Genomic DNA, 72,089 nt, shown 5'->3' with positions numbered 1-72,089 from the left:
TGAGCTCAAAGACTTCTGCTCCTTGGAGGGAAAGTTATGACAAATGTTGACAGCATATTAACAAGCAGAGACATCACTTTGCCAACAAAGGTTCATTAGGCTAAGGAGTAAAGAGGAATGTGGATTACTGCACATATTATATAGATAATACTTCCAGATATTTCATTGTGGTAAGAAATCTTGTACCAGTGTGTTTTTACCAATAAAGACATTCTCAAAAATTAGAAGCTATTGTAAGGCTGACAAAGATTTTGGGCTGTCAAAGACCTATTTTTAATATCAATTTCTTTTCAAAATACAAAGAAATGCAAATCATTTCTATTACATGTTTGCCTCAAAAATAGAGCTACTTTCATACAATGAAAGAATGTTGTTAGTAAGGGTATAAATAATAGACAGGTGGACAGATGGTAAAACTATTTGAATAAATATTAAACAATAATTGATTATCTTGGCAAATGTTAATTATATACCTTTTTCTAACACTTTAAAGCATAGTTAGTAAGCCTGGAGTCATTTTGAGTTATTTTCAAGAGTATTTTGGTGCTTCTCCAAAGAGGAATTAAAAATAAAAGAATATGTAAGTTGCTTTGGGTAGTATACTCATTTTCACTATATTGATTCTTCTGATCCATGAACACGGTATATTTCTCCATCTATTAGTGTCCTCTTTGATTTCTTTCACCAGTGTTTTATAGTTTTCTATATATAGGTCTTTAGTTTCTTTAGGTAGATATATTCCTAAGTATTTTATTCTTTTCGTTGCAATGGTGAATGGAATTGTTTCCTTAATTTCTTTTTCTACTTTCTCATTATTAGTGTATAGGAATGCAAGGGATTTCTGTGTGTTGATTTTATATCCTGCAACTTTACTATATTCATTGACGAGCTCTAGTAATTTTCTGGTGGAGTCTTTAGGGTTTTCCATGTAGAGGATCATGTCATCTGCAAACAGTGAGAGTTTTACTTCTTCTTTTCCAATTTGGATTCCTTTTATTTCATTTTCTGCTCTGATTGCTGTGGCCAAAACTTCCAGAACTATGTTGAATAGTAGCGGTGAAAGTGGGCACCCTTGTCTTGTTCCTGACTTTAGGGGAAATGCTTTTAATTTTTCACCATTGAGGATAATGTTTGCTGTGGGTTTGTCATATACAGCTTTTATTATGTTGAGGTATGTTCCTTCTATTCCTGCTTTCTGGAGAGTTTTTATCATAAATGGATGTTGAATTTTGCCAAAGGCCTTCTCTGCATCTATTGAGATAATCATATGGTTTTTATTTTTCAATTTGTTGATGTGGTGAATTACATTGATTGATTTGCGGATATTGAAGAATCCTTGCATCCCTGGGATAAAGCCCACTTGGTCATGGTGTATGATCTTTTTAATGTGTTGTTGGATTCTAATTTACAAATTCAATGCAATCCCTATCAAGCTACCAGCCATATTTTTCACAGAACTAGAACAAATAATTTCAAGATTTGTATGGAAATACAAAAAACCTCGAATTGCCAAAGCAATCTTGAGAAATAAGAATGGAACTGGAGGAATCAACTTGCCTGACTTCAGGCTCTACTACAAAGCCACAGTCATCAAAACAGTATGGTACTGGCACAAAGACAGACATATAGATCAATGGAACAAAATAGAAAGCCCAGAGATAAATCCACACACATATGGACACCTTATCTTTGACAAAGGAGGCAAGAATATACAATGGAGTAAAGACAATCTCTTTAACAAGTGGTGCTGGGAAAACTGGTCAACAACTTGTAAAAGAATGAAACTAGATCACTTTCTAACACCACACACAAAAATAAACTCAAAATGGATTAAAGATCTAAATGTAAGACCAGAAACTATAAAACTCCTAGAGAAGAACATAGGCAAAACACTCTCAGACATAAATCACAGCAGGATCCTCTATGATCCACCTCCCAGAATTCTGGAAATAAAAGCAAAAATAAACAAATGGGATCTAATTAAAATTAAAAGCTTCTGCACAACAAAGGAAACTATAAGCAAGGTGAAAAGACAGCCTTCTGAATGGAAGAAAATAATAGCAAATGAAGCAACTGACAAACAACTAATCTCAAAAATATACAAGCAACTTATGCAGCTCAATTCCAGAAAAATAAACGACCCAATCAAAAAATGGGCCAAAGAACTAAATAGACATTTCTCCAAAGAAGACATACGGATGGCTAACAAACACATGAAAAGATGCTCAACATCACTCATTATTAGAGAAATGCAAATCAAAACCACAATGAGGTACCACTTCACACCAGTCAGAATGGCTGCGATCCAAAAATCTGCAAGCAATAAATGCTGGAGAGGGTGTGGAGAAAAGGTAACCCTCCTACACTGTTGGTGGGAATGCAAACTAGTACAGCCACTATGGAGAACAGTGTGGAGATTCCTTAAAAAATTGCAAATAGAACTACCTTATGACCCAGCAATCCCACTGCTGGACATACACACCGAGGAAACCAGAATTGAAAGAGACACATGTACCCCAATGTTCATCGCAGCACTGTTTATAATAGCCAGGACATGGAAACAACCTAGATGTCCATCAGCAGATGAATGGATAAGAAAGCAGTGATACATATACACAATGGAGTATTACTCAGCTGTTAAAAAGAATTCATTTGAATCAGTTCTGATGAGATGGATGAAACTGGAGCCGATTATACAGAGTGAAGTAAGCCAGAAAGAAAAACACCAATACAGTATAGTAACACATATATATGGAATTTAGAAAGATGGCAATGATGACCCTGTATGCAAGACAGGAAAAAAGACACAGATGTATATAACGGACTTTTGGACTCAGAGGGAGAGGGAGAGGGTGGGATGATTTGGGAGAATGGCATTGAAACATGTATACTATCATGTAAGAATTGAATCGCCAGTCTATGTCTGACGCAGGATACAGCATGCTTGGGGCTGGTGCATGGGGATGACCCAGAGAGATGTTATGGGGAGGGATGTGGGAGGGGGGTTCATGTTTGGGAATGCATGTAAGAATTAAAGATTTTAAAATTAAAAAAAATAAATAAATAGAAATCTAAAAATAAATAAATAAATAAAAATAAAAGAATAAAATTCCTCGTGTGTCACAACTAGACCTGAAGCAGCCAAATATAAATAAATAAAATTAAATAAAAATACAAAATTCCTCATGTCCTGTGGTCTTCAGTCAGGAGACATGGGATATACCCAACCCTTGATGTTACACCTTTATTTAGCCAAGTTCAGTTCAGTTCAGTCACTAAGTCGTGTCCAACTCTTTGTGACCCCATGAATCGCAGCACACAAGTCCTCTCTGTCCATAAAATACTCCCGGGGTCTACCCAAACCCATGTCCATCGAGTCAATGATGCGATACAACCATCTCATCCTCTGCCATCCCCTTTTCCTCCTGCCCCCAATCCATGCCCGCATTAGAAACTTTTCCAATGAGTCAACTCTTTGCATGAGGTGGCTAAAGTATTGGAGTTTCAGCTTCAATATCAGTCCTTCCAATGAACACCCAGAACTGATCTCCCTTAGGATGGACTGATTGGATATTCTTGCAGGCCAAGGGACCCTCAAGAGTCTTCTCCAACACCACAGTTCAAAAGCATCAATTCTTTGGCACTAGCTTTCTTCCCAGTCCAACTCTCACATCCATACATGACCACCGGAAAAACCATAGCCTTAACTAAACGGACCTTTGTTGACAAAGTAATGTCTCTGCTTTTTAATATACTATCTATGTTGGTCATAACTTTCCTTTCAATGAGTAAGTGTCTTTTAATTTCATGGCTGCTATCACCATCTGCAGGGATTTTGAAGCCCCCCAAAATAAAGTCTGACACTGTTTCCACATCTATTCCCCATGAAGTAATGGGACCAGATGCCATGATCTTAGTTTTCTGAATGTTGAGCTTTAAGCCAACATTTTCCACTCTCCTCCTTCACTTTCATCAAGAGCCTTCTTAGTTCCTCTTCACTTTCTGTCATGAGGGTGATGTCGTCTGCATATCTGAGGTAATTAATATTTCTCCCGACAATCTTGATTCCAGCTTGTGCTTCTTCCAGCCCAGCGTTTCTCATGATGTACTCTGCATTAGAAGTTAAATAAGCAGGGTGACAATATACAGCCTTGACATACTCCTTTTCCTATTTGGAACCAGTCTGTTGTTCCATGTCCAGTTCTAACTGTTGCTTCCTGATCTGCATATAGGTTTCTCAAGAGGCAGGTCAGGTTATCTGGTACTCCCATCTCTTTCAGAATTTTCCACAATTTATTGTGATCCACACAGTCAAAGGCTTTGGCATAGTCAATAAAGCAGAAATAAATATTTTTTCTGGAACTCTCTTGCTTTTTCAATGATCCAGCAGATGTTGGCAGTTTGATCTCTGGTTTCTCTGCCTTTTCTCTAAAACCAGCTTGAACATCTGGAAGTTCACAGTTCACGTGTTGCTGAAGCCTGGCTTGGAGCATTTTGAAAATTATTTTACTAGCCTGTGAGATGTGTGCAATTGTGTGGTAGTTTGAGCATTCTTTGGCATTGCCTTTCTTTGGGATTGGAATGAAAACTGACCTTTTCCAGTCCTGTGGCCACTGCTGAGTTTTCTATATTTGCTGGCATATTGAGTGCAGCACTTTCACAGCATCATCTTTCAGGATTTGAAATAGCTCTACTGGGATTCCATCACCTCCACTAGCTTTGTTCATAGTGATGCTTTCTAAGGCCCACTTGACTTCACATTCCAGGATGTCTGGCTCTAGATGAGTGATCACACCATCGTGATTATCTTGGTCATGAAGATCTTTTTTGTACAATTCTTCTGTGTATTCTTGCCACCTCTTCTTAATATCTTCTGCTTCTGTTAGGTCCATATCATTTCTGTCCTTTATCAAGCCCATCTTTGCATGAAATGTTCTGGTATCTCTAATTTTCTTCAAGAGATCTCTAGTCTTTGCCATTCTGTTGTTTTCCTCTGTTTCATTGCATTGATTGCTAAGGAAGGCTTTCTTATCTCTCCTTTCTATTCTTTGGAACTCTGCATTCAGATGCTTATATCTTTCCTTTTCTCCTTTGCTTTTCACTTCTCTTCTTTCTACAGCTATTTGTAAGGCCTCCCCAGACAGCCATTTTGCTTTTTTGCATTTCTTTTCCATGGGGATGGTCTTGATTCCTGTCTCCTGTACAGTGTCATGAACCTCTGTCCATAGTTCATCAGGCACTGTCTGTCAGATCTAGTCCATTAAATCTATTTCTGACTTCCACTGTATAATCATAAGGGATTTGATTTAGGTCATACCTGAATGGTCTAGTGGTTTTCCCCACTTTCTTCAATTTACAACTGAATTTGGCAATAAGAAACTCATTATCTGAGCCACAGTCAGCTCCCAGTCCTGTTTTTGCTGATTGTATAGAGCTTCTCCATCTTTGGCTGCAAAGAATATAATCAATCTGATGTTGGTCTCTGAGTTCAGGTCTTTGGGATTGAGCTGCCCCATCTCCTCCCTACATACTCTGCAATAAATGCTGTCCTTTCTCCTCACACAACCTGGAGGCAGTAAATGGATTTTGCAGTGGGACCGCCGAGTTGATCCAAGTTCGACTCCATCTTAGTTTTGGTATTCAGCACCTTTAGCTGTGGCTTGCAGAGTCTTAGCTGTGGCATGCTGGATCTTCTTTGTGACCTGCAGAAGCGGCCGAGGGGAGCAACCCCACGCCCGAGGTCAGGGGCATGGATGAGAGGAGCAACTCCGGGTCCAAGGAGCAGCAGAGGCGCAGGAGCAGGAGGGCCAAGAGGAGCTACTCCACTTCCAAGGTCAGGAGGGGCAGCTGTAAGGAGATACCCCTCTTTCAAGGTAAGGAGCAGTGGCTGCACTTTGCTGGAGTAGCCGTGAAGAGATACCACACGTCCAAGGTAAGAGAAACCCAAGTCATATGGTAGGTGTTGCGAGAGAGCATCAGAGGGCAGACACCCTGAAACCATAATCATAGAAAACTAGCCAACCTAATCACATGGACCACATCCTTGTCTAACTCAATGAAACTAAGCCATGCCCGTGGGGCAACCCAAGATGGTCAGGTCATGGTGGAGAGGTCTGACAGAATGTGGTCCACTGGAGAATGGAATGGCAAGCCACTTTAGTATTCTTGCCTTGAGAACCCCATGAACAGTATGAAAAGGCAAAATGATAGAATACTGAAAAAGGAACTCCCCAGGTCAGCAGGTGTCCAGTATGCTACTGGAGATCAGTGAAGAAATAACTCCAGAAAGAATGAAGGGATGGAACCAAAACAAAAGCAATACACAGTTGTGGGTGTGACTGGTGATAGCAGCAAGGTCTGATGCTGTAAAGAGCAATATTGCATAGGAACCTGGAATGTTAGGTCCATAATCAAAGCAAATTGGAAGTTGTCAAACAGGAGATGGCAAGAGTGAATGTCAACATTCTAGGAATCAGTGAACTAAGTTGGACTGAAATGGGTAAATTTAACTCAAATTACCATTATATCTACTACTGTGAGCAGGAATCCCTTAGAAGAAATGGAGTAGCCATCATGGTCAACAAAAGAGTCCGAAATGCAGTACTTGGATGCAATCTCAAAAATGACAGATTGATCTCTGTTCATTTCCAAGGCAAACCATTCAATATCACAGTGATCGAATATTCACCAGTAATGAATATTGCTTCAGGCCTGACCAGTAATGCTGAAGAAGCTGAAGTTGAATGGTTCTGTGAAGACCTGCAAGACCTTCCAGAAATAACACCCAAAAAGATGTCCTTTTCAATATAGGGGACTGGAATGCAAAAGTAGGAAGTCTAGGAACACCTGGAGTAACAGGCAAATTTGGCCTTGGAATACAGAATGATGCAGGGCAAAGGCTAATAGAGTTTTGCCAAGAGAACACACTCAGCATAGCAAACACCCTCTTCCAACAACACAAGAGAAGACTCTACACATGGACATCACCAGATGGTCAACATTGAAATCAGATTGATCCAGCCAAGAGATGAGTGTATTTCCTCAACTTGGTGGTTTAAGCTTTAAAATTAGCTTTTTAAAAAGTATAAAATCTTTGAACACAAAGAAAACCTATGTACCTACCACTGAAACTACACAAATGGAGAAATTCACTCCCCATCTCTTAATTTTCTCTTGGGAATTGGTCGTCTATGAGCTCTTTGAATATTGCTAAATATGAAACATAGATCTATAGTGTATGGTACCAAAATGTTTTACTTGGTATTTCTGGAATATTCAGTTGTTTGTTTTTTTTTCTGCCAGCTTATTTATTACAGTGTTGTATTAATTTGAATTTACCTGATACTAGACAAATTCAGCATATCTTCATATAGCTAAGAGTCTTCAGGGTTTTCATTATGTTTTAGATTTCATATCCTTTAAATATTTTTATGGAACTATCTTTTCTTTATGTTCAGAGATGCCTTATACATTTTGTATAGTAATTATTTCACATTTAAAAATCTTTTCCAAGGCTATGGCTTGTTTTCCAAAGTTGGATATGCCATCTTTCATCATAGAGAACTTTGCAGCTTTAATGTGGCTCAACATAGCAACCTTTCTTTACATGATTCATACTTCATGTGTTTTATTTTTGAAATCCTCGGTCATAAAAACATTCTCCTTTGTTATCTTCTGAAATCTTAATATTTGAATATGTGAATAGAAATTGACATTTTACCCTATATGGTAAATAACTTCCCACAGGGGTGGATCCTATTTAATCTCTTGTTAAGGGGAACTGGCTCTAGGACTTTTCAATAGGGTGGTGTTGGAACAAGTGTCTTCTTTAGGGTCCGTGGTTGGTCCTCAGATAGGGAGCCACATGGATAGTGAGTGTGACTCCTTTCGCTTTCTTTGGCGCTTGGTTCTGGCAACAGGACCAGAGCAAAGCAGAGCTGCGCCTAAGTCTTAACCAGGATTACAGTTCTCGTATCCAGATCCCAAAATGTCCATAGAGGCACTTTTGTCTGTGGATGGCTGCCGAATTGTCATTATTGAAGGAGGGCATTTTCTTATTCTGTGCAGATATCATTCCCCATACATCTCTCACTGATTCATCCACCCTTTTGTTAGTCTTTTGTGTATATATGGGTATTAGTCTATTAGCACTTGCACATATACTACTATAGGTTACAGGCTGGATTGTATTTCTGGATTCTTTATTCTGTTACACTGTCTCTCCTGAATAAATACCATTCATTTTAAAGCATCATACATCACCATAAACTTATAAAAATCTAATAGGCTGTCACAATTCTATTTTTTCATGGTTTTTAGTAACCCTAACCCTTTGTTTTCTACTTGGATTTTAGAATCAACCATACAAATCCCTGTTGAAATATTAAAATTGGGATCACATTAAATTAGAATGTTATTCAGAGAAAAGTGTTGTATTTATGTTGATCATTTTCATCTATAAACACAATGAGTTTCATTGATTGCCTTATATAAAATTTTCTTTTTTTTTTCAGATAGGACTTTCAATTCTTCTGTTAGATTTATTATTAGTTTATTTATAGATGACTTTCCATTGTGAAAATAGCCTACTTTAAATCACATTTTCAATGTATTTTAATTCAATTTGTTTTTACATGTTGGTCTTGCTACTAACAACCTTGTGGAGCTATATTTAGTCATAGTTTCTGTAGATTCCATGGATGTTCAATGTTAATCTTCTTGTTTTCTACTAATGCTAGCCAAGCTGTTTCTTTCCTGTTCAATTCTATTATTGCTAACTTTACTCACTAACCCCCTAACCCAACACACACTTTCTTACTTCACTAGCTAGAACTTCAAAACTACAAATATAACATTCATATAGTGGAAATTGGATTTTTTCCTCACTTGAATGCAGATTATTTAAATATTTTACTAATTGTATAATGTTTGCCATATTGTTTTGCTATAGTATCAAAGCAATCTTATTTTTTTAATGTTAAAATGTCTTCCTGTATTCACTTTAAAGAATCGTAAGCAGCTCTTGAATTGTGTGGATGCTTTTCTCCATAGACAGCAATGATTTTATTAACTTTCAGTGTTTTGTTACCATTTCTGAATTTTGTTTACTAGAACTTAGCATTTTAGGATTTTTATATTATGGGTGAAATATTGATGTCTAGCTGATGCTAACTTCATAGAGATTTGAGAAAATGTCCCTTTCTTTTTATTCTCTGTGAGAATCTGGACTTAGCTAATTCTTTAAAAATGTCTCTATAAATCTCAGTGGTTTTATATATCTCTGACACATTCAACCAAGTATCTCCTATATACATAACTACATTTAAAAAAATTTCAACAGCAGTAATATTTTCCTGGTTTGCCTAATTTACTGTTATCTAGAAATTTGCATCTAGCTCATATTCTTTGTTGAATTCCCATATGATTTTGTGAAATTTTTCAACAAATTTTAATAAATTCATTTTTATACATGTTGTTTTAATTTTAAAATTGTTTTCATTTTATTTCAATTATTGAATAACATCCTAGCTGGATACTAAAGTCTAGACTGATAGAGTTGTGTTTTCTTACTGTATCTGTGATTGTTGATGAAAAGTCAGCCATTTCTCTCTCTCTTTTTTTTTTTTTGTAAATGTTTTTAATCTCCCATTGACTTGCTTTACAACTATTTTTTTTCATACTTAAAATATGCTATTTTGCTATTGAGGTGTAGGAGTTATATATTTTGGAGGTTAACCCCTTATCAGATATGTGGATTGGAAGTATTTTCTCCCATTCTGTGGGTTTCTTTTTCACTCTGTGGATGGTTTTCTTTGCTGTGCAGAAGTTTTTTTAGTTAGATATAATCCCACTTGTTTATTTTCACTGCTGTTGCCTGTGCTTTTGGTGTTATAGCTGAGAGATCACCACCAAGACCAACGTCAAGAAATCAGAATTATCTTGGGTTTTCTTCTGGGATTTTTGCAGTTTTAGATCTTATATTCAAGATAAAACATTTTGAGTTGCATCTTGTGTACAGTGTAAGGAAGGAGTCCAGTTTCGCTTTGGTAAGTGGTTATACATTTTTCCTCAAACCATTTGTTGAAGAAACTATCATTTCCCCCTTCTGTGTCCTTACCACCTTCCCCAAAGATCAGCTGACTGTATTTGCATCAGCTTATTTGGGGGTTTTCTGTTTGGTTTCAGTCTGATCTCCAGCATTACCAACTACATTTGATGATAGACAATCCATATATAATTATTTGAAATCTTATTTAGTCACAATCATCATAAATTTATTGCCCCTATCACTATGACATGCAACTTTCAGCAAATCTTGCATTATCTCTTTCTTTGGATACAAAGGTGTGGCATTAATATTTATATCAACACCATCTCAATAGCATTGGCATTATCAGCTTGAAATAAGATAAAGAGATACCTATAACAGTTAAAACCATCTGAGCTGCAAATCCACACTAACCTTCCACTCTCTTGGTTGACTTTTCTGTCCATGATTGCTCCTTTTTTGGTTTGGTCTTATGATGACTCGTATTCTTTCTAGTCAATAGCTCAGCTCTCTCTGTGGGCTTTCACTCTTGCTGACTTGCTCTCAGTCTTGGTGATGGAAGCTGGCATTTGGGTCATCTTTTTTTCTTTTAATCACCATTCTTGATGTGTCAATACTTTATTAATTTTTTATATACACACCATTCTCTTGCTCTCTCATTAACTTATTGTTCCTATCACTTTTGTGACTGTTTTAAGGCAACAACAACAACAAAAACCTTAACAATGCCCCTGGTAGTACAAGGCTCTACTTAAGTGTATATTTTTGTTGTTATTGTTTTACTAAGTTGTGTTGAACTCATTCGCAACACCATGGGACATTGCTGGAGCCCATCAGGGTCCTTTGTCCATGGAATGTTCCAGCAGGAATACTGGAGAGGGTTGTCATTTCCTTCATCCAGGGGATATTCCTGATCCAGGAGTTTAACTCACATCTTCTGTAAGCATTTCCTGAATTGCAGGCAGATTCTGTACTACTGAGCCACCAGGGAAGCCCATGGCTCACAGCCTTGTCATGGAGAAGGGGCTTGAAAAACGCAGTGAAGCTATGAGCCAAGCCATGCAGGGCCAACAAAGACATATGGGCCGTAGTCAAGAGTTCCAACAAAATGCACTCCACTGGAGAAAGAGGCGGCAATAGACTCCAGTAGTCTTACCTGGAGAGCCCCATGAACAGCATCAAAAGGCCAAAGGACATAACACTGGAAGATGAGTCCCCAGGTCGGAAGTTGTCCAGTAACTATTGGGGAAGAGCACATGGAAATTACTAATAGTTCCAGAAAGAATAGGGAGGCTGGGCCAAAGTGGAAATGACACTCAGATGTGGATATGCCTGGTAGTGAAAGTAAGATCTGGTAGTTTAAAGAACAATAATGATGTGGATGTGGCTGGTGGTAAGGAAAGTGTGATACTGTTAAGAAACCTGGAATGTAAGGTCCACGAATCAAGGAAAATTGAATGTTACCAAGCAGGAGATGGCAAGACTGAATATCAAGATCTTAGGAACCAGTGAACTAACATGGACTGGAATGGGCACATTTAATTTAGATGATCACTATGTCTACTACTGTGGGGAAGAATTACTTAGAAGAAATGGAGAAGCCCTCATAGGCAATAAAAAAGCCCCAAATGCAGGACTTGTCACTTGCAGCACATAAATGACGGAGTGATCTCCGTTTGTTTCCAAGGCAAACGATTCAATATCACAGTAATCCAACTTAACCAGTTCAATGAAGACTTAAACGATCTTCTAGAACTAACACCATAAAAAAAGATGTTTTTTTCATCATAAGGGATATGAGTAAGAAGTCACGAGGCACCTGGATTAACAGGCAAATTTGTCCTTGAAGTACAACATGAATCAGGGCAAAGGCGAGTGTTTTCTGTCAAGAAAACACTCTGGTCACAGCAAACAAACTTTTCCAAAAACAAAAGAGGTATCAGTTCAGTTCAGTTCAGTTCAGTCACTCAATAGTCTCTGACTCATTACGACCCCATAAATTGAAGCAAGCCAGGACTCCCTGTCCATCACCTTCTCCAGGAGTTCACTCAAACTCATGTCCAACGAGTCGGTGGTGCCATCCAGCCATCTCATCCACTGTTTTCCATTTCTCCTCCTGCCCCCAAACCCTCCCAGCATCAGAGTCTTTTCCAATGAGTCAACTCTTCACATGAGGTGGCCAAAGTACTGGAGCTTCAGCTTTAGCATCGTTCCTTCCAAAGAACACTCAGGACTGATCTCCTTCAGAATGGACTGGTTGGATCTCCTTGCAGTCCAAAGGACTCTCAAGAGTCTTCTCCAACGCCGCAGTTCAAAAGCATCAATTATTCCGCACTCAGCTTTCTTCAGAGTCCAACTCTAGCATCCACACATGACCACTGGAAAAACCATAGCCTTGACTAGACAGACCTTTGTTGGCAAAGTAATGTCTCTGCTTTTGAATATGCTATCTAGTTTGGTCATAACTTTCCTTCCAAGGAGTAAGCATCTTTTAATTTCATGGTTGCAATCACCATCTGCAGTGATTTTGGAGCCCCAAAAAATAAAGTCTGACACTGTTTCTACTGTTTCCCCATCCATTTCCCATGAATTAATGGGCCCAGATGCCATGATCTTCGTTTTCTGAATGTTGAGCTTTAAGCCAACTTTTTCACTCTCCTCTTTCACTTTCATCAAGAGGCTTTTTAGTTCCTCTTCACTTTCTGTCATAAGGGTGGTGTCATCTGCATATCTGAGGTTATTGATATTTCTCCCGGCAATCTTGATTCCACCTTGTGCTTCCTCCAGCCCAGCATTTCTCACGGTGTACTCTGCATATGGGAAAGACTAGAGATCTCTTCAAAAAAATTAGAGATACCAAGGGAACATTTCATGCAAAGATGGGCTCAATAAAGGACAGAAATGGTCTGGACCTAACAGAAGCAGAAGATATTAAGAAGAGGTGGCAAGAATACACAGAAGAACTATACAAAAAAGATCTTCATGACCAAGATAATCATGATGTTGTGATTACTAATATAGAGCCAGACATCTTGGAATGTGAAGTCAAGTGGGCCTTAGAAAGCATCACTACAAACAAAGCTAGTGGAGGTGATGGAATTCCAGTTGAGCTGTTTCAAATCCTGACAGATGATGCTGTGAAAGTGCTGCACTCAATATGCCAGCAAATTTGGAAAACTCAGCAGTGGCCACAGGACTGGAAAAGGTCAGTTTTCATTCCAATCTCAAAGAAAGCCAATGCAAAAGAATGCTCAAACTACCTCACAGTTGCACTCATCTCACATGCTAGTAAAGTAATGCTCAAAATTCTGCAAGCCAGGCTTCAGCAATACATGAATCGTGAACTCCCTGATGTTCAAGCTGGTTTTAGAAAAGGCAGAAGAACCAGAGATCAAATTGCCAACATCCTCTGCAGATGGTGATTGCAATCAGGACTGTGAAGAAGGCTGAGCGCCTAAGAACTGATGCTTTTGAACTGCGGTGTTGGAGAAGACTCTTGAGAGTCCCTTGGACTGCAAGGAGATCCAACCAGTCCATTCTGAAGGAGATCAGTCCTGAGTGTTCTTTGGAAGGAACGATGCTAAAGCTGAAACTCCAGAACTTTGGCCACCTCATGCGAAGAGTTGACTCATTGGAAAAGACTCTGATGCCGGGAGGGATTAGAGGTAGGAGGAGAAGGGGACGACCAAGGATGAGACGGCTGGATGGCATCAAGTACTCGATGGACGTGAGTCTGAGTGAACTCCGGGCGATCGTGATGGACAGGGAGGCCTGGGGTGCTGTGATTCATGGGGTCTCAAAGAGTCAGACATGACTGAGTGACTGAACTGAACTAAACTGAACTCTGCATATAAGTTAAATAAGCAGGGTGACAATATACAGTCTTGCTGGATTCCTTTTCCTATTTGGAACCAGTCTGTTGTTCCATGTCCAGTTCTAACTGTTGCTTCCTGACCTGCATACAGATTTCTCAAGAGACAGGTCAGGTGGTCTGGTATTCCCATCTCTTTCAGAATTTTCCACAGTTTATTGTGATCCACACAGTCAAAGGCTTTGGCATAGTCAATAAAGCAGAAATAGATGTTTTTTTCTGGAAATCTCTTGCTTTTTCCATGATCCAGCGGATGTTGGCAGTTTGATCTCTGGTTCCTCTGCCTTTCTAAAACCAGCTTGAACATCTGGAAGTTCACGGTTCATGTATTGCTGAAGCCTAGCTTGGAGAATTTTGAGCATTCCTTTACTAGGATGTGAGATGAGTGTAATTGTGTGGTAGTTTGAGCATTCTTTGGCATTGCCTTTCTTTGGAATTGGAATGAAAACGGACCTTTTCCAGTCCTGTGGCCACTGCTGAGTTTTCCAAATTTGCTAGCATATTGAGTGTAACACTTTCACAGCATCATCTTTCAGGATGTGAAATATCTCAACTGGAAATCTGTCACCTCTCCTGGCTTTGTTCGTAGTGATGCTTTCTAAGGCATGCTTGACTTCACATTCCAAGATATCCGGCTCTAGGTGAGTGATCACACCATCGTGATTATCTGGGTCATGAAGATCTTTTTTATATAGTTCTTCTGTGTATTCTTGCCACCTCTTCTGAATATTTTCTTCTTCTGTTAGGTCCATACCATTTCTGGCCTTTATCGAGTTCATCTTTGCATGAAATGTTCCCTTTATATCTCTAATTTTCTTGACGATATCTCTAGTCTTTCCTATTCTGTTGTTTTCCTCTATTTCTTGCATTGATCACTGAGGAAGGCTTTCTTATCTCTCCTTTCTATTCTTTGGAACTCTGCATTCAGATGCTTATTTCTTTCCTTTTCTTCTTTGCTTTTCACTTCTCTTCTTTTTGCAACTATTAGTAAGACCTCCTCAATCAGCCATTTTGCATTTTTGCATTTCTTTTCCATGGAGATGGTCTTGATCCCTGGCTCCTGTACAATGTCACGAACCTCCATCCATAGTTCATCAGGCACTGTCTATCAGATCTAGCCTCTTAAATGTATTTCTCATTTCCACTGTATCATCATAAGGGATTTGATTTAAGTCATACCTGAATGGTCTAGTGGTTTTCCCTACTTTCTTCAATTTAAGTCTGAATTTGGCAATAAGGTGTTCATGATCTGAGCCACAGTCAGCTCCCAGTCTTGTTTTTGCTGACTGCATAGAGCTTCTCCATCTTTGGCTGCAAAGAATATAATCAATCTGATTTTGGTGTGGACCATCTGGTGATGTCCATGTGTAGAGTCTTCTCTTGTGTTGTTGGAAGATGTATGCTATGACCAGTGCATTCTCTTGGCAAAACTCTATTAGCCTTTGCCCTGCATCATTCCATATTCCAAGGCCAATTTGCCTGTTACTCCAGATGTTACTCTCCGCCATGACCCGCACATCTTGGGTGGCCCCACAGGGCATGGCTTAGTTTCATTGAGTTAGAAAAGGCTATTGTTGTAGTGTGATTAGATTGGCTAGTTTTCCGTGAGTATCGTTTCAGCATGTCTGCCCTCTGATGCCCTCTTGCAGCACCTATCGTCTTACTTGGGTTTCTCTTACCTTGGACGTGGGGTATCTCTTCACGGCTGCCCCAGCAAAGCACAGCCACTGCTCCTTACCTTGGACGAGGGGTATCTCCTCACCACCACCCCTCCTGACCTTGAACAATAGCATGGACATCACCAAATCATCCATATCAATATCAGATTGATTATGTTCTTTACATCTTAAGATGGAGAAGCTCAGCAAAAACAAAACCAAGAGATGACTGTGGTGCCGAACATGAGATCCTTATAGTAAAAGTCAAGCTTAAGTTGAAAAAAGTAGGGGAAACCACTAGGCCATCCAAACATGACCTAAATCCAAACCCTTGTGATTAATAATATTAAAAAAAAAAAACCTTATGATTATACAGTGCAAGTGATGAATGTATTCAAGGGATTAGATCTGATAGACAGAGTGCCTGAAGAACTAAGGATGGAGGTTCATAATATTGTACAGGAGTCAGTGACCAAAACCATCCCAAAGAAAAATATATGCAGGAAGGCAAAGTGGTTGTCTGAGGAGGCTTTACAGATAACTGAGGAAAGAAGAGAAGTGAAAAGTAATCAAGGGAGGGAAAGATACAACCAACTGGAATGCAGAGTTGTAGAGAATAGCAAGGAGAGACAAGAAAGCCTTCTTAAATAAACTATGCAAAGAAATAGAGCAATACAATGAGATGGGAAAGAACAGATCTTTTCAAGAAAATTGGAAATATCAAGGGAACATTTCATGGAAGGATGGGCATGACAAAGGACATAAATGGTAAGGATTTAACAGAAGCAGAAGAGATTAAGAAGAGGTGGCAAGAATATTAAATTAAGAAGAGGCGACAGAGAACTATACAAACAGTGTCTTAATGACCCAGGTAACCACGATGATATGGCCACTCACCTAGAACAGAAATCCTGGGATGTGAAGTCAACTAGTCCTTATGAAACATGCTATGTACGAAGCTAGTGTTGGTGATTGAATTCCTGCTGATCTCAATATGTCAGCAAATTTGGAAAGCTTAGCAGCAGCTACAGAGATAGAAGTCAATTTTCATTCCAATGCCAAAGAAGGGCAATACCAAAGAATGTTCAAGTTATCATACCGTTGTGCTCATTTCACATGTTAGCAAGATTATGCTCAAAATCCTTCAAGCTAGGCTCAGCAATATATGAATTGAGAACTTCCAGATGTACAAACTGGGTTTAGAAAGGCAGAGGAACCAGGGATCAAATCGTCAACATTCATTGGAACATGGAGAAAGCAGGGGGATTCCAGAAAAAACATCTACTTCTGCTTTATTGAGTATGCGAAAGACTTTGACTGTGTGGATCACACCCATTGTAGAAAATTCTTAAAGGGATAGAGGTACCAGACAACTTTCCCTTTCTCTTGAGAAATCTGTATACGTGTCAAGAAGCAAAGTTAGAACTGGGAATAGAACAACTGATTTGTACAAAATTGGGAAAATAGTGCAACAATGTTGTACATTTTCACCCTGCTTATTTAATTTATATGCAGGGTACATCATGTGAAATTCTGGCTGGATGAATCACAACCTAGAACCAAGATTGCCAGGAGAAGTATCAATCACCTCAGGTATGCAGATGATACCACTCTAATGGCAGAAAGTGAAGATGAACTAAAGAACCTCTTGATGAAGGCAGAAGAGGAGAGTGAAAAAGCTGGCTTAAAACTCAACATTCAAAAAACTATAATCTTGGCATCCAGTCTCATCACTTCATGGCAAATAGGTGGGGGCAAAGTAGAAGCAGTGACAGATTTTATTTTCTTGGTCAGCATAATCACTGCAGATGGTGCCTGAGGTCATGAAATAAAAAGATGATTGTTCTTTGGAAGAAAAGTTATGACAAATCTAGTCAGCCTATTAAAACAAGTCACCACGTTGCCAATAAAGGTCCAGGTAGTCAAAGCTATGATTTTTCCAGTAGTTATTTATGGATGTGAGAGTTGGAGTGTAAAGAGGGCTGAAGACCTGAGGTTTTTGAATTGTGGTGCTGGAGACGATTCTTGAGAGTCCTTTTAAATACAGAGTGATCAAGACAGTCAATTCTAAAGAAAGTTAACCCTGACGATTCATTGGAAGGACTGATGCGAAAGCAAGGTTCCAATGTGTTGGTCACCTGATGCAAAGAGCCAACTCCCTGGAAAAGGCCCTGATTCTGGGAAAGATTGAAGCCAAAATGAGGAGAAGGAGGAAAAGGATGAAATGGGTTGAGAGCATCACCAACACAGTAGACATGAATTTGAGCAAACCATGGGAGATAATGAAGGACAGAGGAGCCTGGCCTGTTTCAGTTCATGGGATCACAAAGGATCAGACAGTTTCTTAGAAATGTTTCACATAAGTTCAACACTGTCTATCTACCCAGGGTGTCTTGTCTTTGCAGAACTATCACATCCTGTCCTCAATTCCTCTGTACTATGGTCTCATAGACATTCTCTACACTCTGAAACCTTTTTCTTCTAAGCTATCATCCCTTTCTTAACATATCTCCTATTCAGCCTAAAGAACAAAGACTATTTTTAGTCGGGAGAACAAAATCCAAATACAATTATTCAAGTAAAAATTAATTGATTGATCCTAGATTGTATAGTACAGAAATTTATTGACTTTGAACTACAGGATCAAGGTGCTCAACTGAGTTTCAACATGGCTCAATTCAGGCACTCAGGGCATCAAAACCTTGTCTCTCTTTCTCTCCCTCTCTCCATTTTTTATTTCAATATCTCACCTTTTCTTGGTATACAAGTTTCTGGTTAAAAAAAAAAAAAACCCACAAATTTGTGTTTTCTAATCTCTGCAATTTCCTCAGCACCACTCATAACATTTGTCTCCTGGATTAACTTAAGGTGGGCTGACACTTTTCACTTTTGACCACCCTCAAACTTGAAGTCTTCTGGACGCATTCTTTCTCCTTTTCCTTCAGCCTCAGAGGTTGTGATGAATTACTGCTTGTTGCTGCATCAGTCGGTAGTCATCCATCCTATTACTGCGTGTTGTTGCATTAGTCGGTAGTCACCCATCCTATCTGGTTGCTCTTCTGCGTTTTGTTTTAAGGTTTGCTAACGGCACTTTCCTTTACTTTATACACATTCTTAAAAAACAGTCACGGCAAATGCTTCCTTCCACTAGGCTACTGCTGCGTTGCTCTTTCCCTGTTCCGATGGGCTCGTAGAAAGTTGCCTTACCATTGCTCCATGATTCTTCACGTCTCATTTCCTTTATAACTTATTGCATTAAAGCTTCTGCCTCTGCTCTATTGAAATTGTTTTGGCAGATATTGTCAATAAAGTCCTTATTGCAAAATTCAATTGATAAATTTTAGCCCTTATGTTACTGGAAGCACAAGTTTGTTCTCAAATGCTTTTTTCTTTCTTTCTTTCTTTTTTTTTTTTTTTTTAATTTCTCAGCCACCAGCAAACTTCTTTTACTTTATTCCTACTTTTCTAGTTCTTTCTGATCTTCTTTAAGGAAATTCCTAAATGTAGGTCTTCTCCATGTTTCTCCCTTTCATCTGTTATTGTTCTATTCTGAATATACTCCTTCGGAGGACTTATCTATGTATGGAGCCCTAAGGATCCTCTTGAATTTGGGCTTTTTTATCCAACACTTGCCTGGCCTTCTCTGCTCAAGTATGCCCCACAAATGCTCCAAATTCAACATATCTAAACTTAACATTTTTCCCCTTGACCTCACCAATGTTGTTGCCCTCTTTCAAACAAATAAAGGTTATTGTTTTAACTATTGATATTACTGTTGTTATCATCACTTATTATTGTATTTATATTTTTGGACTATATTTTAATAATGAGCGTACCACAATAACTTGAAAAATAATTCATGTTAATACATTTTTTTCTAACTTGTAAGCAAATCTCTCAAAGGACAGCATTATTGTTTTTAGTCCCTTTTCTAAGCTAGACTAAAAATGATTTGAGAGAAAGATCATAACTTATTGTTTACTTTAGCTTTCTTCACTGTGTCCGCCACCTAGTTGAGTTTAGTGAACGTAACTAAATAAGATAAATGAAAATTTTACTGCTAGTAAGTCTTAAACTGTAACCTAATTGGAAAAGATTCCTCTTTCATTTTATTTCTTGCCTTTGTGTTTCCTCTAAAGTCACCCACTATAGCAATTTACTAGGGCTGCCATAATAAAACACCACAAGACTGGACAGTTTAAACAACAAAAAATATATTTTCTCAGTTATGAGTTCTTTAAGTACAAGTTCAGTTGGTAGAGTTCGTTTCTTCTGAGGCATTTCCTAGGCTGAGGGAGGACCGCCACCTGCATGCTTCTTTGCATGGTTGTCCCTCTCTATATGCACACATTTGGTCTCTAAGTCTCCTAACCTCTTTTTATAAGAATACTGATCAGATTCGATTAAAGCATATCTAAAAGTCTTCATTTTAAATTAGTCACAAGTTTTTGGGTCCTATCTCCTTCAAGGTACTGGGGTTAAGGCTTCAACATATAAACTGTAGAGCACAATTCAGTTTATAACACTCATTCATTTGGTTATAAAACCTTTTCTTCTTATGATAAATACCTTCTATCACTGACAACTCCCAAATTTTTGTTTCTAGCCTGTATCAGTCCCCTGAAATACAACATGATAACCCCATCTTTTTAGCGTTTTGGGGCAAATGCTTCTCAGTTCATCAGTTTCCTTCTAATCCTTTATCCAGTTCCCTGGCAAACTCTTAGCCCTTCCTTCAGGCCACTTTGAGATTCTGACCAGCACTTCTCTTTACTACCTCTGCAAGCACTGCCCTGGAATCAGTCAATTCATATTCCCTGTAATGTTGTGAACACCTTCTCTCTCCCTCTGGCTTGAGCATCTACCTAAACTCTGCCCTTATCTTGCTACAGTCTTTCCATAGCACAATAGCCAGAGTAATCCTTTTACAAACTAAATTGGTTCATGTGACTTCAACTCAAAGATTTCCAGTAGCTTTATATCTTATTTAGGGTAAAAGACAACAGAAACATTGCCCATGAGTCCACAAATGATGGTCCTGGCCCAAGCCACTGTGTCTTTGGCCTACTTTTCTGTAACTGCTCGGCTCATCCACTCTGTCCTTGCCAGGTAGGGTTCATTCCTTTCCTTCTACCACATCCAAATGTTTTTATCTTGAAGACATGTTAATTGCAGTCCTTTCTGCCCTGGAATACCCCTCCCCCAGGTGTCTGCATGGTTTATTCCCTAGCTTTCTCATGACTCTTCAAACATTCTCTTCTTAGTGAAGGAATCTACTTTCACACTTAAAATAACAGAAAAATCCTTACCTCCCACAGTTTGCTATCTTTCTTGTTATACTTTCTCCCAATGTACTTGGAGGAAATATTGTATGTTTTAGGAATTTATTTATCTTACGTTTCCTCTGCTCCCTTCCACCAGCCACATATATACCCTCTAGAATTTGAGTTCTGTAGGGAAAACTTTTTTTTTTTCCTAATGTATTCACTGCTCTATTCCCAGGACCAACCCTTAAACATTGATGGTATGAGCACATGTATATGAAGCCACATGCAACTTTCACAATATTTTAAATAGCTGTAAGTGAAATGGACTTTTATGCAATATAACTGACTTTTTAAATGGAAATCCACTGATGAAAGAAGAAACACTCCTATGCTGAGAAATATGCAAGGAGATATAGATTGTTTCAGTAACCTATCTTTCTTCTGCTTTTCCAAAGTTTTGGTTTGTCTATTCATATTATTTTTGTACATGTGGGTTTATTTATTTATTTATTTTCTTTTTGTTCTTATTTTAGGAATGTTAAGTAGTGTTTTTCTACAATGAATAGCCCTGCTTGAAGTCAGAGAAAAAAAAGTGTTTGAATTCTCAAGTCATCTTTGCACATGTTAGACCTGAGAAGTAAACAGATATGCTTGCCAGCTCCAGCTATGACAAAGGGCTTTTTTTACTAAAAGCCAGCAAGTATAGAAAAGTCAATATAATAGAAAGTAAATTAGTAAAACACTTTTTTTTTTCATAATCTAGAAGAAAAGGAAAGATTGCATTTGTGGCCAGCAGTAATAAAGTTATATGAATTCCTGGAATTTTAAGTATTGTTAGAGATATTCTAAAGACATTGTTCAGTCACTAAGTCATGTCCAACCCTGTGACCCAAAGGACTGCAACACACCAGGCTTCCCTCTCTCCCAGAGTTTGCTCAAACTCACCTCTGTTGAGTCAGTGATGCCATCTAACCATCTCATCCTCTGTTATTCCATTCTTCTCCTGCCTTCAATCTTTCCCAGGATCAGGGTCCTTTCCAATGAATCAGCTCTTCACTTCAGTTGGTCAATGTGTTGGAGCATCAGCTTCAGCCTCAATCCTTCCAAAGAATATTCAGGGTTGATTTTCTTTAGAGGCTAGGCTTTCCTTTTTATTAACGTTAGTGAGGATAGTTTCTGAGTTTTCATGCCAAAATGTAGATTAAGTGTTCTATAAATGCTACATACAAATGATGACAATATTACTATCTGATCAAGAGCACACCAAATACTGTTATATATATTTCTTAGTTTTCTGAAAGAATGAAATATGATTACTTAAGGAGACATGATCTTTAACTGGCATCTGCATAGATTGTCAAGGTTAAATCCTAATTACAAGCCTGCTTGTGAAACTATTGGCTTCTTTGGACCCAACCAACAGAGTCTAGCTTACCTATCCTGTGCTTCTTGGTATCTCTGTCCTATTTCTGTTCATTGAAAACATCCACCAAAGAACTAAATTCAACATTTGTGAAAAGCAGGAGCCCATTTAATCCTCGGCTGACCCTTCTGTTGGGGAATAAGCTATACTGAAATCACGAGTGCCTGCCCATGAGCCCAGACATGCAGAGGGTTGAACATTACTTCTGGGTCTTAAATTAGTTTATTATTATTATTATTTGCACTCTGAGTTTCCAACTTGCCTTGGAGACATGAAAGGTAAATTTATGTTTCCTAAAGATTTCAGGATGAAAGTGAAAAAAAGTGAAAGTGAAAGTCACTCAGTCGTGTTCAACATTTAGTGACCCCATACAGTCCATGGAATTCTCCAGGTCAAAATACTGGAGTGGGTAATCTATCCCTTCTCCAGTGGATCTTCCTGACCCAGGAATTGAACCAGGATCTCCTGCATTACAAGTGGATTCTTTACCAGCTGAGCTACCAGGGAAGCCCAGAGTCTTCAGAATACAAATCCTTAATGCCCAGAAATACTGTGGAGGTGCCTAGAAGTCCATTTCAGTCCTTAGTAATCTTTCTGCTTCAATTACTGCAAATATCTTTCTGTCCCAGTGAATGGTCCCTCAGGTTTGCTAGCTTTCTGGCCTCTATGACACACGAAGAGCCTAGGAGCCATAGGCAAGCCTGAATCCAAGTAAACACATCACTCCTGATGTGACTTCTCCTAGGGCAAAGTCAGGGAGAGTGAGAGAGACAAAGTAACACAGACATTTCTTGATTAGGAAACAGCTTCCTTGCCTCCTCTCCAGCCTTCTACCTTTTTAGCTCCTTACAGGACATTCAATATAATCTTAGTGCCTTGAGGTTGTGGGGAAAAACAGATGCTGCGAAGGGAATTGTCTGTAGACAATGTCTACTTTCTGTGTAGTTACAAACCTTCCCCGGGGAAAGAAAGCATAAAAACCTGACCTCTGCTTGAATGAAAAGCAAAAGGGGAAAAAAAGAAGGGAAAGGATACATATACACATCTTTAAAACATTATTGCCACTGATTTAATTATATTTGGAGTTTATTTTTTTATATCACCTAAAAACAACAAAAAAAAAAAAAGAAGAAAAAGAAAAAGAGCAAAACCCTAATAAATGAACACAGTAAAGTTTTTAGGATCTCATCAGAAATAGTTGAGAGGAATAAAAGTGTTTACTCGTAGAAAATGGAAAATGTTACAAAGGTATCTTGATTCTGTTGCTCTGGAGGGAAGACATGAAGAGAGGCATGTTTTGGTTTAACATGAAAAAAGGAGTATCAAAGTTTGATGAATATGATGTCATGAAAATCTGGATTTGTTCCCAGTTTCTCAACTTTGGGTCAAGTCAAATAGTATCTGAGCTTATTCCTTCAGTCTCTCTTTATCTCTCTCCTTCTTTGTCTGTCTCTGTCTCTTTCTGTCTGTCTGTCTCTCCTTCACATGTTCAAGAAATGTTTATATAGCACCTTCTGTGTTTCCGGATTCAAAGCACTGGGATCAGTTATTTGCATCAATGATCAGAAGGGTCTTAACGTCTTGCTTCGATGGGAGTGAAATTTAGCGAGAGAGGGAAGATCAGTTAAGCAGCAGCTCAGCTCAGTGTAGAATGAAAGCAGTAACAATGGCACTAGGAGCAAGAGAGGACAAAGACCTCCTGAGAATGCTGCGGAATGGGGCTGAGGGCAGATCTTGGGAGGCTTCGGAATGCAGTGGTGACAGGTCCCCAGACGAATGGGACGGACACCATAGCTACAGTCTTTGCACAGGGAACGGGGCCTGTAACCCTCTGGGAACCGAATGGAGGTTGGTGTAGACCGAAGGCAAAAGGTCAAGGAGGGGGAGGGTAGAGAAGAGAAGCTCAAGCTATATACAGGTTAAAAAAGTGTGAAAATTTATCCTAAGACTAGTAAGTCAGTGTAGTTTTATTTGAGTCTATAGGATGCAGGCCTAATCAAATTTGTAAAACGTCTGTGAGGAGCCATGTGGAGCCTTTTGAGCATAGAAAGAACACTTAAAAGGAATTCAAAGACTCGTATCAAAGGTGTTTGTAACAATTACAACTTTGTAACAAAGCTGATTGTAACAACTGCAAGTTCCTATAAGTGTTGCTTTTGAGGTAGATGATTTCTATCTTTGTACTCCTTTAAGAATAATTTAAATGGCCATCTCTTTGGAATGTCTTTTGAGGTGGTTTTGTCTTGGAAGCAAGTTTGCAATTCTAGGGAAATGTTTTGTTTATAGACCCCAAGACTTCCCTTAGGGACTCCTGAGGGGAATCTTGTCATGAAGAAGACTTGCATTGGGAGCAAGTCTTTGTGCTTTCACAGTGATACAGGAAGACACTCTCATTTTGTGCGTCTGTGTCTGACAGTATCGTTGGGAAGAATACAAACTCTCACATTAGTGGAGAAAAGCGAATGGGTGGAAAAGGGTTTATGGACCCTGAAGATCTAGAAGCATAAGTTTTATCTGAGTATATAGTTCTTCAAAATGGGGAGTCATGAGCTAATTATTTCCTGTTTTCCTTTATAAATAATGAGCAAAAAAATTGGCAAGACACCAGAAATTGTGGTAAAGTTTTGTAGTCTTTATAGTAACCTGAATCGAGGTCTCGTATGCAACTATTACCTAACAAAATTAATTTTCTTACCCCTCAAATTTAGCTTAGATATACAGGGATAATGTTGAGTCACGACAAATGCATGCATGCCACATATTGTTTTGTTTTGGCGGATGCTGCTGGTGTCTCCTCAGTCTCTCTGGAATTATGTTTACTGATTAGATGTGGTTCCCATCCCCTGGTAGCCATAGATACTTTGACTAATGGCTCATTGATTGACATCTACAATTTTTTGCAAAGGATTTCCTTTGGGTTATTTACCATACCTCATGGGGAACATAAAACTCTCCCTCTGCCTCAAAACAGGACAAACTCTGCCATAAGCGTCAGTTCCAAAACTCCCTGCAGGATAAGACACAAAACCAGTTTCAGCTGACACTATATTCGTGTGTAAATTATTTCCACTTTCTGTTCAGATTCTTTTGCTCCTACAGGGGTTGAGCCCAAGAATACCACTCTGAATAAATCATATACAAAGTAATCCCAGCCTCAAGCTCTGCTTCTGTGGATTCCAAGGCAAGACACATGGATATATTACTCTGTAATCTCTGGGAATTCCTTTCTTTCATGAAGAAAAAGTGCCTAAGTATTTTTTAAAAATAATGTGAGAATTGAGAAAAATGGCATTAAATGTGCAAATATTCACTATGCATAAATACACACTATACACTATAAAGAAACTGTGAAAAATGAAAATTGCTCACTTCTGTCCAACTCTCTGGGACTCCATATGGACTGTAGCCTGTCAGGCTCCTCTGTCCATGGAATTCTCCAGGTAAGAATACTGGAGTGGGTAGCCATTCCCTTCTCCAGGGGATCTTCCTGACTCAGGGATCGAACCTGTGTCTCCCACAGCACAGACAGATTCTTTACCATCTGAACCACCCTGTATTCCTAAGATTAAGAATGAACTAAAGTAATAATATCATTCGGGAAAAAAATTTTAAAAAAGGTCCACCTTTTCTCTCTTGATTGCTTCCTCTGCTGAGCAGAAGCTTTCTATTTTACATATTCCCTCCCATCTTATTTCGCTTCTGTTGATTGTGCTTTTGGTATCATAGTCAATAGAAATCATTGCCTTCCAATGCCACAAACATTTTGCTCTATGTTTTCCTAGAAGAGCTTTACAGAGTCAGGTCTTATTTTAAAATTTTAACCCAGTTTGAGTAATTTTTGTGTGTGGTATAAACTAAGAATCCAGTTTCATTCTATTACAACGGCACCCCACTCCAGTACTCTTGCCTAGAAAATCCCTGGACGGAGGAACCTGATGGGCTGCAGTCCATGGGGTCCCTGAGGGTCTGACACGACTGAGCAATTTCACTTTCACTTTTCACTTTCATGCATTGGAGAAAGAAATGGCAACCTACTCCAGCGTTCTTGCCTGTAGAATCCCAGGGACGGGGGAGCCTGGTGGGCTGCCATCTATGGAGTCGCACAGAGTTGGACACGACTGAAGTGACTTAACAGCAGCAGCTTGCTTTCTTAACACTATTTGTTCAGGAGACTTTCTTTCCCTCATTAGATATTCTCGAGATACTTGTTGATCAGGTAAACATATATGCATACATTTATTTCCGGGCTCTCTATTTTTTCCATTGATCTATGTATCCGTCTGTTTGCCAGTATCATATATATGTATATTTTTAATTAGAGGCTAATTACTTTACAACGTTGTGGTGCTCTTTGCCATACATTCACATGAATCAGCCATGGGTATACATGCATTCCCCATCCAGACCCTCCCTCCAACCTCCCTACCACACTTTTTTAAACACTGTAGTTTGTAATATATTTTGAAAGCAAAAAGTGTGATACTTCCAACTTTGTTTTTTCTCAAGTTCATTTTGGCTACCTGAAGTCTTTAGTGGTTCCATATGTACTTTGGGATAGTATTAGTTTCTATTTCTATTTAAAATTGCCAGTGGGATTTTGATAGAGCACATTGAATCTGTAGATTGCCTTGATAAATGGACATTTGATAACACTAATTTTTCCAGTTCATAAACACATGATCCCTTTTTAATTTATTTGTGTCTCTTTTAATTTTTTTAATCAGTGTTACATAGTTTGCAGTGCACAAGTCTTTTCCTTCTTTGTTAAATTTGTTCCTAACTATTGTATTGGTTTTGATACTATTGTGAGATTGTTTTCTTAATTTCCTTTCTGGGGAGTGTCTTGCTAGGTGTATAAACAGAATTGATTTTGTATGTTGCTTTTATATGCTTTAATTTGCTGAACTGATTTATTTGTTCTAACAGGATGTCTTTCTTTGAGTCTTTAGGGTTTTCTACTTGCAAGATCATATTATCAACAAACAGAAATAATTTCACATCTTCTTTTTTGATTTAAATGCCTTTTAATTTCTTTTTCTTGTCTAATTGTTCTGGCTGGGATTTCCAGCACTATATTGAATAGAAGAAACATTAGAGAGGTTTTATCATGAATGATACGTTTTGTCAAATTCTCTTCTGCAAAAATTATAGGATTATGTGATTTTTTTTTCCTCTTTTAACTTGTTAACATGATAGATTATATTAACTTAATATTTTTTAGAATTTCTTTCAAATTTCATTACTTTTTTTCTATATTTGCTATGACTATCATAACAAATGATCACAAACTGTAAAAACATAGTAGAAATTGAAATTTGTTGTCTCACAGTTCTGAAGGTGAGAAGGCCAGAATCAAGGTGTAAGCAGCGTTGGTTCTGAGACCTGTGAGGGAAGACTGTTTCAGGCGACTCTCTTTGTCTTGTGGATGGCCATCCTGAACCTGTGTTCCTTCACATCGTCTCCCTATGTGTGTGCCTGTGACCAAATGTCTCCTTTTTTAAGGATGCCCGTCATATTCAGTTAGGGCTCAGAATAATCACACTATTTTAAATTTTATCACCTCTAGAGAAACCCTTTCACCTTACAGGTCACGATAAAATGTCAACATGCCTTTTTTTTTTTAAGAAAACACAATTGTACTTTATACAATTTTCACTTAGTGATTGTTCTAAGTAATGTATGCTTATAGTTTATGGGGGTCATGTTATTTTATTTTAATTTTTATTTTCCATTGTACTTGAATTATGATGTTGCATCAGTTTCACACATATGGCAAAGTGATTCAGTTATACATTTAAATGCTTCTATTTTTTTCAAATTCTTTCCCATTTAGGTTATTACAGACTATTGAGCAGTGTTTCCTGTGTTATATGTCCTTCTTGATTATCTGTTTTAAACATAGAAGTGTGAACATGCCAACCGCAAACTCCCAACCTTGAAAGTTTTCTGTTTTGTTAAGCTGCCCCTTAGATGCTGTGAAAGTGCTGCACTCAATATGCCAGCAAATTTGGAAAACTCAGCAGTGGCCACAGGCTGAAAATGGTCAGTTTTCATTCCAATCCCAAAGAAATGCAGTGCCTAAGAATGCTCAAACTACCACACAATTGCACTCATCTCATAAGCTAGTAAAGTAATGCTCAAAATGCTCCAAGCCAGGCTTCAGCAATATGTGAACCTTGAACTTCCAGATGTTCAAGCTGGTTTTAGAAAAGGCAGAGGAACCAGAGATCAAATTGCCAACATCCGCTGGATCATGGAAAAAGCAAGAGAGTTGCAGAAAAAAAAAAACAAAAAACACATCTATTTCTGCTTTATTTACTATGCCAAAGCCTTTGACTGTGTGGATCACAATAAACTGTGGAAAATTCTGAAAGAGATGGGAATACCAGGCCACCTGATCTGCCTCTTGAGAAACCTATGTGCATGTCAGGAAGCAATAGTTAGAACTGCACATGGAACAACAGACTGGTTCCAAATAGGAAAAGGAGTACGTCAAGGCTGTATATTGTCACCCTGCTTATTTAACTTCTATGCAGAGTACATCATGAGAAACACTGGGCTGGAAGAAGCACAAGCTGGAATCAAGATTGCCTGGAGAAATATCAGTAACCTCAGATATGCAGATGACAACACCCTTATGGCAGAAAGTGAAGAGGAACTAAAAATCCTCTTGATGAAAGTGAAAGTGGAGACTGAAAAAGTTAGCTTAAAGCTCAACATTCAGAAAACGAAGATCATGGCATCTGGGCCCATCACTTCATGGGAAATAGATGGGGAAACAGTAGAAACAGTATCAGACCTTATGTTTTTGGGCTCCAAAATCACTGCAGATGGTGACTGCAGCCATGAAATTAAAAGACATTTACTCCTTGGAAGAAAAGTTATGACCAACCTAGACAGCATATTCACAAACAGAGACATTACTTTGCCGACTAAGGTCCGTCCAGTCAAGGCCATGGTTTTTCCAGTGGTCATGTATGGATGTGAGAGTTGGACTGTGAAGAAGGCTGAGCGCTGAAGAATTGATGCTTTTGAACTGTGGTGTTGGAGAAGACTCTTGAGAGTCCCTCGGACTGCAAGGAGATCCAACCAGTCCATTCTGAAGGAGATCAGCCCTGGGATTTCTTTGGAGGGAATGATGCTGAAGCTGAAACTCCAGTACTTTGGCCACTTCATGTGAAAAGTTGACTCATTTGAAAAGACTCTAATGTTGGGAGGGTTTGGGGGCAGGAGGAAAAGGAGACAACAGAGGATGAGATGGCTGCATTGCATCACAGACTCGATGGATGTGAGTCTGAGTGAACTCCGGGAGGTGGTGATGGACAGGGAGGCCTGGCGTGCTGCGATTCATGGGGTCGCAGAGTCAGACATGACTGAGGGACTGAACTGAACTGAAGCTGCTCCTTTCTTGTCATTTGTTTAGAGAGAAAGGATTTTTGAGGGATATATTTTATCTGCGCCTGTTGGCATTTCCAGCTTGCCCTCTTTATCTGAGCTAAGACTAAGATCTATAAGACATAAAGCACTCCCAAGAATTCCCCGCCATGGCATTCCTTGGTTACTGAGTTTTGTGGTCAGTTCAGTTTCTTTTCTATGCATCTCAGAATCTATGTTTGTGTTAGATTTAATGTCCAATGGTTTTAGTTTTTAATGAAAGGAGGATGGGAAAATATGTTTTCTCCATCTTCATGGAAACAGAAGTGATGACTGTGATTTTAATGTGAATAATTGATCTTGCATCTGTTAGAACAGTTATTATCAATAAGATTAGAAATAACATCTGTTGTCAAAGATGCCTCCACACTTGTCCACTGTTGGGTTCTCTGTAAATGGATATAGGGGTGGTGGTTTAGTTGCTAAGTCATGACCCACTCATGTGACCACATGGACTATAACCTGCCAGGCTCCTTTGTCCATGGGATTTCCCAGACAAGAATATTAGAGTGGGTTGCCATTCCTTTCTCCAGGGGATCTTCCCTACCCAGGAATCAAACCTGGGTCTCCTGCATTTCAGGTGAATTCTTTACCAACTGAGCCATCATGGAAGCCCCATGTAAACTGATGTAGTCACTCTAAAATATAGTAGGGAGATACCTCAAAAAGTAAAAGTACCATTTGATCCAGAAATTCCTTTTCTGGGTATTTATTCAAAGAAAACAAAAACACTAACTCGAAAAGATATGTGAACCTTAATGTTTATTGTAACACTGCTTACAATAGCCAAGATATGGAAACTACCTGTGTCCCATTGTTGAAAGAATGGATAAAAAAAGAAAGATAGATTTCATATTCTGGGCTTTGTGGAGATGTTCACAATAATAAAGTTCTTTAGGCTTCACATTTATGGTTTGTACACTTTTCTGTAGGTGTATTATACATTAATTAAGATAAGATGTGGAGGGTACCAACAAATACACCATTGTACTATTTTGATACTACAAGAGAAGATGTTCTTTACAAAAGGAGAAACTAATGGTAGAGACATATTCTTCACTAAAATTATGAGTTTAAAAAATTATTCATTGTGTCATTGCTATTTTAACATGATACTTTCTCAACATTAATCACTAGCAAAAATCTCAGGAATATGTATTTTGCAGACCAAGGAACAATGTTCTTTATAACTTTAATGATTTTCTGGTACAAAGTCCTACATAGTGTGGAAATGCAGTGACCAGAGGAAGGTTAATATGTCTGAAATACATTAGTAATTAATTTTGATTTATTTACAATAAAATAGATCAGTACAATTTGGGGTCACAGAATGTTAATAGGGTTCATTGGCTCTTTGAAAAAAAACTTCATAGACCTGTCATTGAAAAGCCCATTAATAGCATCAATGTGACTTGGTGGGCCAGGTGACTTTTTGGAGTCACTTTTTCCTTCTCTGTGGGAGGAGACAGCACCAGTGCTCAGGGAGTATAGTATGGTTTGAATTAAGAAGTCTAAAAGCTGGGGAGAGAATCCAAATCTGAAATTTCCAAATGACAGCTTAGATATAGAGTGCCAAATTTTATCCTCTCATGCTATGCTACTGAAAGCCAAGAAAAACTAAAATTCAACAAAGGGACTTTTCATGCTATCTGTAGTGCTCCAAATCAAGAAATCTATTTAGACTGGAGGCCATTAAGCCAAGAGCCACACGCTATGCCATGAATAGGCTCAGCCCAGACTCGACCATACCACACTCAATATACACACTAGATCAACTGGTGTGCTTCACCATCCTTGATTTGGAAAAAAAAAAACAAGACGCTAAAAGAAGAAGGTGCTAGTTTGACTTGCTGTATTTATGGGATCATAATATTTTCATTAAATCTGTATGTGTAATTCAGTGAATGTGTTCACACTTGGAGACATCTGAACCACATTAAGGGATAAACTACAGGTTCAGCATTGACTAAGCTTGCCAGAATGGCCAACATATCCAGATTATTTTGTTAAAACCTCAGTAATGAGCCTGAATAACTCCAAACATCTGGATATTTGTAAATACATGTAGGAACAACCTCATATTTTGGCATTCAGTACAACTGGTGACACTGATGGATTGATCCTGATCATTATTCCTTGGGAACATTGACCAAGGAATGGCAATGTTACAATTTCATAGATTATTTGAATTTCTATTGTGCTTTATATTTTTCAGGATATTTTATTTGCCCTACAAAGGCACCCCTCTCCAGTACTCTTGCCTGGAAAACCCCATGGATGGAGGAGCCTGGTAGGCTGCAGTCCATGGGGTCACTGAGAGTTGGACACGACTGAGCGACTTCACTTTGACTTTTCACTTTCATGCATTGGAGAAGGAAATGGCAACCCACTCCAGTATTCTTGCCTAGAGAATCCCAGGGATGGGGGAGCCTGGTGGGCTGCCGTCTATGGGGTCACACAGAGTCGTACATGACTGAAGCGACTTAGCTGCAGCAGCAGCAGCAGCAGCATATGAGACCATTTTCAAAAAAACGCAGCCTGTTTGTTTGTTTTCAGAAGAGGTGGGTGAAGTGTAGTATACGGGCTCCACCAGCATCACATTTGATTACACACAGGTGTGAATCCATTTTTTTTGAGAATCCATTTTAATTAAAATTTATTCACTTCTTTTTCTCACAAGTATGATACTGTAGAATTGAGCAGACAGTATGCTTATTGTGAAATGCATCAGTTCAGTTCAGTTGCTTAGTCGTGTCTGACTCTTTGGGACCCCATGGACTGCAGCACACCAAGCCTCCCTGTCCATCACCAACTCCCGGAGTTTACTCAAGCTCTTGTCCATTGAGTTGGTGATGCCATCCAACCATCTCATCCTCCATCATCCCCATTTCCTCCTACCTGCAATCTTTACCATTATTAGGGTCTTTTCTAAGGAGTCAGTTTTTCACATTAAGTGGCCAACGTATTGGAGTTTCAGCTTCAGCATCAGTCCTTCCAAAGAAATGCATAGATCTATTGAAATGGAAAACCCAATAGCATATCTTGTGTCTTTTCACTGCTTGTGAATTACCAGGCACTCCTCCAGAGGTTAACACTATAAAGAGTGCCCCCATAGTACAATTAGACAGCAACATTTCTACGGACTAAGAATAAAGAACTTTTTTGAACAGAAGGAAGCCTACCAGTCACTTCTTGAGATATAAAAAGAAACAAGTTCAAATAACCTTTGTAACCTATTTGAAAGCGCATGGTATACTCAGAACTGGTAGTGGAAGTAGTTCAGTGGTTAGAGACAGTTAGTTATCTTTTTAGGAAACTATGTATTGAATTCTTCAGTTGAAAAAAAGAAAAAAGAAAAATATATATAGATACACAGCATGAGAGGCCCCTTAGAAAATACTATTGACTCCATTTGTGTTGACTCTTTCCTAAGATTATTACAAAAAGATTTAACCATACTTTAGAAAAGTTCTGCCATTGTCTCTGTTTCAATACATCTGAATAGCAGCCTTGCAATGGTCACATCTGCTTACCGCTTCAAATAGAAGCTAAGACCAGCAGTGCCTTATCCTAGAAATAGTGTTTGTTGTAATAATTAGGGGATAACATTTATTTACTCTTCTCTAAGAATCTTACCTAAATCGCTTCAGTCTCAATTATTCACCATGGTGCTTATTTTATAAACTTCATCCCTTTTCAATATATATCAATATTTTCCCTTAAATGAAATACCTCCGTGAGATGTGAATTTGATTTTAGTGCATAAATAAGAAAGCGTAAAGAATTATTTAAGCCTCAGAGGCAAGTTATGTGAAGAGTAAAAGTATAAAAAATGAAAAGTGTTCCTGATTGCAAAGCAAAACTTCATTTTATGGTGCTTTATCAAAATTTTACTTGTAAATCAACTCTGTATTTTCAGTACATATTTATAACTGCACATTTATAAATATAGGTAAGTGCATGTTTATCCTAACTCCTTCTCTACTCAGTTTAATTAGTTACTCTGATATTTATAGGTGAACATTATTAATCCAATACTAGTAATTGCATAATCTATAAAATGGTATGACATGTTCTTAGGGCCGTAACATTAATTTATGTGAAAGGAAAACATTTCTTGGTTTAGTAGGCATTTGTTAATCTAAACGCAGCCAAGAGCCTCAGTTTCTTCTCCCCTGTTTTCCGAAGTGTATTGATTCCTTTTCCTATATGAAAATTGGTACAGGAGAAGCCACACCCTGATTCTTCCCTCCTAAGATTAACCACAACAAAAAAGTTTTACTATAGCATACTCATAAGACTAGTTCGAGTAGAAGAAAATCATTTAATTATTGTAAGGTGACCTTTTTACATCCCCAACTGTATTCACTTAAATATAATCAAACAATATATTTTTAATTTAAATATGAGGCTTCCTAGGTGGTGCTAGTGGTAAGGCACCCTCCTGTCAATACAGGCGTTGTAAGAGGAGCTGGTTGGATCCCTGTGTCAGGAAGATCCTCTGGATAAAGTTATGGCAACCAGCTATGGTATTCTTGCCTGGAGAATCCCATGGCAGAGGAGCCTGGCAGGTTACAGTCCATGAGGTTGCAAGCAGTCAGACACGACTGAAATGACTTAGCGTGCACACAATTTAAACATGATTTAATAGTTTTAATTTATGTCCAGTTAAAGCCCTTTTAATAAACTTTCTTGAAATGATTGGTTTTAGGTCTTAAAATTTAGCTTTATAAATGAATTAAATTTTTGAAAATGGAAATCTCAATATAAGCTGGTTTTTGTCTGCATACTTATATTGGATTGGCCAAAAATTTTGTTTGGGCCTTTCTGTATGATGTTATGGAAAAATCTGAAAAAAATATTTTGGCCAACCCAGTATATGCTTGTGGGTGTTTGTATGTATGTGTACATGTGTATATAATGTCTTTAAATGTGCACAAGTTGTTGCTGTTGATATAAAGGTGCATGTGTATAAATTAATGCAATTTTCTGTGCTACCCTTCTTGTTAGAACTAATATACTTGGCTACTTTCAACAATTACAATTTCTGTATATATTTCATTTCCTCAATATATTTCTTTTAAAGATTAATCTTGGTCCCATTCTTTTTTATTTTCAATTTGTACTTATTGACTAATCTTGCCTATAAGATTATAAGAGATTCATTGATTTATATATTTTATCATTAAGATAAAACAATATTTTTACTTTAATAATAAAAGGGACCAAGTAAACTTGATCTTTCTGTCACAACATATTAAATTTCAGAATATGATATAAGTTAAAATGTTTCATCTGATATTATTCTGATAAAATATAGACCATGCATTTTGTTAGTGTACCAACTTTATAGATGAACAAGCTGGGTTTAGGAAAGGTAGAGTAATCAAAGATCCAGTTGCCAACATTTGTTGGATCATGGAGAAAGCAAGGGAATTCCAGAAGAATATCTACTTCTGTTTCATTGACTATCTGAAAGTCTTTGACCGTGTGGATCGCAGAAAACTGTGGAAAATTCCTAAAGAGTTGGGGATACCAGACCACATTACCTGTCTCCTGAGGAAACCCAGTATGTGGGTCAAGAAGCAACAGTTAGAACTGGACATGGGACAACTGATTGGTCAAAATTGGGAAAGGAGTACAAGTCTGTATATTGTCACCCTGCTTATTTAAATTATATTCAGGGTACATCATGCTAAATGCTGGACTGGATGAATCACAAGCTGGAATCAAGATTGTCAGGAGAAATATCAACAACCTCAGATATTCCATTACCATTCTAATGGCAGAAAGTGAAGGGAATCTAAAGGGGCTCTTGATCAAAGTGATAAAGGAGAGTGACAACGTTGGCCTAAAACTCAACATTAAAAAGACTAAGATCAAGGCATCTGGTCACATCACTTCATGTCAAATAGATGGAGAAACAAAGGAAACAAAGACACAGTTTATTTTCTGGGCTCCAAAATCACTGCAGATGGTGACTGCAGCCATGAAATTAAAAGATGCTTGCTCCTTGGAAGAGAAGCTATGACCAACCTAGACTGTTTATTAAAATGCAGAGCTATTTTGCTGACAAATGTCTGTCTAGTCAAAACTGTGGTTTATCCAGTAGTCATGTATGAATGTGAGAGTTGGAATATAAATAAAGCTGAGTGACAAAGGATTGATGCTTTTGTATTGTGGTGTAAGAGAAGACTCTTGAGAGTCCCTTGGAGTGCAAGGAGATCCAACCAGTTCATCCTAAAGGAAACGAACCCTGAATATTCATTTGAAGGACTGATGCTGAAGCAGAAGTCCAGTACTTTGGGAACCTGATACTAAGAGCTGGCTCATGGAAAGAGACTGACGCTGGGAAAGTCTGAAGGCAAAAGGAGAAGGGGGTGGTGGAGGACGAGATGGTTAGATGGCATCAATGACACAATGGCCATGATATGAGTAAACTGTGGGATATAATGGAAGACAGAGGAGCCTAGTTTGCTGCAGTTCATGGGGTTGCAAAGAATCAGACATTACTTAGCAACTGAACAGCAACAACAGCTTTGCAAGTGATTTGGACTTGTAGCTCAGTGCTTCCAAATATGTATAATAGTTACTAATATGTCAGTTCAGTTCAGTTCAGTTCACTTCAGTCACTAATCATGTCTGACTGTTTGCAACCCCATGAATTGCAGCATTCCAGGCCTCCCTGTCCATCACCAACTCTTGGATTTCACCCAAACTCTTGCCCATCGAGTCGGTGATGCCATCCAGCCATCTTATCCTCTGTCGTCCCCTTCTCCTCCTGCCCCCAATCCCTCCCAACATCAGAGTCTTTTCCAATGAGTCAGCTCTTCATATGAGGTGGCCAAAGTATTGGAGTTTCAGCTTCAGCATCATTCCTTCCAAAGAACACCCAGGACTGACCTCCTTCAGAATGGATTGGTTGAATCTCCTTGCAGTTGAAGGGACTCTCAAGAGTCTTCTCCAACACCACAGTTCAAAAGCATCAATTCTTCAGCGCTCAGCTTTCTTCACAGTCCAACTCTCACATCCATACATGACCACAGGAAAAACCATAGCCTTGACGAAATGGACATTTGTTGGCAAATTAATGTCTCTGCTTTTGAATATGCTATCTAGGTTGGTCATAAATTTCCTTCCAAGGAGTAAGCGTCTTTTAATTTCATGGCTGCAATCACCATCTGCATTGATTTTGGAGCCCCCCAAAATAAAGTGAGCCACTTTTTCCACTGTTTCCCCATCTATTTCCCATGAAGTGATGGGACCAGATGCCTTGGTCTTAGTTTTCTGAATGTTTGAGCTTTAAGCCAACTTTTTCACTCTCCACTTTCACTTTCATCAAGAGGCTTTTTATTCCTCTTCACTTTCTGCCATAAGGGTGGTGTCATCTACATATCTGAGGTTATTGATATTTCTTCCAGCAATCTTGATTCCAACTTGTGCTTCTTTCAGCCTAGCGTTTCTTATGATGTATTCTGCATATAAGTTAAATAAGCAGGGTGACAATATAAAGCCTTGATGTACTCCTTTTCCTATTTGGAACCAGTCTGTTGTTCCATGTCCAGTTCTAAGTGTTGCTTCCTGACAAATTCCTTGAAAAATTTTCCACAGTTTATGGTGATCCACACAGTCAAAGGCTTTGGTATAGTCAATAAAGCAGAAATAGATGATTTTCTGGAACTTTCATGCTCTTTTGATGATCCAGCAGATGTTGGCAATTTGATCTTTTGTTTCTCTGCCTTTTCTAAAACCAGCTTGAACATCTGGAAGTTCACGGTTCAAGTATTGCTGAAGCCTGGCTTGGAGAATTTTGAGCATAACTTTACTAGCCTATGAGATGAGTACAATTGTGCGGTAGATTGAGCATTCTTTGGCATTGCCATTCTCTTGGACTGGAATGAAAACTGACCTTTTCCAGTCCTGTGGCCACTCCTGAGTTTTCCAAATTTACTGGCATATTGAGTACATCACTTTCACAGCTTCATTTTCCAGGATTTGAAATAGCTCACCTGGAATTGCATCACCTCCATTAGCTTTCGTAATGATGCTTTCTAAGGCCCACTTGACTTCACATTCCAGGATGTCTGGCTCTAGTTGAGTGATCACACCATCGTGATTATCTGGGTGGTGAAGATCTTTTTTGTACAGTTCTTCTGTCTATTGTTGCCACCCCTTCTTAACATCTTCTGCTTCTGTTAGGTCCATACCATTTCTGTCCTTTATCAAGCCCATCTTTGCATGAAATGTTCCCTTGGCATCTCTAATTTTCTTGAAGAGATCTCTAGTCTTTCCCATTCTATTGTTTTCCTCTATTTCTTTGCATTGATTGCTGAGGAAGGCTTTCTTATCTCTCCTTGTTATTCTTTGGAACTCTGCATTCAGAGGTTTATATCTTTCCTTTTCTCCTTTGCTTTTCACTTCTCTTCTTTTCATAGCTATTTGTAAGGCCTCCCCAGACAGCCATTTTGCTTTTTTACATTTCTTTTCCATGGGGATGGTCTTGATCCCTGTCTCCTGTACAATGTCATGAACCTCCGTCCATAGTTCATCACACATTCTACCAGATCTAGTCCCTTAAATCTATTTCTTACTTCCACTGTATAATCATAAGGAATTTAATTTAGGTCATACCTGAATGGTCTAGTGGTTTTCCCTACTTTCTTCAATTTAAGTCTGAATTAGTCAATAGGTGTTTAAATTTTTATTAACTTCTACACAAAGCAAGTATTTAGGGCTGTGTGTGTCTCCCAAATGGGCAACGTCTCAACTGGTGAGCTTATTTTTTAGCAGGTCTTAGCCAGTGCAGTTGTTTTGTGTTTATTTATTTAAAAGTCACTTAAATTTCATCAGAAATTAGATTAACTGAATAGTAAGAAAAGTAAAGGAATTATTTCAATATCATGTATCAGCATTTTTTCCTGTTTTGTTTTTTGTCAGGAATGAAATATTGACATGTTTGATGGATATTAGATTTTGCTTTTTGAAGTGAAATAAAAACAAAGAAAAAAGCAGAGTTATCTACCATTGATGAAACTGTGTGTTGGTTAATTTTTGAATATTAGTTTTTGTTTAAAGTAATTTGTCAGTTTTTAAATGATCTCTCTTTTATCAGAATTGGTAAAGTATCAAGTTATCATATTAAAATTAGTAACACTAGAATCAGCATATACCATTTTCCTTTTCATTTATTTATGCCTGGAATTTAACTGCATTCTTGAAATTCCCACTGGGGTTCTGTACAATGCAGAGGTAAGTTCCATGTAAGTGTTGGACCAAATATACTAGAGTATAGATTACCTTGATGATTTCTATAACTGAGCATACAATTTGCGACTGTGAATAAATTAAAAATAATAGGTAGAATTTTTGATTTATCAGCTGAAATGCTTTTAGTGATTCATCAGTGTGGATTCATCCATTTTATTGCAATACCTATAACATAGAATAAAGTATGGGAAAGTCCTCTATTTGCATATAGTTAGAACAGATATTTAACATAGTATATCATGTTGTGATATTTGAGATAATTTCTGCTTCAACAAGTAAGCATTACTTAATGCCCCAATCTTGTCTCTTTCTCTCAAGAGGTAAGAGAGTCCTTACAATTCATGTCTTTATAGGTAGGCAACTCCAACAACATATTTTTTTTTTTTTTGCTTTAAGTTATTTACAATAAAATTAATAAAGTATATGTCATTTTGCTCCTTGCTTTTCTTTTTCTTTAAAAGTATTGTTTTTAAGATGTATACACATGTAATGTTCATATATATTATATATATGTAAGTATATGTACAGTTAATTTAATTTAGAATTTCATTATGAATATGCCATCATTTATTTATATATTTTCCAAATGCTGCATGTTTGTGTCATTGCCAAATGTCCACTGATGATGCCAACCTAATAATGAAGGTGAACAATGTTTATTGAGTATTTACTTGGAATTAAAAATTTTTGATGGTAGGATTTGTGTATCTTGGTCTTAACAGACTTAAATCATGGATTCAACTCTCTGCTCAGATTAAAAAATAAAGCACTTGGAATATTTCATTAATTCATATTGAATGAGAAGAAGTGGTAGACAATTTAAAATAGATCAGTCGTACAGAACTAAAAGCATTTTAATCTGATCCACCAAGGCAGCTTGCCATCTGAAAATTAAGTCTCTCATTTGGAGGGACACTGTGGCCAACACATGGAATCCAATTGACAGCAGTCAGATAACACCACTATCTGACCCCTGACCCCAGACTCTCCTATTCTATCTCTTACTTACTTCCAGGATTATCTTAAAAACAGAAATATGCTCATGCCAAGCCCTAGCTTGAAAACCGTGATAGTCTTCCAATGCGCCAACATATTTCTAACCTACAAGAGAAAATTAATCTTTGTTCCTTTATTTTTTTCACCCTCTTCTCTTTACACTAAACTCCACTCAAATCTTTAAACTTTGAATCATTTGTAAGGCCCTGCATGAGACATGATTTCTTATATCTCCCAGGTCTTTGGATGTATTTTTCCTCCTATCCAGAATGCACTTCTCATCCTGCAATGTAATGTCCGTAAAAGACACCTCTGATATTGCCGTTTCTAGGAAGGCTTCCTGTAGCTCTCCCCAAGGAAAATTAATCCTTCCCCATCTGCATTTTATATATATGTATATAGTAACATTTGGCACATGTCTTTTTTTAACCCTAAAGTCCTGAATGCCAAAGACAGCTTGACAATACATAATTTTAAAACTTAAGAAACTGAGATTATATCTAACTTATATCTGAAAATTAGTGATATCCAACAGATGTGTGCGCAATATATAGATGAAATGTACTGTTTAGTATGTGTTTTATGTTAATGAAACATATATTGAGGGAATCCGTATGATGTAATAGTTTGTGTTCTACCTGATGGAAATAAAATTTTGAGCTCCTCTCCCAGGGTAAAAAAAAAAAACAGAATTGAGGTACTTGAACTCCGCCTGCCTGCTCCCACCACCACAGGTTGTTGCCTGTTGTTTGCGTCTCTGAATCATGGGTTGTCTTTGACCAGATTACACAGTTAAACTAAGTGATCTCTCCTGAAATTGAACTAATGACAAGCACCTCGTTTGGACAGTGTTCTAAACCACTACTTTGACAATATTTTCATGTGTAAGGTGTGAATCGATGAAATTTATGAAAAGATTATCTAATTAACCTCCTGAACTCAACTAAAATACCTTGAATGGATACCATGTTGAGGTGAGGAGTAACCTTGGAGAATTGGCTCCCAGCCGTTGAAGATGGAGCACTGCTCGAGCTATTACATTTCACCTCATGCTATAATTTAGTCTTGCCCTTTGCAGGATCTCCAAATACCACACGAACATTATATTTACGACAGCAGAAACTGCAGCTAACATTCTACAAGCACTTGTACCATAGATCCTTCCACTCACAGAAAAAAACGAAAATTGAAATCATGTTCTCTTGGACAGACTACAAAGACCTGATCACAGTTCCCTTGTCATTTTTCTCTTTTTGAGAAATATAACTTTCAACTACTTTTGAATTATGTGAGAGGAGACAGTGTATATTTTCTACTTTAAAAGCAATTTGAGGTGGAGTTCTCTGGCACAAAGGCAATTTAAAAAGCTTAAGAGTTGAAACTCCCCCTTGTATGGTACATATTGAATAGAGTTATTAGCAATCAGAGCTGTTTTCAAATGCTCAGTACAAAACTGCAAGAGTGTTTAGGTTTATAAATGCTTTGCAGGCAGTGAAAGTGTCAAACTGAGGGTACTATTTGTTCAGTTAGAATTTTGAAAAATGATGAGCTCTTCGGTGCTAGCCATTTTAATTGTTTATGTCTTTTCAAAAAAGAAAAAAAAGAACAGAAATTAAATGCAATAAATGAAGTTAGACATCTTGATATTTCATATGCGGTATAATTATATTTTACCTTACTTGTAATTTACTAAAATGCTCCACATGATTCAGAAATATATTAATGTAACATTAAAATCAAGAGCTTTAGACTCAGGAGGTAATTGGTTTAAACCTCATTCTCAACATTTATATGTTTACTGTGAGATAATACTCAGTTTGTATGCATGCTAAGTCACTTCTTTGTGACCCCATGGACTGTATCCCACCAGGCTCCTCTGTCCATGAAGTTCTCTAGGCAAGAATACTGCAATGGGTTGCTATTCCTAAAGCAGAGATATTACTTTGCTAACAAAGGTCAGTCTAGTCAAAGCTATGGTTTTTCCGGTAGTCATATATGGATGTGAGAGTTGAACTATAAAGAAAGCTGAGTGCTGAAGAATTGATGCTTTTGAACTGCAGTGTTAGAAAAGACTCTTGAGAGTCCCTTGGACTGCAAGGTAATCCAACCAGTCCGTCCTAAAGGAGATCAGCCCTGGGTGTTCTTTGGAAGGACTGATGTTGAAGCTGAAACTCCAATCCTTTGTCCACCTGATGCAAAGAATTGACTCACTAGAAAAGACCCTGTTGCTGGGAAAGATTGAAGATGGGAGGAGAAGGGGATGACAGAGGATGAGATGGTTGGATGGCATCATTGACTTGATGGGCATGAGTTTGACCAAGCTTCAGGAGTTGGTGATGGACAGTGAAGCCTGGCATGTTGCAGTCCATGGGGTCACAAAGAGTCGGACACAACTGAGTGACTGAACTGAACTAAACTGAACTGAACCTCCATGGGATCTTCCCCATCCAGGGACCAAGCTCATCCATATCTCCTATGTCTCCTGCATTGCAGGCAGGTTCTTTACTACTGGCACCACCTGGGAAGTCCTACTTATCCATGAAATATTTGTATGTCCTTTATCATATTTAACTTGCTAGGTTGGTGGAAAAGGTCTGTGTTCCTTGAGAATATCCAATGCTCCCATCTCAAACTTAATTAATAGCTTTTAAAAAGATAAAGTGCTTTTCTCACATTATAAATGAGATCCAGGTGGTGAAATATTTTGAAAATATTTTTAAAGATCCCAGGTCTTTCATAAAGTAATAAGTTAGTGATCAGGCTTTGAATTTATATACCATACAAATAAGCAATTCACAGAAAAATTTTGTGCACAGCACTGTCACCTAAGTTCCAACTCAGATGTTAGTGTAACCTGTGTGGGTAGCTCTGCACATATTTTCAAGATGCAAGGAGTTCTTAAGGGGCAAGACAAAATTCCTCTATCCAAATATCAAGATGGCTATTATCCTGACAGATGGCATATTAGAGAAAAATAGCATTTAAAGTTCACATCACTTTTAAGAATGGGAAGCATGTTGCTGTATCACTCTGGAAGTCATGCATAAGATAAGGAAAATGAAGATTAGTTAGAATTGAAAGCACACACACAACTAGATGAAAGAAGCTGGGCAGGTAATAGGTAAATGAATGGATGCACATGTACATAGATAGAAATATGAATAAATGGCTCACATGGGCCTCAAATCAGAGAAGCTGCCAGATTCCTGAAGGAGGTATAGAAGATGTAGCCGAAATGTAATCTCTGATGGCATACCTGAAATAGACAACTTAAGGAAATGCTTATTAGTGACATTAATCAACTTAGACTTCATTTAAGTTGGAAAATTCTGAAAGAGATGGGAATACCAGACCACCTGACCTGCCTCAAGAAATCTGTATGCAGGTCAGGAAGCAACAGTTAGAACTGGACATGGAACAACAGACCGGTTCCAAATAGGAAAAGGAGTACGTCAAGGCTGTATATTGTCACCCTGCTTATTTAACTTCTATGCAGAGTACATCATGAGAAGCGCTGGGCTGGAGGAAGCACAAGCTGGAATCAAGATTGCCGGGAGAAATATCAATAACCTCAGATATGCAGATGACACCATCCTTATGACAGAAAGTGGAGAGGAACTAAAAAGCCTCTTGATGAAAGTGAAAGAGGAGAGTGAAAAAGTTGGCTTAAAGCTCAACATTCAAAAAATGAAGATCATGGCATCTGTTCCCATCACTTCATGGAAAATAGGGAAACAGTGGAAACAGTGTCAGACTGTATATTTTTGGGCTCCAAAATCACTGTAGATGGTGATTGCAGCCATGAAATTAAAAGATGCTTACTCCTTGGAAGAAAAGTTATGACCAACCTAGATAGTATATTGAAAAGCAGAGACATTACTTTGCCAACAAAGGTCCATCTAGTTAAGGCTATGGTCTTTCCAGTAGTCATGTGTGGATGTGAGACTTGGACTGTGAAGAAAGCTGAGCGCCAAAGAATTGATGTTTTTGAACTGTGGTGTTGGAGAAGACTCTTGAGAGTCCCCTGGACTGTAAGGAGATCCAACCAGTCCAATTTAGGGGAGATCAGCCCTGGGATATCTTTGGAAGGAATGATGCTAAAGCTGAAGCTCCAGTACTTTGACCACCTCATGGGAAGAGCTGACTCATTGGAAAAGACTCTGATGCTGGGAGGGATTGGGGGCAGGAGGAGAAGGGGATGACAGAGTATAAGATGCTGGATGGCATCACCGACTCAATGGACGTGAGTCTGAGTGAACTCCGGGAGTTGGTGATGGACAGGGAGGCCTGGCGTGCTGCGATTCATGGGGTCGCAAAGAGTCAGACACGACTGAGCGACTGAACTTAACTGAACTGAAGGTCTACACGGGAAAGAATATCTGTAGAATGCTATTTTCTGAAAATTTTAAAAATTTTAATGGGGGGAAATTTTGATGTAACTGCATAAAATCATTGAAACTATGATAAAGTGCTACTATTTAGACTTCTGGAGAAGGAAATGGAAACCGACTCCAGTATTCTTGCCTGGAGAATCCCATGGTTGGAGGAGCTTGGTGGACTACAGTCCACGGGTTGCAAAGAGTTGGCCATGACTGTGTGACTTTACTTTCATGATAATTAGTTTAATTATATTTTCCTCATGACTAGTAATGCTTCTCACCTTTTAGATTGCTTCATTATCATTTTATTTTTTGCATAATGATGATTTTATTTGTGAAGTGTCACTTCAGATTATTGTCAATTTATTTTTATTAGGCTGTTTGTCTTTTTTTTTTTTTAGTTTTGGATGTTCTTTGTACATGTCACTGGCTCATTCAGTTGTGTCCAACTCTTTGAGACCCTGTGGATTGTAGCTCACCATTCTCCTCAGCAAGAATTTCCCAGGAAAGAATACTGGAGTGGGTTGCCATTTCCTTCTGCAGAGGATCTTCCTGATGGTAGGACTGAACTTGCATGTCTTGCGTTTCCTGCTTTGGCAAGCAAACTCTGTACCACTGAATTGCCTGGGAAGTGGTGCTTTATATCTTTATATAAACTGAATATAAATCAGTATCAGGAGGTGCATTGAGAATATTTTCTTCTACTATATGGTTCATCTCTTTTACTCCTTAAAGATGTATTTTAATGAACAGAAAATACTTAATTTAATAAAGCTCAGTTTATCAATTTGTGTGGTTCTCATTTTTAAGTCAAGAAAAATTTTCATTAATGCAAACAAATATATTTTTCTTCTTATTTCTTCTAGATATGTATAGTTTTAAGTTTTATGGTTAAGTTTATGTCCATTCTTAATTTGACTTTTTATATGGTGTAAGATAAAGTATGAAATTATTTCTTCTTTATCTTCAAATGATTATTCAATTGCTATGGTATTATTATTGAAAATAATTTCCATTTTATTTTTATTCCATTTCTTATTTTGATACCTTCTTAAAAATCAATGTGCCATTTAAGCATGGTAATTTGAAATCTATATTCTCTTTCTTAATAAAATGCCAGTGCTACTATGTTTTATTTGGGATTCCCTGGTGGCTCAGCTAAAGATTCTGCCTTCATTGCAGGAGATGGGTTTGATTCCTGTGTTGGGAAGATCCCCTGGAGAAGGGAAAGCTACCCACTCCAGTAGGCTTAAAATAAATCCCAAGTCACTCAAGTAGTAAAAAATCTTCATGCCAGTGTAGGAAATGTGGGCTCGATCCATTGGTCAGAAGGAAGATCACTGGAGGAGGAAATGGCAACCCACTCCAGTATTCCTGTCTGCTAAATTTGATACACAGGAGCCTAGCAGTCTACCGCCCATGGGGTCACAAAGAGTGAGATATGGTGGGAGGGGGGTTCAGGATTGGGAACTCATGTACACCCATGGCTGATTCATGTCAATGTATGGCAAAACCAATACAGTACTGTAAAGCAAAATAAAGTAAAAATGAAAATTTAAAAATAAATAAATAAAAATTTAAAAATAAAGAGTGAGATATGACTGAGTCACTGAGCACACAAACAAAATAAATCAAATTCTTATCCTGGCAATTTTCTTCGGGGACTTTTATTTTGCTATTCTATTGTGTGCCTTATGTTTCCAACAAATTAAGATTTCACTTGTCAATTTCTAAAAAAAAGTTTCCTATTACTTCAGATAAAGTTTTATTAAATCTACAGATTAAATTTAGGAAAATTGTCTTAACAATATGAACCCTTCAGTTTGAATTGGGTGTTATTTAAATTTTCCCCATATGGTTTTTGTAAAATTTTAACTCTAATAGTCTTTCTTTCTTTTAATAAAATAATCCTTAAGTGTTTACACTTATTGATGCTATAGTACACGGTATTTTCAGTTTTCATGTAGGTCCTAAGAAAACAATCATCTTTTTTTTTTAATTTGAATTTATTTATTTTAACACTTTATATTTGTGGACTGGTCAAAAGTCACATATAGGTTACGGTAGATTTTTGTGTACACCACTGAATTTTTTTTTTTTTTTACAGCGCTGAATTTTAATGTAAACAACCATGCCAGTCGTACAGGAAGCATTTTATTTTTCCTTTTTAATGTGTATACTTTTATTCCTCTTGCTTTTTAGCTTAAATATTTTCTCCTGTACAACACTGAATAGAAAAGGTGAGGAAATAGATGCGTGCCTTGTTCCCAAACTTAGGGGAAATATGTCCATTGTTTCACAATTATGCAAGTTGTTATCTATAGGCTCTTTGCAGTTGCCTTTAAAAGATTGACAAAAATGTCTCTCTGTTCCTAGCTTGCTTCAAGTATTCTTTATGAGTGTGTATTGAGTTTTCTCCAGTGATTTTTCTGCATCTCTTTGGATGAAAATGTAATTTTTCCTGATTTTTTTATATTAAACTATCTCTGTCTTCCTTGGTTAAATTCTTCATGTACAGGATGCATTTGATTTGTTAATAGTTTTTGAAGGCTTTGCATCTGTGTATACAAGAAATAGCAAATTTTATTTTACTTTCTCACAATTTTCTTGTCATACTTTGATATGAAGCTTATTTTCCTCTCATAAGAAGAGTTGGGAATAAGTTTTGCTTTTTTGCTTTCTGATAGAGTTTGACAATATTCAGAACACAATTTCAAAATACTCTTACTCCACAAAGACGGGACAATTGGAACATCAAAAAGAAAATTATTATAAGGAATCAAATAACATTATTTGTGAGTTCAAAAAACATTGATAAACTTCGGAGATAGGAAATGTGATTAAAAAAAAAAGAAACAGAGATAAAAATCTTAAACTGTCTTTTCTATATGAACTGTACCATAAGTAGAGAGGAGAGATTTATCTTTAAAGAGGTATTCTATCTAACACGCAAAAGATATGACAGAATTAGTGTATCAACATTTTAAAGTGCCCTACTGGATTTGTGTGTCTATCCAAAGTTCATCAGTGGCTGCAAACATCTCATAAAGATGATATAATACACACACTTACACACACAATCACAAAGTCACACAAAATGTATAACATCCAATTCATATACCTTGATGACTGCTTGTGAAGTATTGTAACCAAAATAAATCTGAATCTCAGTTTGACCAAGATTCTAATGTAACTCCCAAACTATAGAAAATACACGGAACAGATAATGTTAAAGTATACTTCAGGTATGTAATCGGCAGTATCCAGACTGGGCAAGAATACAAAATAACAATCTTGTTTCATCAATCAAAAAGAAAAATAAATGTTAAAAAGAGGTATTTATAGAAGCTCAAGAGATATATATCCTTCATTGAAATATGTAACACTATTTGGGAACCAAATTACAATTATATAAATAATACATATGGTGGCATGCACACATACTATACAAGGATAGCAGACTTCCTTGGCAGTCCAGTGATTAAGATTTTGCCTTCCAATGAAAGCGGTGCAGGTTTCATCTCTGGTCAGGGAGCCAATATCTCACATGACTGATGGCTGAAAAACCAAATGATAAAGCAGAGGCAATGTTATAATAAATTCAATAAAGACTTAAAAAATGATCCACATTAAAAAAAATCATAATAGACAAGTATGCTGTTTATTTCTACTTTTTTAGTACGTTTGCACATTTCTGTAATTACTTAAAAATAATAAGTGGATAAAATAACTAAATAATGCATTCTTTCTAACATGATTAACTATGAAACCCAAGGCATCACCCATGAACTATTTGTGTTTAACTCGCTGAATCTAATTTTATCCAAGTTCTGGCTATGGCTTTCAGTTTAAATAAAATCCTCAGGCTAGAGGGACAAACTGAGAAGTAGTAAGAGAACACAATAGGTCAAAGCCAGAAAGTGAAATTATTCAGGAAAACCGAAAGTAAGTCAGTATGATGATAAGGGAGGCAAACTGTTCTAGAGAAAAATAGACTAAAGACACAACATCCACATAAAATCTATGTAAACCGTTTAGATCCTGATTAGAGCAATCATACAGTGAAAAAGATATAGGGTGGCAGAAATTGATGAGAACATGGATAATAATGATACTTAAAATATATTAATCTAATTACATATCAAAATGGAGAAGGAAATGGCAACCCACTTCTGTGTTCTTGCCTGGAGAATCCCAGGGACGGTGGAGCCCAGTGGGCTGCTGTCTATGGGGTTGCACAGAGTTGGACACAACTGAAGCAACTTAGCGGCAGCAGTAGCAGCAGTCAAAATAGTATACTGATCATGTAAGAATATATTTTATATGTAATTTTATAAAATATTTTTAATTTATATTTTTGATTGTCAAAATATGATGAGACATTTACAGGAGACTTGAAAAATATAGAACAAGGTTACATATGGTTTCAGTATACATTTTATGCTTTGTTAATTAGACAAATACAAGCTGGAATCAGGATTGCCAGGAGAAATATCAATAACCTCGGATATGCAGATGACAACACTCTTACGGCAGAAAGTGAAGAAGAACTAAACAGCCTCTTGATGAGGTGAAAGAGGAGAGTGAAAAAGTTGGCTTAAACCTCAGCATTCAGAAAACTAAGATCATGGCATCCAGTCCCATCACTACATGGCAAATAGATGGGGAAACAGTGGAAACAGCATCAGAATTTATTTTTCAGGGCTCCAAAATCACTGCATATGGTGATTGCAGCCATGAAATTAAAAGACGATTACTCCTTGGAAGGAAAGTTATGACCAACCTAAACAGCATATTAAAAAGCAGAGACATTACTTTGCCAACAAAGGTCCATCTAGTCAAGGCTATGGTTTTTCCAGTGGTCATGTATGGATGTGAGAGTTGGACTGTGAAGAAAGCTGAGCACTGAAGAATTGATGCTTTTTAACTATGGTGTTGGAGAAGACTCTTGAGAGTCCCTTGGACTGCAAGGAGATCCAACCAGTCCATCCTAAAGGAGATCAGTCTAGAGTGTTCACTGGAAGGACTGATGCTAAAGTTGAAACTCCAATACTCTGGCCACCTGATGCGAAGAGCTGACTCATGTGAAAAGACCCTGATGCTGGGAAAGATTGAGGGCAGGAGGAGAAGGGGACGACAGAGGATGAGATGGTTGGATAGCATCACCAACTCAGTGGACATGGGTTTGGGTGGACTCCAGGAGTTGGTGATGGACAGGGAGGCCTAGTGTGCTGCGTTCATGGGGTCAAAAAGAGTTGGACAAGACTGAGCAACTGAAAGGAACTGAACTGAAGATTGGTACCTGGAGTTTTAATATCAAACTCTCAAAAATTAATATAATGAATAAACAGAGAGGTAGAAGAATATAATAGACCTGAAAAGCATGTGAACCAATTCAACATAATTAAGATTCAGGCAATATTTACACAATAGGACACAAACTCTGCTCAAGTTCTATAGACTGTAAACTAGTAGACACTGAAACAGATCCAGGGACTTCAGTTCAATTCAGTTCAGTGGCTCAATCACGTCCCACTCTTTGAGAACCTGTAGACTGCGGCACGCCTGGCTTTCCTGTTCATCATCAACTCCCAGAACTTACTCAAACTCATATCCATTAAGTCAGTGAAGCCATCCAACCATCTCATCCTCTATTGCTCCTTTCTCTTCCTGCCTTCAGTCTTTCCCAGCATCAGAGTCTTTTCCAATGAGTCAACTCTTTGCATGAGGTGGACAAAGCAATGCAGTTTCAGTTGCATCATCAGTCCTTCCAATGATCACGTGGGACTGATCTCTTTTAGGATGGACTGGTTGAATCTCCTTGCAGTCCAAGGGACTCTCAAGAGTCTTCTCCAAAACACAGTTCAAAAGCATCAATTATTTGGTGCTCAGCTTTTTTATAGTCCAACTCTTATGTCCACACATGACTACTGGAGAAACCATAGCTTTGATTAGTTGGACCTATGTTGGCAAAGTAACGTCTCAGCTTTTCAATATGCTGTCTAGGTTGGTCGTAATTTTTATTCCAAAGAGCAAGGATCTTTTCATTTTATGGCTGCAATCACCATCTGTAGTGATTTTGGAGCCTAAAAAATAGTCTGACACTGTTTTCACTGTTTCCCCATCTATTTGCCATGAAGTGATGGGGCCAGATGCCTTAATCTTAGCTTTCTGAATGTTCAGTTTTAAGCCACCTTTTTCCTTCTCCTCTCTCACTTTCATCAGAGGCTCTTTAGTTTTTATTCACTTTCTGCCATAAGGGTGGTGTCATCTGCATATCTGAGATTATTGGTATTTCTCCCGGCAATCTTGATTCCAGCTTTTGCTTCTTCCAGCCCAGCATTTCTCATGATGTACTCTTCATATAAGTTAAATAAACAGGGTGACAATATACAGCCTTGACATACTCCTTTTCCAAATTGGAACCAGTCTGTTGTCCATGTCCAGTTCTAACTGTTGCTTCCTGACCAGCATATAGGTTTCTCAAGAGGCAGGTCAGGTGGTCTGGTATTCCCATCTCTTTCAGAATTTTCCACAGTTTGTTATGATCCACAAAGTCAAAGGCTTTGGTGTAGTCAATAAAGCAGATGTTTTTTTGGAACTCTCTCACTTTTTTGATGATCCAGTGGATGTTGGCAATTTGATCTCTGGTTCCTCTGCCTTATCTAAATCCAGCTTAAACATCTGGAATTTCATGGTTAATGTACTGTTGAAGCCTTACTTGGACAATTTTGAGCTTTACTTTGCTAATTAGTGAGATGAGTGCAATTGTGTGGTAGTTTGAGCATTCTTTGGCATTGCTATTCTTTGGGGTTGAAATCAAAACTGATTTTTTCTAGTCCTGTGGTCATTGTTGCATTTTCCAAATTTGATGGCATATTCAGTGCAGCACTTTCACAACATCATATTTACGATTTAAAATAGTTCAACTGCAGTTCCATCACCTCCACTAGCTGTGTTCACAGAGGTGATTCCTAAGGCCCGCTTGACTTTGCACTCCAGGATATCTGGTTCTAGGTGAGTGATCACATCACTGTGATTCTCTAGGTCTTGAAGATCTTTTTGCACAGTTCTTCTGTGTATTCTTGCCAGCCTCTTCTTAATGTCTTCTGCTATTTTTAGGTTCATACCATTTCTGTCCTTTATCGAGCCCATCTTTGCATGAAATGTTCCCTTGGTGTCTCTGATTTTCTTGAAGAGATCTCTAGTCTTTCCCATTCTATTGTTTTCCTCTATTTCTTTGCATTGATTGCTGAGGAAGGCTTTCTTATCTCTCCTTGTTATTCTTTGGAACTCTGCATTCAGATGCTTACATCTTTCCTTTTCTCCTTTGTCTTTCTCTTCTCTTCTTTTCACAGTTATTTGTAAGGCCTCCTCAGACAACCATTTTGCCTTTTTGCATTTCTTTTTCTGGGGATGGTCTTGATCACTGCCTTCTGTACAGTGTCACGCACTTCCGTCCATAGTTCATCAGGTACTCTATCAAAATCTAATCCCTTGAATCTATTTGTCACTTCCACTGTAAAAACATAAGGAATTTGACTTATGGTATACCTGAATGTTCTAGTGGTTTTCCATACTTGCCTCAATTTAAGTCTGAATTTGGCAATAAGGAGTTCATGATCTGAGTCACAGTCAGGTCCCGGTCTTGTTTTTGCTGACTGTATAGAGCTTCTCTGTACAGCCAAAGCTTCCCTTTGCAGCCATCTTTCACTGCAAAGAATAAAATCCACCTGATTTCAGTACTGACCATCTGGGTTTGTCCATGTGTAGATCCCTCTCTTGTGTTGTTGGAAGAGGATGTTTGCTATGGCCACTGCATTTTCTTGGCAAAACTCTATTAGCCTTTGCCCTGCCTCATTCTGTACTCCAAGGCCAAATTTGCGAGGGACATAAAGCAAGGTGGAAAAATTTCATGGTCTAATTGCATTTAAATAATACAGTCTATTCTCTTATCATTGTGGAATTATATTAGAAATCAATATCAAATAATGTTTGAAAATGATCCACATATTTTTAAGAGCAATGTGACATTTACAAAGAGAGATGTTTGACTTAGCCATTGAAAGTCTCCATAAAATTATACTATAATATGCAATACTTATTGTGTTAGATCATAATATTAAGATCAATTAGGAAAATGTTATTCTTTCATAATTGTATTCTGAACTATTTGGGGATGAATTTTCTAAGAATTATTTTTAAATAACATTTCAGTTGAGAAAAGAAAAATATAACAAGCAAATATGACAAAATGATAATTCTTTAATTGAAGTTTTGGGTTTATTATGATATCTTATTAATATTTATGGATGTTTCAAAAATCTCATATTATAAAATTTTGCTACAATATTAATAATGATAATAAAATGCCTTAACTTCTCATCTACCATCAGTAGCATCCAGATCATTAACGTTCACTAAAAGCTGCTATATCTTTATTTAAACTAATTTGGTAGTGTATATTTACTAAGAAATATTTTGTTAACTACTCAGCTTTATGAAACTGTATGTATTCTTGAAAGTTGTAAAATGTATGATTCTTAGAATGTCATCTAGCTTAATTCAGTCAACTTCATAACAATCCTCAACAGTTATGGATTTATTTTAATAAATATTTAGATTTAGAAATCACTTTTAAAAAAGGAAACAAAATTATATACTGATGTCTACATATCATTGGTGCACAATAGTTCCTTTTCTCATTCAGTTATTGCTTCTTAATATAGACAGTGAGAATTTTTGTCATTGCCTATTAAAGACTTTCTCAGAAAAGTTAGACAGAAAATATCATAAAATTCATAGCATCCTGAGTCATTCAGTCAGTAATTATAGATACTGTAAAAGATTTCTTGAAAAAGAAGGTAAAGTTATGGAGATTGCTGCATTGCTTATAGCAGAAAATCAATATAATAAATTCCATATTTTATATGCACCTGGAAATACATTAGATACATTCTGATCATTCCCCACATTCTTGCAACTTTCTATAATGCACATGGTTTATGTTCCTCTATAAACAAAGACTTTCCAGATAGCTAGTTAACCACATAGTCAACTATAATCTTTTACATGATATAAATTTGCATCTAAATCATTCTTCATGTATAAATTTCTAGTCACATTCAAAATTAATTGGAAATCTCCCCTAAAGCTTATACCATATAAAGGTCAGTAAAGACGTAGCAGCAATTACTAAAAAATAAAATGGAATACAAGGTCAGGATCTTAACTGACCACTTCATCTAGAGATATTTCATACAAATATGTTTATGTTGTAAGTTCAGAATAAATAAGTCTGATAATTTTTAAATTATCTCTAGCTAGAGAAAGAAACAGCAAGGGTACTTGTTATGTGGACTTCAATTACTCAGTCTTATTAATGGTAACAGCAATTTGAAGATTCAAATGGACCTGGAATTTCATGGAAAAGGCGAGCCATGAGGAGGGAAAAATACATTCTTATTTGAAATAAGTCAACATAGGCACAAACAAGTCAGCTCAGTTTCTTCTTATAAAATTGGTCTTAACTTCTTAGAAATTTTAATCCAAGTTTTCCCATCTGTGCTGGGAAATGTATCTATCATCTTTGATCTATAACTAGCCATTGGGTTCCTTGAGGGTCACTGAGCCCTTACTTCCCGGGTTCATCTCCTGGAATGAACATATAATTTATCTTCCAAAGCAGATCAGGATTTGAGAGGGCAAGAATGAATTTTTAACAATTGCACTGCTCTAATAAGCATCAATATGAACAGCCCTGGACAGACTGGAGCGTCTGCTTACCCTCTGCATCAGCCCTCTATTCTTTTCTCTTAATACTGATTTTATTTTTTGGCTTCCCATTTGACACTAGTGGTGGTAAAGAACCCGTCTGCCAATACATGAGACATAGGAAACAGGAGTTCAGTCCCTGGGTCAGGAAGATCCCCTGGAGGAGGGCATGGCAACTCACTCCAGGGTGCTTGCCTAGAGAATCCCATGGACAGAGGAGCTTGGCAGACTACAGTCCATAGGGTCTCACAAAATCAGACACAACTGAAGAAACTTAGCATGTGAATGCTATTATTTTTTCTTCACTTTTTCCTTTGGCTGTTAGGGTGTTAGTTGCAGAGGGTGGGAATTTGCTGCATCTTGTGGGATATTTCAGCCTTCAACACAAACTCTTTAGTGGTGGTATGGGCTCCATCACCCCATGGCATGTGGGACCTCTTAGCTCCCCAACCAGGGATGGAACCCCTGTCCACTGCACTGTACAGTGGATTCTTCCCTGCTGAACCATCAAGGAAACTCCCTCTCTTCTAAGTCACAGACAATAATTAGAAGAAGACTGTGGGATGTGAATCTTTACTATAAAATCTTCTGGATCTCAGGAAGTCTGTCAGATGCTTGCCCAATGTGGAATTTACAGGACACAGTGGACCCAACAGTAATTCAGGAGAGCACACAGATTAACTGTCTCCTTGTTCTGAGTTCCTTCCATACCCCTAACCTCAACATATCCCTAACCTCATTCTCAGGGTTATATACTTATCCCTCTTTCCATCTCCCCTTGTTCAGTTTGAAGTCTTCTCACCCAACTGAGAAGAAGCTGGCATCAGATCGAATCTGTTACTTGAATTCTCTCCCGAGATATGTGTTCTCAATCACAGCATCTCAGCACAAGTGGTAAAGAATCCGCCTGCCAGTGCTGGAGACGCAAGAGACGCAGGTTCATTCCCTGTATCTGGAAGATCCCCTGATAAGAAAATGGCAAAACATTCCAGCATTCTTCCCTGGGAAATTCCATCGACAGAGGATCCTGGTGGGCTATAGACCTTGGACTTGCAAAGAGTCGGACATGGCCAAACAGACACACACCACACCTTAAACATAATGATGCATTTCAGAGAATGTTTGGCATCAGCCTTCATTCCTCCGTTTTCTTGCTGACTACAGGAAGGTTTGTCTAAACCAAGATGTCGCATTTAAGCTATTAACCACATGCATCTACTGAGCACTTGAAATTGTCTAGTGTAAATTGAGATGGAGTTAAAGTGTAAAATACACATTAGATTTGCAAGGTTTGGTATGAAAATCATAATGTAAATATTTCATTAATAATTTTATATTGATTACATTTCAAAATGGTAATGATAACCCTGTATTCAAGACAGCAAAAGAGACACAGATGTATAGAACAGTCTTTTGGACTCTGTGGGAGAGGGAGAGGGTGGGATGATTTGGGAGAATGGCATTGAAACATGTATAACATCATATATGAAAGAAAATGTTAGATATATGTGGTAAAATAGAATACTTTATTAAAATTGACTTGCTTTTCTGTTTTAATGTCTACCAGAATATTTTAAATTATATACACAATCTTCTTTTAGCTTGCTTTAATTTCCTGTTGGGCAGTTCAGGTAAAGATTTGCCCTACTTTGCCTTCTGTTGATCATGGAGTGCCTTGCCTTTTTCTGTCTTTTATATCTTATGGCATCAGCCAAGACTGAAGGAAATAATATTTTTCAGTCCACATTTAACGTTTTGCAGCCCATTGAAAAAATGTTGCTATGCCATGTACTGTGATATGCTAACAATCTAGAACCTCCTGTGGTATCAATAAGACTTTCAAAACAGGATCCAGTGCTTCCTGTGGTCCTGTTTAGACACATTTTTAATAGGCAGAACCTAACACCCAGTACAGCCACCAGCACTACCTTCTATTAGCATTGCATATCATAAGATACTCCAAATGCAAAATGTTACATTTTTAGATTAATTTAAGGAATGCATTTCATATAACTTTGATTGTTACTAAACCAAAAAGAACATTCTTTCTGATTGAAATTGCAAGAGGTACAATCACCTGCAACCCACTTCCTTATGTAGATCGCATCAGCCAAAAATCAATCTCTCTTACTGCAGGATTTCTTCTTCCTTACCACCCGTTGCCACTGGCAAAGGAAGGATATTTTCCTGCTCTAAGAGAATACAACAGTTGTTCCTTATTCATAGTCAGGAAGCACATACAATTTTATATCTCCGAGTCTGCCTCCTATATGTTAGCAAAGATATATATGTGTGTACACGTGTGTGTTTATGTGTGCATGTGTATACATTTAAACTATGTTCTTTGCGTCCACTGTTATCAGTTGGTTATTCAATAAAAGCTACTTCCATGGCGTTACATACTTTGAGATGACCATTCATAGATGTCAAAGAACTAAATTATCATCCACGGTAATCTGACAGTTACTTAATGTAACTAAATCTTTACTGAATATATTAATGCAAGCCTCTCACACTACACATTCATAAGACTTAGGAAAAAATAAACCTTTGTCCTGATTTATGGATGGAAAATTGACTTCCAAATTTACTATCCACTACCAATAAATAAAATGATTTTAAACCTTGTTAATTCTTCACTCTGCTTACATTAGTTTTTGGTCAATTTAATCCATCCCAGGAAATATACTTGGCATATATGTGGCTCAGAAGAAATGAGTCATTGAAATTCACTCCCCCACAAAAAAAAAGGAACTGTGCAGAGATGGCTCTGAATAACTACCCAACATTATCTTTCCCTTGTAACTCATTTTTTGGTTTCATTGTCTGTTCCTAAGAAAGCTAAAAACATAATTTGGAAAACTGCTGATGGCTTGGAAGATGGAACATCTCAAGATACGGCCTGAAGTCCAAATGCTGTATAACAAGGGAGTGAATAAAAAGATACAGATAGAGTGAGTTAAAATGTAGAGCCCATTCACCTGTCTTTTAAGCTATGTAACTCTTATATGTGAATTTATTTCACATGTATATGTATTAAGAAAATATTTGTTAAGCACGGAAATATAGTTGGGATTTGGCACAAAATGCATTAAATAGTTATCAAGCATCCTTTATGACCCAACACACTAATATGTGTGACTTGAACTGTCTCCAAAATTGATAGCAGGATAAGTTGTCACATGTGTGGTTCAAGGTGCTGTAGGATTTCAGAAAGCAGGGACAGTTGAGAGTTATGAATTATCAGAAAAAAATTGTTTATTCCCCTTAGCAATGATGAATGAGAAGTGGGAACATTGATGGACACCGTGATATGTCATTGAGCTTTTCCAAATACACTGACATAAACATGGAACGAAAAGGCTATGTTTTTTTCTCATATTTTGGCTTTTCAATTCAACATTGTTTTCAGTTTTTAAGCAATTTAAAGTATGTTGTGACAGTTAGAGGCGATATACATAGAGTGACTGCAGAGGCCTTTATTACAGTTGTGGTGCGTTTACGTCCTCACCATCACGGACATTTATTAATAAAGGGAAAATACAATGAGCAAACTTTGCAGACAATCTGCAAACATGTGATGCTATTTCTTTTTAACAAGAAATACCACATACCTGTGTAAACAGAAACTATTATCTGGACATTTTTTGAAGCTACAATTAATTTCCCCATTATTTCTTTCAGAAACAAATTGAGGGGATTAAAATACATCATTTACAGAAATGCCTGTTAATTCTGCTGTAATAAATTGCTATTTACAACATTATCGAGTCCCAACTGATTAGGTGTGTGTTTGGAGAGGGAACTAAGAGATAAAACTTTGTGTAGCACGAGAGAGAACGCTTCTCCTTCGTACCAGTTGTTTTGGAATTAGTCAGACAGAAATTTATACCTGAAATAGACAGATGTATTTAACCTTTTCCCTTATTTTTTTATACACTCTTTCTTCCAGCTCTGTTGAATTGGACTCAAGTCAGTGGGCGAAGATTCTTCAAAAGCTGAACAAATTATAGTCTCAGGAACTCAAATTGAAGGCAATTTTTTTTTAAATTAACCACAAAACAGTAGAAATATAGACAATGGTCAAGCCATCAGGGATCAAGCTAAAATCATATAGAATATTCGCAGTGTTAAGAACCACGGAATCTGCTGCTGAGGCTAAACTATGACTGACACGTCATTTTGCTGGAGTTGATTCTTCTCAGTCTTTTTGCAACTAGCCTTTTAAATGGGTTCCAGAGCTTAATTAACAAAGACTCTGACAAGTAATTCCTCAGAAAAAGAAAAGTCAACTGCAAAGAAAAAAAAAATAAAAATTAGGCTATGAACTACAGTTTGTATCACCAAACAGTCGGATAGCAAAATTAGAACTGAGAATATCTAATGTGGATGTCGATTTTAGGGTCCCTCTTAATTCAGGTCACAGACACAGAAGAACAATTATACTATTTTTTTCAATATGTTTTAACATCTTCTGGCCAAATCTCATTCTCATGTTTGACTATTAAGGTGAATAGTACTAATGCAATGCAGGCAGAAATGACATCTCTTTATAGGTCCTATCTAGGTCCCTTGAGAAGCTATTTCTCTTGTCAAGAGGTAAATTGCAAAAATGAACTCTGGGACTTCTGTGGTGGTCTAGTTGCTAGGACTTGTGCTTCTAAATCAGGGGCTATGAGTTCGACTCCTGGGCGGGGAAGCTCTGAGTGCCTCATGGTGTGACTAAATTAAAGAAAATAACTCTGGAATATGGTAGCTAACACCATATATTGAATATTTTATTATATCTGATATCAAATAGTTTATGAGAAAATCAATTAAAATTAGGGTTCTTTCTCTCAAACATATATTTAATCTGTGATATAAACACCACATTTTAAAAATGGAGTAAAATTTATGTGTGACTGTGCGTGTGTATGTGTAAGAAATGCTCACTTAAATAATATTAATCTATTGTAAAAGCAGGTGGAGAGAAATGATTACTCCATTTTCCTTTGAAAATGACACAAGATAATATAACCTCTTAATTATATGGAAAATGTGTGCATACATTTAAACCTAAATGTGGCTTTATTTATGCTTATTTTTTGTCAAACATTTCAAAAACATTTTTTGTCAGACATTTCAAAGACATTTGCATACAGGACTAGGTGAGATATAAATGCAAAGTGAAATTAGTGGAAGCTCTATGCATTCTACATGTATGTTTAAAGGGTAGTGCTATTCGACCGGCAGTTCAGTTCAGTTGCTCAGTCATTTCCTATTCTCTGCAAGACGATGGACTGCAGCACACCAGGCTTCCCTGTCCATCGCCAATTCCCGGAGCTTTCTCAAACTCATGTCCATCGAATTAGTGATGCCATCCAACCATCTCATCCTCCGTCATCTCCTTCTCCTCCTGCCTTCAATCTTTCCCAGCATCAGGGTCTTTTCCAATGAGTTAGTCCTTCACATCAGGTGGCCAAAGTATTGGAGCTTCAGCTTCAGCGTCAGTCTTTCCAGTGAATATTCAGGACTGATTTCCTTTAGGAGGGACTGGTTGGATCTCCTTGCAGTGGCAGTGTGATATAGTAAGTATGTTCTGAACTAGAAATCAGAACCCTTTTGAGTTCTGATTTTATCATTAACCAGTTATGAGCCCACAGATTAATCACTAACATGATTCCAGACTTTGAAAATTAAAAAAAAAAAAAAAGAAAAAAACTAGGCCATACATCTCAAAATATTTTTTCTCCCTGAATCCTCTCTGATCTATATTCCTGATGTAATCCATTTTTTTCAACAAACCCTTATGAGTGCCTGCTATGTTTTCACCAGTTTTCCTTTCAGGTGTAAGGAAAATAATCATAACTCCATCCAGCAGCATCTCAGACTTAATAAATCCAAGTCAATGGGAAGCTATGAGTTAATGGTGTGTGTTACAAAAAACACAAAGTGTGATGCTATGCAAAATAATGCCTGGTGTTACTCTTGATGAACTAATAAGGTAGGGCCATTCAGAGGGTGTTACTCAGAGTCAAAACTAAAGGACAGGAAAAAAGATCCAGAGGGAAAGAGTTCCAAGGAAAGAATCAACAAGTGCAAGAACTGAGAATTAATCAGAAAAGAGTTAAAAAACAACAACAACAACAAAAACACATTAGTAGGCCTGGAACCAATGGACAGGGGGATTTGGCAGCCATGCCATCAGACAGAAGATCTTGGAACGAAAGTGAAAGTGTTAGTGACTCAGTCATATCGGATTCTTCGGGGCCCCATGGGCTCCACGTGACCCCATTGCCCCCATGTGAGCCCGCCAGGCTCCTCTGCCTGTGGACTTCTCCAGACAAGAATACTGGAGGAGGTGCTAGTCTCTTCTCCAGGGCATCTTCCCCACCCAGGCATCAAATCCAGGTTTCCTGCATTGTAGGCGGGTTCTTCACTGTCTGAGCCACCGGAGAAGCCCCGTCAGCATTTGGTGTGCATATCTCATTTCAGATGCCTGATAATGGCATGCCCTGATTGACATTTCTAAAATGATCACCCTGGTTGTTCATGGGGATGGGACATGGGGGGAATTGTTAAGAGGATTTCTTAGTTTGAATTGCTAAAACAGAATGTCATAAACTGGGTGGCTTAAACAACAAAAATGTATTTTTCACAATTCTGCAAACTAAAGACTGTGATCAGGGTGCCACCAGCTTGATTAGGTCATGCTAAGGACTCTGTTTTTGATTTGTAGATGGCCATGTTTGGTCATCTTGCTGCCTGATCAAATGATGGGTAGCAGGGAGAGGGGAAGTAAGCTCATCCCATTCATGAGAACTCCATCCTCATAAGCTAAACACCCCCCAAAGGCTTCACCTCCTAATATCACACTGGGGTTAGAATTTCAACACGTGGATTTGCTTGGAGTGGAAGACAGGGGACACGGAGGGCACAAAAGTCTTTGCTCTATGCAGAGGGAAGGCGGAAGACTGTTAGACCATTAGTAAGTATTAGGATAATAGCAAGAGCTGATTGCTGTGTTAATGGACTGAATGAATTGAACCTCAAAAATGTTTGGAATGGAGAGTTGGCAGGAATTGCTATGATGGTTTTGTTTAGGGGTGAGGGAGAAATCAAGGCCAGATGTCCAGGTTTTATGTTCGAACAATTAAATAAGATGATGTCATTTACTTTAGTGGGGAGGAGTAAAACAGAGAGGGCATTTAGAGGGTGTATCAGGAGTTTTGAACTGATTTATTGAGATGCTTTTAGACATCCAGGTATAGATGGGTAAGTCAGTAGCTAAGGAGTTTTGAACTGATGGTAGAGGTTTGGAAATATAGCTAAATGAGAAGTCTTAAAATCACAACAGATTTTCCACAAAGACTAGGGTAACCTGAATGGTTTAATGGGAACTTAGATCTGGATGTTTTCAGAAGAGGGCATCACAACCTTGAGAATGGACCTCAGCAAGACCTGGTGCTCAGATATTCATGATCAGAAACTTGATACGTCTACACACTGAGAACTGGTCTCTTTCTCAGGGAAATGCACACACCATTGAGTGCACATAGACTTTACCTTAATTTATCCATTCATATTTGTGGCCATATAGAACAGATATATCTAAAGCAAAAGTAAGAATTTTCATAGTAAGAATTCCTAAGATGAGATCAAATTTTCTTCTGGACTTTTCTTAATCAGTTCAGTTCAGTTCAGTTCAGTCGCTCAGTCATGTCCAACTCTTTGCGACCCCATGAACCGCAGCACGCCAGGCCTCCCTGTCCATCACCAACTCCCGGAGTTCACTCAGACTCACGTCCATTGAGTCAGTGATGCCATCCAGCCATCTCATCCTCGGCCATCCCCTTCTCCTCCTGCCCCCAATCCCTCCCAGCATCAGTCTTTTCCAATGAGTTAGCTCTTCGCACAAGGTGGCCTAAGTACTGGAGCTTCAATCCTTTAATGCCTGTGTTCTCATTCCAATCTCACTATAATTAGAACTTCCTACAGTGAAAAGAATGTGCTATGTATGGTAATAGTTAACCTAAGGTAGTCTTTCTCTCTCCAGGAATGGTTTACCAATGGCACCATAAATACTTTGGTGAAGATTTTCTTTCTTGAAGAACCTTGGAATTATACTTGAATGGATGCTATTGATACTTGCCCCTGAAAATCATGCTCTAAGGATCCTATTCCTGGCTAAACCTTTTATTTTTTTTTTTCTGATTAGCACATTCTTTCTCTGAATATATTAATGTACTTAATGAGTTCTCAGTATCCTCAAAAATCATTTTACTTTAAATATATTTGCATACATCTACATTTTGCATTGACTTAATATCTGAGCTTCCTGGTAGCAATGCTATATTTTCTTTGGTGCAACTTCTTGGGGTAAACAATTTTTAATTCATTTTCCCAGTGTGTCTGACCATATGCAACCCCATAGACTGTAGCCCACCAGGCTCCTCTGTCCATGGCAAGAATACTAGAGGCAAGAATACTGGAGGGGGTTGTCATTCTCTTCTCCAGGGGATCTTCCCAACCCAAGGATTGAACCTAGGTCTCCCACATTGCAGGAAGAGTCTCTACCCTCTGAACCACCAGGGAAGCTGTAATAGGTGCCTAATAAGATTGAGAATCACTGAAGAAACTTTTAGTAAAATTTGCTTGGCTGTATTTATTGAAATAACCACAAAGATTAATTTCCCTCCATACTATAATGGAAGAAAAATAAAATATATTCATGATATGTTTAAATTATCCATGTATTCAATTAACCATATTTTTGCCAACCTCAATATGTCAGGGAAACATGGTACTTTTGTAGTAGTTTATTTCTTTAATTTCAGAACTCAGATGACATTATTTAAACATTCATTTCTTCCAATCTGGGAACCCAGAAAAAAATTATTTTAAAGTAATTGCAATTCATCTAACAATTTACAGATTACATTCAAAACTCCAAGCAATTCTGCTGTGTGTGAAATTTACTGGTTAGTATATATTAAGCCAGGGCCTAGAAACTCCTGTCTCCTAACATTCAATCTTTTAACATTGATAGTCAAGATTTCTTGGCTCTCATCTATGAGAGTGGTACTTTCTAGATGCTTTATGAAGAATATCTCATTTAATCAGCACACAAATCAGTAAGATAGGTTATTGTGTTCTCTTCACTATATAGCAGAAAGCCTGAAGAATTTAGGGAAAACATGCTCTGCTTAAGTCTTCAGAACTACGGAGAGATAGCACAGGATTTGCATATGAGTTCAGAGTTCCAAGCCCCTAAACCATAGTGGTAGCTGATGGGAAAAGCACTCTGAGTGGTTCTCATTTTCATGACACCTCAGAAGCATGATCATTTCTTTGAAGATTTTTTTAAAATTTTTTAACTTATGAAACAGCTATCCATTTTCCTTTGTAACTGACAGATTATATATATATATATATATAATATGTATAAATATTATATATATATGACAGTTTATTATATATATATAATCATATGAAGGAGTAGGGTAGTGATATAGCTCTTAAAGAAATAATTTACAGCTCAGCATTCAACTTTGCAAATGGAGTCCTATACTCAGTTCAGGAATCATGACCAGATTTATATAATATTACCTAGCACACACAGTAAAGTTTACAACCTGACATACATTCACTTTATATATGCTACTCATTAGCTAAAAACATGCTATGCTAATAAAGTCAAAACAAAATGAGTTTTGGGAAATACTTCCTAATTTTGAGTCCACAAGTATTTAACTTCAACCTACCTTCATTTTTTTCCCCCTTCCGTTTAGTAAAACTGCAACAAACATGAATCTGACAATGTGCCTATAACATTATCTTATCATGCAAAAAATAGCAAAATGTATAAAAGAGCTCAACTTCTTTGTTTTTTCCAAATGTTATAATAAATGGCACCTACTTTTTGTTATTTCATAGATTCTCTGTTGTTCAGTCACTCAGTCGTGTCCGACTCTGCAACCCTCTGGACTATAGCACGCCAGGCTCCCCTGTCCTTCACCATCTCCCAGAGTTTGCTCAAACCCATGTCCACTGAGTCGATGTTGCCATCCAACTATCTCATCCTCTGTCCACCCTTTCTCCTCCTGCTTTCAATCTTTCCCAGCATCGGTGTCTTTTCTAATAAGTAGACCCTTCGCATCAGGTGGCCAAAATACTGGAGCTTCAGTTTCAACATCAGTCCTTCCAATGAATATTCAGGATTGATTTCCTTTAGGATTGACTGGTTTGATCTCCTTGCAGTCCAAGGGACTCTCAAGAGTCTTCTCGAACACAACAGTTCAAAAGCATCAATTCTTCAGCACTTAGATTTCTTGGTCAATGTCAAATTTTCTTTTGAACAAAGGCCTCATTAGTATCTCATTTACAAAAGAAAACGTTTAACTACCTCCTGTTTAACCTTTATTTAGCCACACTATGCCCTCAATACAGTACATAACCTCGGGAAGTTGAGACAATACATTCTCTCTAGTGCTTTCTCTGAGACCTGTAGAAATACTGGCATTCTTAGTCACAGAGGGTAATAAATGATGCTGCTTCCTACCACCTCGTTTCTAATAAATTGGAAGCAGCTTTCACTCATTTAACCATCGCTAGTGCACTCCAGTACTCTTGCCTGGAAAATCCCCTGGGCGGAGGAGCCCAATAGGCTGCCGCCCATGGGGTCCAGAAGAGTCAGACACTACTGAGCGACTTCACTGTCACTTTTCAGTTTCACACATTGGAGAATGAAATGGCAACCCACTGCAATGTTCTTGCCTGGAGAATCCCAGGGATGAGGGAGCCTGTTGGGCTGCCGTCTATGGGGTAGCACAGAGTCGGACACGACTGAAGCAACTTAGCAGTGCTCCAGGATCCTGTCCCATCAATTCAAGGGAAATAGATGGGAAAACAGTGGAAACAGTGTCAGACTTTATTTTTGGGGGCTCCAAAATCAATGCAGATGGTGATTGCAGCCATGAAATTAAAAGACACTCCTTGGAAGGAAAGCTATGACCAACCTAAACAGCATATTAAAAAACAGACATTACTTTGCCAACAAATGTCCATTTAGTCAAGGCTATGGTTTTTCCAGTTGTCATGTATGGATGTGAGAGTTGGACTGTGAAGAAAGCTGAGCACCGAAGAACTGATGCTTTTGAACTGTGGTGTTGGAGAAGACTCTTGAGGGTCCCTTGGACTGCAAGAAGATCCAACCAGTTCATCCTAAAGGAGATCAGTCCTGGGTGTTCATTGGAAGGACTGATGCTAAAGCTGAAACTCCAATACTTTGGCCATCTCATGAGAAGAGCTGACTCATTCGAAAAGACCCTGATGCTGGGAGGCATTGGGAGCAGGAGGAGAAGGGGATGACAAAGGATGAGATGGCTGAATGACATCACCAACCCAATGGACATGAGTTTGGGTCAACTCCAGGAGTTGGTGATGGACAGGGAGGCCTGGTGTGCTTCAATTCAAGTCGTGTCCAACTCTCTCAAAGAGTGGGACATGACTGAGCGACTGAACTGAACTGAACTGAAGTGCTCCAGGAAACCTTTAAAGTGAAAGTGAAGTTGTTCAGTCGTATCCAACTCTTTGTGACCCCATTGACTGTAGCCTACCAGTCTCCTCCGTCCACGGGATTTTCCAGGCAACAGTACTGGAATGGGGTGCCATTTTCTTCTTCAAGGAAACCTTTAGGGTGCTGTTATCCTAATCTTTCTATCAATCTCTTTTTTTCACATATTTCTCTCTCTCTCCTCTTTTTCTTTCCTGTTCATAGTCCCTTTAGCTAAACAAAGGAAAGCCAACAATTCTAAAGTGGGTAGTCTATCCCTTCTCTAGCAGATCTTCCCAACCCAAGCATTGAACCAACCAATCCTGTACTGCGGGAAATTTCTTTACCAACTGAGCTGTGAGGGCAGCCCCTTTTGCTAAAAAACATGAGGAAAATTTCTGAAAGCAAGAATAGAATTTTTCTCTGAGACGCTATTGTGTGCTTTTGAAAAAGCTTTCTTCTCTGCTATCCATGGAGTGGTTTACTGCTCTATATGCCATTCTCTGCAGTTTGGCAAAGTCCTCCATTAAGAGTTTCTATCCTACTACTGTGAACTCTTAATACTTTGTCTGAAAGTTCTCCCGACTTTTGTTCTCCTGGTGTGTAGCAGAGAAATTTCTTTTAATTAAAGGTTCTCAAGTCAAGGATGATAGTAAAATCCTTTTTTGTAGCAGAGACAATACTATGTGCTCATGAAATCCTCTTTACAACACCACCAACACACTACAGAGCAGGCCTCAGCCACCTTCATATGAAATGGTTACACACTTACCAGACCACTGGTGGTTGGCCCAGTCTTCAACACAATATGGTGTTACTTGTTCAGACATTTAGGATGAGCAGAGAAACTTCAGGTTTCTGACCAATAATTGCACAGAGAGGGTCAAGGAGAACTAAATTGAAGATAAATCCTTACATTCCGTCATCAGTCCCTACAGCAAGTTACATAGTGTGCTGTTTTTCTACAAACCAATGTGATTATACATAAAATGAGACTGAACTAGATGTTACCAAAGGCCCCTTGCTTGGGTTTCTATTAGTTTATCTTTGGTTGTGTTTACTGGGTTTAGATTGTCTTTTCCTGATACCACTTCCTGAGCTTCCAAATGCGCACTGGAAATTCTTTCCCGTCCCAGTGGTACCCTGTAAATGGCCACACCCTATCTATTGGCACACAGTATTGTAACTGTCTGTTTATTTGTGAAATGCCACTACTAACCTCTGAGTTCACTGAGACCAAGAACTCTGGAGCCTCACCCAGAGAGGACTATTATTATTGAGTAAGTAATAAATCTTTTAGTGATCATATATGCCAAAGGGTTGGGCTTATAGACATATTTTACAACAAAATGACAGATAATTCTGTTTTGACCAGAATTCTCTCTTGTCTCTGAAATGGCTGCAATGTGCTGCAAGCAACAAGACCTTTACCAAAAGCAGATGTTGTGAACTTGGATGGAGCCGTCATTCAGACACATGGAAACTCCAAAACTCTCTGTCACTTTTTGGCAGCTGGGACCATATGTCTGCTTTGATATCTTGATTCAGAGATGTGGACTATTTTAATCAGGGATATATTATAAATATTTTATTTAAATCTCAAAATTGCAAAGAATATCTAAACTTATATTTGGGGTCTCACATCAATAACTACCAATTCTATTATTATATGTTTAGCTCTTATCAGATTGGCAAATAGCATGTATTAGATCATATTAAGCTTTAATATTATGAAAACCATTTTATAAGTTTCATGTGGATATCATATATTTTTGGATGGTAAAATGTTAAGTTGAGGATATTATTACTAGTGTTTTCAAGTCATTTCTGAAGCCATACTTTTAAATTTCAACCACAGCCGATGTAGGCTAATTAAAAAGCATAATGTGGTTTTACTAGTCACTGCTCATGACTAAATGGAGGTTGTGACTAAATAACTACCAAAACGCTGTCAAATTAATACTTCATGATTACCCCTAGGAAATACTAGAATTTAGGAAAATGTTCCCAGATTGGCAAATATATACATATGTATCAAAATAAATATTTTATCTTACAAATATTTCATTACAACAAAATTTCAGAAAAGTAATCACTCTAAAGATAAACAAAATCTTTACAAAACAGAATTAAATTTCCAACTATTGATGTTGGAGGTGGCAGATTCATGCAGTGAGAGGCAGCAGGAATGTCCATCAGTCAACGAGATAGTCAGCAACCAGGAAATAGAATGAGAAAGGAATAAGGTCAGGAAATTTTGTGAGACTGTAGGAAGCCTGTGAGACCTGTTGGACAAAGTATTAAGGAGTTCAATTAAGTTATTGAGAAAATGTTTAATTATGAAGTTGCTTTAGTTTCACCTTTTCTGAAGAGTAGCTTTCTTTTACTTTTCTACCTTTTTGCCCCGACTTCCTTTTCTACTTCTAATTGTTCCTGCAAAGCCATTTTAGTTATGTCCAGCTCTTCATGACCCTATGCCAGGCTCCCCTGTCCATGGGATTCTCCAGACAAGAATACTGGGGTGGGTCGCCATTTTCTTCTCCAAGGGATCTTCCTGCCCCAGGGAGCGAGTTCGCCTCTCTTAAGTCTCCTGCATTGACAGGCAGTTCTTTACCAGTAGTGCCAGCTGGAAATTCTAAATACCATGAGCACTGTCATCAGAAAATCATTGAATTCACCGTAGTAACGTTATCTTCTCAATTCTATGATTCCAAATTCTTCAAAATTGATATTCTCTTTTTCATAAAATAGTGAATAATATCTATGGTGAGCATTTAAACAAAGCACTAGATATGACTGAGTTTTCATTCATTTGAAATTCATCTTACATCTTAAGATGGAAATCTTGTAAGAGAAATAAGTTCCTGAATCCATTTCTGCCTTCTAGTTTCTAGTCCAATGGAGAAGTGCCATGGCATTGATTGGAAGCATACAGAAGGATCTAGAAAAAAGTCGTAAATCTAGAATCAAAAACACAAAGTGTTTTAGACCCCTAACATTAAATGCTCTTATTTATTGCATTCCATCATAGCTTTTTGACAAAACCCTAGAACCTGAGCGGTCTTAGCAAAAGTTTTTGATTTGTGAGCAACAAAACCTGATGCTTCTTACCATCAGAAGAATGTATTAGAATAGAACAGGCATCATCTAATCTGTCCTGTGTGTTGTGTAATTCTTTGACTATAAAAAAAAAAAAACACGTTGAAAGTAGTCACCTGTATTTCTACTTGTGGTGATTAAGTTCCTTATATATAAGCTGTCTTATAATTATTTTCTGAAAAGTCAACTGAAATATATGCATAAAATTTTGTATGGTAATGATCACTAAATCATTCCTAACAATAACAATTACTTGGCACTGTTTATATCAATTTCCTTGTACATAAATACTCCTCCGTGATTCACAGGCTTCCTTGGTGCCTCAGATGGTAAAGAATCTGCCTGCAATGTAAGAGACCCAGGTTCGATCCCTGGGTCAGGGAGAACCCGTGGAGAAGGAAATGGCAACGCACTCCATTATACTTGCCTGGAGAATTTGATGGACAGAGAATCCTGGCAGGCTACAGTCCCTGGTGTTGAAAAGAGTAGGATAGGACTGAGTGACTAACGCTTTCACTTTCACTTTTGCCTATTCACTCTCAGATTCCCTATGGAAAATCTTATAGGCAGCTATCTTTCAGAAATTAAGCAAAGCAGTAAGAAAGATGAATTCATTTGTTTTAGTCAGTTTGGATTACTATAATAAAGTCCATAGATTTGATGTCTCAAACAACAGAAATGTATGTCTTACAGTTTTGGAGACAGAGAAACCCAAGATCAAGGTTGCTGCTGACTCAATTCAGATTTGCAGGTACCCATCCTTTCATTTTGTCCTCACATGGCAGAGACTGTGAACCCTCTTTCTCTTCTTATAAAGATATTATTTGCATCACGAGGGTTCCATCCTCTTGATTTTATCTAAAACTACCTCCAAAGTCCCCACCTGTTAATACCATCCACTTGGGTGTTAAGGTTCCAATATATAGATTTGAACAGGAAAGAGGACATGAACATGTAGGCCAAAACATCTTTAAATTACAAACTAAAAATGCTGTCTGTCAAACTAAAAAAAGAAAAAAAATCTTCTTTTTGTATTTGATATATATTATAAAGAAGTAGCATATTGTAAATATCAGTATTCTTACACACAAAAGGAAGACATATCAGAAGTGATGTATATCATTTCCGGATCAAGAATTTAAGAAATAAGTGTATCTCTTCACCCTCAACCATTCTCATTCTCCTCTTTTCCTGCCTAGAGGCAGATAATGACATGTCCCTAGTGGAACGGGGAAGTCAAAATCTGGAAAGACTAGGCAGCTGAATCACCATATGGAGATGAGCCATCTGCTGAGAACACCCTCTGTGCATCAGTATATAAGAAATAAGCTTTAATTGCAATTGGACCATTACCACCCATGTGGGATTATTTTGTAATACAACCTTATGCTAATCACTCTTTTCTCTTTCTTCCTTATCTAACACTTCTGTTATTTTTATGCTTTGACTGGATAAAATATTTCTCACGAATATTGTGCTTGAAATTGGAACTTCACTTGTAAAATTTTAGGTAACAATATTGATATCGTGTTGACTCATCCTCTCAACATGGAAAGAATTCTCAATTTTTAAAAAGGTTTTTTTTTTTTCCTTGAAAATTCTTGGAGTCAATGATTAAATGACTAAATATTTAAAGGTTATGTTTAATCTTCCAAATGCTAAAACAATAAACACTTGTATGGAATCTAGAAATTTGTTATGTCAATTTTGCTCCAATTTAAAATTGTTAAAATATAGTGAACTCCAAAAGAGTATGTTTTTGTTCCCAAGATTATTCTGCCAAGGGTAACTTCTTGGTATTTGTATTATTTGCCAGATTATGTATCTCTTTAAATACTCTTCTAGTTAATCAACAGCATTCAATTGTTGGAACACTTAATTTTTGCAAAGAAAAACACGGATTTATAATTCTAATGATATCATTTTGGCAAAGACATTCCAAAAAAGATTTTACCCTAGTTGTGTCTGGAATGTTAACATATACTTAAACGTGACTACTCACATATTAACACTAAAGCTAAATGGGTTGCTTTGGTTGTAGTTGATGTTTGGGGATTGATAATTATCAGCTTAAAAGTGTGATCACTGCCATATTGATCGTGTACAAGATCACAAATGACAGAAATGACATGATGTGGGTATTTGACAGTTTCTTGGTCCAAAGCCTGAAGCCAACACTGAGCAGCAGATTTTTCCCAAATACTAAAGATGGAACTTAACATGTTAGTGTATGATTACTACTTCCGCAGTAAATGAGTTCACACCTCACTACTTTCACACACATCACTGCCTTTCTCTCCATGTACCCCATCATTGCCTCATCTGTCTGACAAATCTATCTTTGCAGATCCACTTGGAGCAGCTCTGCTTTTCAAGAAATCCATCTTGAACATTAGTTTGTCAACATCTCAACCTCTATAATCTTATGTATCCCACTTAAAATTTATTTATTTGGTTGTATGTCTCTGTGTGTTGTGTATCCCATGAAAAGTGAAAGAGAAAGTCGCTCAGTTGTGTCCGACTCTTTGTGACCCCATGGACTATATAGTCCAGGAAATTCTCCAGGCCAGGATACTGGAGCAGGCAGCATTTCCCTTCTCCAGCGGATCTTCCTGACCCAGGAATAGAACCAGGCCCCCTGCATTGCAGGTGGATCCTTGCCAACTGAGCTATCAGAGAAGCCTGTGTATCCCATAGGAGGTCAATAAATGCTTATTGAACATCAAAGTAGCATCTCTTTACAGGGTTTGAATATAAAGAATTTCAGATTTTTTTTTTTGGCAGTTTCTTGTTAAATAGGAAAACATGAGCCCACATATAGTCAGGTATTAATCACTAGTTTGCAATAAAATGCCTGACTATGTGCCAGCTTATGACAGTGAGGACAGCTGATTGCTTTGAGCATGTGTGGGGATGATGGACTTACTGAGGTCAGAGGCATTTACTTGGTTTCTGGAAAACAGGAAGTGTGAGGGAAAACACTCACAGATAAAAGAAAGCTGAGGGAGCCCTGTAGTGTGGGGAAGATCCCTGTGGTAGAGTTGGGAGTGTTTGCTGTTAAGTCGCTTCAGTTGTGTCCAACTCTGTGCGACCCCATGGAGTGCAGCCTACCAGGCTCCTCCTTCCATGGGACTTTCCAGGCAAGAGTACTGGAGTGGGGTGTTTAGCACCAATTTAGAAAGTTTCCAGCAGTAGACGTAGCTCCTCTGCAGAATTAGGGTAGACGTCTGAACACAAAACAGGGACGTTCCTTGAGGAGCTGATAATGGCTCAGGTGTGAGCACAGTTCCCCATGCTGAGTATCCTTTTATTCCACGCCTGAGAGTCTCAGTCACCT

Source organism: Capricornis sumatraensis, chromosome 2 (assembly GCF_032405125.1).
Source record: "Capricornis sumatraensis isolate serow.1 chromosome 2, serow.2, whole genome shotgun sequence".
Lineage (NCBI taxonomy): Eukaryota > Metazoa > Chordata > Mammalia > Artiodactyla > Bovidae > Capricornis > Capricornis sumatraensis.
The sequence above is the reverse complement of the archived record's forward strand: the minus strand, read 5'-3'. Positions refer to the sequence as shown.